Source organism: Phascolarctos cinereus, unplaced genomic scaffold (assembly GCF_003287225.1).
Source record: "Phascolarctos cinereus isolate Bilbo 61053 unplaced genomic scaffold, phaCin_HiC Scaffold_5;HRSCAF=322, whole genome shotgun sequence".
Lineage (NCBI taxonomy): Eukaryota > Metazoa > Chordata > Mammalia > Diprotodontia > Phascolarctidae > Phascolarctos > Phascolarctos cinereus.
The window spans coordinates 173,958,117-174,030,205 of NW_027555958.1; the positions used below are offsets into that span (position 1 = coordinate 173,958,117).

At 36.2% G+C, this 72,089-nt stretch overlaps 1 long non-coding RNA gene across 3 annotated transcripts; it reads left to right on the forward strand.

Moving 5' to 3' along the window:
* The first annotated feature begins 22,794 nt into the window (after positions 1 to 22,794).
* On the forward strand, positions 22,795 to 38,120 carry LOC110192045 (uncharacterized). Of its 3 annotated transcripts, none has more exons than XR_002320069.2 (3): positions 22,795 to 22,957; positions 27,876 to 28,031; positions 36,975 to 38,120. It is a non-coding gene; the product is annotated as an uncharacterized LOC110192045 (long non-coding RNA). The 3 variants fall into 3 exon arrangements; XR_002320068.2 differs by having other exon boundaries at positions 22,796 to 22,957; positions 27,898 to 28,031; XR_002320067.2 differs by having other exon boundaries at positions 22,797 to 22,953; positions 27,898 to 28,031.
* The last annotated feature ends 33,969 nt before the right edge of the window (positions 38,121 to 72,089 follow it).

Sequence of the window (72,089 nt, forward strand, 5' to 3'; positions counted from 1 at the left end):
TTGAAACCATTTGGTGGACACTTTCCATCTACATCCACCCACAATATTAGTCTGGATTTGCTAAGAAGAAAGCAATTTATTCTGTCACTTTCTGGGAACTTGGAGCTAATTGGCCTTTCATAGTTATGTGATTTTGTAAATGAGCAGAGAAGTGAAAGCTGACAAAATTTCAAACAGGAAATCTGAATCTGCCTGTTTTCATAAGTATCTCATAATGGTTTGTAGAAAGGAACGAGATTTTGATTAGTACAGCAAATTTCTTCATGCCAAGGGAAGTATTCCAAATTACTCCATCAATGCAACAAACAGAAAGAATGTGCCTCAAACAGGTTCCTGGATGACAAGAAAACATTCAGTTTTGAATTTTATTTATGTTTTTCCTCCCCGACAGCACCTATTAAAACCTTCAGTCTCTGTATACATGTCCCATTGTCATCAATGGGCATTCCACAGAACCCCTGACCTTTTGTAGCCTGCTGCCTCCCCTTTCTCTTCCCAATACAATCCACTCGAAATGACATGCATAATACATCACATCTTTCAGATCGCTAGATGAGACAGTCTACAAACACGGCAGCAATGGGAGAAAAGAAATATAAAGAAAAATAACTGAAACCTCCCCACAATCTTAATGGAAAAGAAGCCGTAAGAGATTAAGATACATACATACACACACACACACACACACACACACACATGTATGTCTTCAAAGACCACAAAGAATGTTAAGGTATTTTCACAGTGTCTAGCCCCAATGATAAAATGAGTAGAATGAAGGGAAACCAAAGGAAAACAAACCAGAGCAAACATGAAGCACCATTTTTCATGCACAAAATACATGACTTAAGATTGCTGAAACAAACAGACTGAGAGCATTAATTAATTTGATTCTATGCCAAACCAGAAATGAGTTACTCTTCAAATGGGTATATAGATGATATGTAGATATAAAAACAGATGATATAACATATAAATAATAAAGATGATATAGATGTGTATGGGTAGGTTAAGCCAATATAATAAGAATGACAATTCTACCAAATTAATTAATTTATTCTGTGTCATACCAATCAATCCACCAAAAAAAATTTTTATAGAGCTGGAAAAAGATAATAACAAAATTCATCTGGAAAAACAAAAGGTCAAGAATATCATGGGAATCAATGGAAAAAAATGTGAGGGAAGGTGGCCTAGCAGTACCAATTCTCAAACTGTATTACAAAGTGGTAATCATTAAAACAATCTTATACTAGCTATGAAATAGATTGGTGGATCAGTGGAACATATTAAGTACACAATACAAAGTAGTGATTGACCATAGTAATCTATGGTTTGATAAACCCCAAAATCCAAGCTTTTGGGACAAGAACTCACTTATTTCACAAACACTGCTGGGAAAACTCTAAAGCACTTTGGCAGAAACTAGGCATAGACCAACATCTAACACAGCATACCAAGATAAGTTAAAAATGGGTGTATGATTTAAATATGAAGGTTGATATCATAAGCAAATTAGGGGAGCATGTAAAATTACATTTGTCATTTATATATATATATATATACATAGGTAAGGGAAGAATTTATGAACAAAGGATAGAGAAGATCGTGGGGCAAAAAAAAAATGGACAATGTTGATTACATTACATTAAAAGAGTTTTGCACAAACAAAATCCATGGGACCAAAAATAGAAGGAAAGCAGGAAACTGTGAGGAATGGTTTTTTTCTTTGATAAAGGCCTTATTTCTCAAATATATGGAGAACTGAGTAAAATTTATAAGAATATGTCATTCCCCAATTGATAAGTGGTCAAAAAATATGAAAAGGCAGTTTTCAGATGAAGATTTTTTGAAGCTATCTATTGTCATTTGAAAATATGCTCTAAATCACTATTGATTAGACAAATGCAAATTAAAACAACTCTGAGGAACCACCTCATACCTATTAGATTGGCTAATATGACAGAAAAGGAAAATGAGAAATGTCGGAGGGGATATGTAAAAAATTGGGACACTAATGCATATGGAATTATGAACTGAGCCAAACATTTTGGAGAGCAATTGGGAACTATATCCAAAGGGCTATAAATATATACCCTGTGTCCAGCAATATCACTACTATGTCTATAACCCAAAAAGATTATAAAATGGGAAAAACCTATATGTACAAAAAATATTTATAGCAAGTCTTTTTGTGGTGTCAGAGAATTGAAAATTAAGAAAATGTCCATTGATTAAGGAATGACTGAACAAGTTGCAGTATATGATTGTGATGGAATAAGCAGAATGCTTTCAGATAAATCAGGACTTACATGAACTGATGCAAAATGAAGTGAGCAGCACCAGCAGAACACCGTATACAGTATCAGCAATATTGTATGATGATCAATTGTGAATGACTTAGCTATTCTCAGTAACACAGTGGTCCAAGACAGTTCAAAATGGCTTATGATGGAAGATGCTACCTCCACAGAAAGAATTGATAGAGTCTGAACGTAGATTGAAGCATATTTTTTTTTACTTTATTTTTCTTGGGAGGTTTGTTTTTATATATGCTTTCTTTTGCAACATGGCTAATATAGAAATATGTTTTTCATGACTGCACATGTATAATCTATGTCCAATTACTTGTCTCCTCAGAAAGGGGAGGGCAGGGACAGAGGAAGAGAGTTTAGAATTCAAAATTTTTAAAAACAAATGTTAATTTTTTTACATATAGTTGAGAAAAATATTAAATAAGAGACTAAAAGAAGATATAAATATGAGTTTATGTTAGATTCAGATGTAGATAGATATGGATATGTAAATATAAATATGGATTAGATATGTACATACATAGATAAATCTATGTGGACATTTCTATATATGTGCATATGTGTATATTTGAGTATATATGTACACGAATTAGTATGGATAGATAGATAATATGTAGATATAGATAATATAGATGATAGAAATATAGGTTAGCTATAGATATAGATATATAGTTGATATATATATTAGATATAGATAGATATGGACAGAGATATAAAGTATAGATTAGATATGGATATTTATATTAGATATAGATACTATAGGTTAGATAGAGATACATCTAGAGATAGATGATATATATTTGTGGTTATAGATATAGATATACATATGTACATATATAGATATATCTATATGGACATTTTTATATGTAAATATATATGAATATGTTTATATGTATATATGTTCATAAATGTGTGTGTGGATAGATAAACAGATGATAAATAGATCTATTTACCTCTCTTTTCTCTGTAGATACAGACAGATAGATAGATAGATAGATAGATAGATAGATAGATAGATAGATATTTTACCCCTTTTTTTGATTGCAGTTACCTGACTCCTCCCTCACTCCTTCTTCTGTTACTTATAGGAAAAGTAAACCTGAAAATTTTCATGTCTGGCCAGCAAAGGGAGAATAGAAGTAGGAGGGGGATTGCATCAAGAGATGGTGTATTCTCTATAACTTTGTAAAAACTGTATAAGAACTTTTTTTTAATATAAAAAGAGCTCTCCTGACTGCTAGCTCTTGTGCTGTATTAGGCTTTAAATCTCTTTTTTTTTCCCCGAGATTGAGCTTTCAAAGTGATTTTCCACTCTGATGATTACAGACAGCTCGACAGACAAAGAAAAAAAGGGATTTGAAATCGGCAGTCACTGCTAATATGTGCTTTGCTTTTTCTGACCAGTAAGGAGAATCTGGGTGTTACTTTGTCATTTCTTAATCATCAATGTCACAAAAGCACTTCTAGAAATTCTGACATCAGAATGGATTTATCATGGACTGAATCAGCTAAAAGAGATCTTCCCTGGAGAAGATCTTTCTTAGAAAAAGTTTCCGAGGTCTAGACAGGAAAACGTGTAGGAAAGAGTCTACACTACAAAACAGATACCCCTTCTAATCCAGAGAGGTGATCTTTAAAAATTTCCCATAACCATATTTATATACTAAGAAATGTACCCCCTATACATTACCTGGAGAGTCACTTTGCAAAAGTTTCACATTTGCAGGAAATAAGTTCCCCTTATGTGTTGCTTTTTGGCTGTGTTTTTGTTACTCACTGGGGTTCTGGGCCTTCTTTCCTAACCTTAGATCAGTCTCAAGATATCCAAAAATCCAAATACTTTACAAATGGATAAGAAACAGGGCCTCAGCAAATAAAGAAAATTCCAAATTTTCCTGGTCCAGAATACTGGCCTTTGGTAGACCCAGAGTGATTTTTAGTCCAGTCAGTTTTCAGGAAAATTATGAGTGCTAAGTTCCCTGTGGAATGTTAAGACTTTGTCACACTGTTAGCTATTTCCCATTCATATTTTGTGGTCTATTTTGAATAGCTTTAATATTTTATTCAGAAAAGGAGGACTTTTCTTTTTAACAGGATTTTAAAGACACATTACATCCTTAAGTGGAATTTTTATTGTATTTAAGCCAATGGTTTTTTTTCCCCTCAAATAAATCTGTCTCCAAATATATAACCAAAGTTAATGGGAATGAATAGACCAATATTTACAGAGACTTTTCTACCTACAGAATTTTCCAAATGACTTTTTAGAAGCTGATCTGTTCTACAAAATGAGGCAAATCTATAAATGCACTTTTTTTTAATAGAGAAAAAGCCACAAAGGATTTCTTGTAGGATGATGGATCTAGAGTTAAAAGAAACCTGAAATATCTTATTCCCTCATGTTACAAATGAGAAAACTGAGGCCTAGTGAGGTAAAATAATTTGTCCCAAGGCCACATAGATGGCACTCCATGAGTATCCTTATATACAAAACATATTATGCCAGGAAGCATTACTATCTGCCCACTCCAACATTTAAAATTTAAAATTCTTTAATTCATATATGTTATGCAACCAATCAACAAATGTTTATTTTTAAAATTTACAAGATATTCATCAAATGTGTACTGAAAGCAAGGTACTGTGAGAAATAAAAGGATGAAGAAAGGCAGATCCTAAGTATATGAAATAAGGCCACATGACTATTTGGCATGAGATACAATGTACTAAAGTCCATTTCTTGCACTATGCTAGAGGTTATGGGAGATGCAAAAAAAAAAATACAAAACATAATGCTTTCCCTCAATGAGCTTACATTCTAACATATAAGCACTGGATTTAGAATCAGTGGAACTGCCTTCAAATCCTTTTTCTACCACTTAGTACCTGAGTGACTGCCATGGACATAAGTTACATGATCTCTCTGTACTCATCTATAAAATGATAGGGTTAGACTAGGTGATTTCTAAGGTCCCTTCCATCACTAGATCTATTACTCTATGAATCCATAGATGGATAATAATTTGAAAAAATATCACAGACAAGAAAAATACCTCATTTACCTGGCATCATTAGGAAAATGTTTTCCACATAAGTGAATTTTCCAGATAAACAAAGTGTTGACTCCTGATAACTGTATAGGTCAAGTATAAATTTGGCAAACTTCAAAAATATTTTGCCATATTGCTTATTCTATGATATGACAAAAAAAATGCTAGACTTATAGAACTAATGAAAGAGAATATTAATTGATTTTCTGAAGTTTCAAAATTAAGGAGTTTTCAGTTGGGAATACATAATTTAGCATTCAAGTGCCAAACATTTTGTTGTTATCTTCACCTTTGTTTTTAAATCAAGGTCTGTTATATATTGGTCAAGGGAACTGCCAGTAAGGCAACACCCTCATCAATGAAGATTAGCAACTGTTCTACAGTTACTTAAAGTATAGTACAGTTGTCTGAGAGATTGTGAGGGTGAGTGACTTGCCCAGGATCACACAGTTTGTCAGAGGCAGGATTTGAACCCATGCCATCCTGACTATTATTGATTTTCTATCCATTATCCCCATACTGCCTCTCTTCTCTATTTGATGTATACATTTCTTTTTTTTTCTTTTTTGGTGAGGCAATTGGAGTTAAGTGACTTGCCCAGGGTCACACAGCTGGTAAATGGCAAGTGTCTGGTCTGAGATTGGATTTGAAATCAGGTCCTCCTGACTCCAGGGCCAGTGCTTTATCCACTGTGCCACCTAGCTGCATACTTCCCTGCCTTCTGCAAGAGAGCAAACTAAACAAGAATCTCACCTTCCTTGCTGACTCAGGGTCATCATTGTAAACAGCAATTATGCTGTGGAGCAATACAATGAGATCCTTAGAAGTTACCTGTATAAGGCTATCTGTCCTTGGTCACTGCCCTGAATGACCTCAGGCTTTTATTTTTTTTTCCCAATAGTTCTTCTGTCTCCCTCCCCATTCATCTCACTGTATTCTTCCTGATTCCTAATCTGTTGTTTTAGTTTCTATATAAATATCTTCTTAGGACCCTGAGAAGAATTCTCTGACTCTCTTACTAAGGAAAATTCACAAGTTTTCTGACTGCTAATTTCTTAAATGTCTTTTTCTCTTGTTTCCAGGTTCACAGCCTTATTCTAAATGGTTGAAGTTAATATAAATCTAACCTCTGGAGAAGCAGGGCATTATTGAATGCCATTAGGTACAAAATGTGGGGTACATATTACAAATACAGTAGGATTTCAGAGGAAGGATAAATCATCACATGCTAGAACTGATTTATCAGAATAGTTGAGACGGGCTAGAACTTGTAGTGTATATAAAATTGTTAAATTGATAATGGAAAGAGCATTGACCTTGGAGTCAAATGTCCTAAGTTCAAATTTAGCCTTAGTTACTTACTAGTTTTATGATATTGGGGAGAGTCATATAACCTCTCTGGGCTCCTGTTTCTTAATCTCCAAAACAAAGAAGATTGGAGTAGGAGGCCTCTAAGGTGCCTTCCCTCTCTAAATCTATGATCTCATTATGCTATAGCATTATTCTATAGCACTCTTCTGTTTACAATTAAAACCCTCTCATCTTTTCTTTATGTAGCAATGTGACTAAGGAACAGTAAAAAGCAAATGAGGGAAATTTGAGTTCTTTGAAACCTGAACTATATTCTTATTCTATTCATTTGGTCAGTCATCAAGAGTCTATTAAATTCTTGATACATGCCAAGGACTTTGCTAAACTCTAGGAACACATGGAAAGGGAAAAAACAATACACCACCAATGACTATACTCCCTAAGTCCCAAGACCTCACAGTCTAATGTGGGAGACAACATACAAAAATTAGGTGAAAACAAGATAGATACAGAATAAATTGGAGATAATTAAAAGAGAGAAGACATGATCTTTAAGAAGGATAAATGAAGGCTTCCTATAGCATAATTTGGACCAAGATATTCTATGCCAGCTACCTCTGCTCTTTCAAACAGCATTGGAATCCAATTCTTCAAAACAGGAAGCTAAAATACACACACAGAGGCACTTAAAGCACACATACACACAGAGAGAGAATAATAAAAAAAGGTTTATCAAAGAGAATAGTCAGGAGTCGAGTGTAAGAGGTTATAAATGGATTCCCATCTGTAAAAGCACAAACATAGAAACCATTTATATAAAAAATCAGCCAAAGGCGGGGGGGGGGCAGCTTGGAATTACACATTGCAATACTCGAAGCAATTTTCTTTCTATGTGCCAATGTGTCACACTCAATGAAACCACAAACCACACTTCTAAGTGATCCATTTCAGAAAGCCATGTTCTTTGGGATCTAAATACCTCCTTCTTTTAATCTTCCTTAGGAAATTATTTCCTCCAATGTGAAATTGCAGGAACAAGTCCAACCCTCTGTGTATTTGTCTCATTTCAGCAAAACATTGACATCCCTGTTACCCACTTGCAGTGGCTTTCATTTGGAATGTGCTGGTAAATGGCCCTCATTTTAAGCCTCTCACCTCCACATTCCTCTACCAACACTCCCTTTGCGTTGCTTTACTGAGGAAAAGACGCCCCGTGCCTGCTTGATCAAGACAGACAACATAATGGCTGAGCAAGCTTTAATTTCTCTGCTGCTGGCATTCAAACCTGGTTTGCATTGTCATGTGGAATTATTTGGTATTCTGTATAAAACACTATTTCTCCCTCCCTCTTCCCTTTTTCTAGACAACCAACCGCTGGGAAATTATTGTCAAAGTCTTAAAATGATTTCCCAATGATTGCTTGTTAGTACAATGAAATTTCTCTTTCAGCCTTGGTCTCTTTTCAAGTCTCTTCTGGGGCCCAACGAATCCCTGGGCTCCTGGAGCACACGCTGAGCATAATACAAGCATGGAGGGCACATTCCACATGTGTGCATCTCTCTACTTCTCTCTGGAGCTGCACTTAAGCACATATTAGTGAGCTAACAGGGGAGGGAGGGGAACAAGGGAAATGAGAGGAAAATAAGAAGGCTCTAGATTTTTAAAGATACGTTTCTCAGATTCAGAGGGTTTTGCTTGCCAGTATGGATTATATTAACAGAAAGAGGGAGGCGGAGAGGCCCCCAAGAAAGAAAGTGTAAAGATTTTGAGGTGAAAGGAGAAAAAGTGCTAAAAATGTTGGGAGGAGGACAAAACAGCAAGAAACAAGGCCAAAATTCATTGCCAGAAAATAAACCTGGGAAATACTTCTAACTCAGGAGGTTGGAAGTCTGAGAATTTTTTTTTAAGTGCCAAAGGCATAAACTAATCTATTTAATTAGAAAAATATGCTTGTGTTGCACTCTGAATAATTTCCCAGAGGAAAACACTGTTTCTTTTAAAGTTATGAGTTGTAGTTTTAACTAGCCCACACTGTTTCACCACTGAGCTTCAGTCTTTTCAGCAGGTACTCCCTCTCTGGGCTGGAGAAGAGAAGAATCTCTAGGCTATTTATTCTATAACTTCATTGCTAATAGTTCCTGTATAATTATTGTCAAATGGGATGTGAATGTGACCCTTTCAAGACTTAAAAATGCATTTTATGAATAGATAACAGTGTGTCCTCCCAGTTCATCAACTTCATTGACTCCCCGAATGCCCATCACCAATCTATTTCAACTATGTACAGGGGTGGTCACACTTTAGACCTCACCATCACTTAAAATTGTCCACCTCCAAGGTAAATGATTCTTGGATAACAATTTCCCACTGATTCATTCCTCCTAAACTTACACATAGGATCACAGGTTTGTAGATTTAGAGCTGGAAGGAAACTTAAGAGTCCAATTCTCCCATTTTATTGATAAATAAGCTAAGGCTAAAAAAGGTTAAATTAATTGCCTAGGATCAGACTGGTAGTAAATGTCTAAGAAAGGATGTGGTCTTGACTCTAATCCTGAACTCTTTTTACTATGCTATCTAGGTGTTCTTTATCTTTACTATATATACACATTCTTCTTCATTCCCTCGGTTTTCTATCCCCATAATATCCCTTTGTTCATAGCTCTGACCTTAGGTCAATTATTCTTTTAAAAAGGCCCTTTCCTCAATCTTTGTATCTTTTGCCCTACTTCCTCTTTATGTTGTTTTTTAATACTGACTCATCTCCACAATCTACCTTCTCTAGGAAAGGGAGGGAGGGAGGAAGGAAAGAGAGGAAAGAAAGGAGATATGAAGGAGAGAAAGGAAGGTAGCAATGGAAGGAAGAAAGGTAGAAAAGAGAGGAAGAAAGCAAAGAAGGAAAGAAGGAAGGAAAAGAAGGAAAAAGGAAGAAAAAGAGGGGGAAAAGGAAAGAAAGAAAAAGGAAAGAAAGAAACTTACATTGAGTCTACCATCTCTTTTCCTTAAGTCACTGCATCCACTTCTGAACACCATTCAGTCCCAAACTTTAGCAAGTCTGGCTTTGCACCTCAACCATCTACTGAAATCGCTTTCTTAAAGGTCATCAGTGACCTTTCCAGTCCCTCCTCTGAGCTTTTTCTCAGGTTTAACTTTCCATAATTTTCCTGGGACATTTCTCACTATTGACCACTCTCTCTTTGTGGACATTCTTTCCATCTTGGCTTTGCAACACTGCGCTATTGGTTTTCTACTTCTACTTTCTTGACTGCTTCTCAATCCCTTTCAGAATTTTCATTATTATGTGGCTATACCATAGATATAAATATCCCCCAAGGCTGTGCTCAGGGCTTTCTCTTTTCTCTTTATTCTTTCTCTCTTGGTGATGATGGATGCAATTAATACCTTCTCTATGCAGAGAAGCATAGTGGTGCATTAGATAGAGTGAAGGAGTTGGTGTCAGGAAGATCTGAGTTTAAATTTTAATTCTTACAAATGTAAACTGGATGACCTTGGGCAAATCACTTAAAGTCTCTAGGACACAGGTACCTCATCTGCAAAATAAAAGGGATGGACTCAATAACATCTGAAGTCCCTTCCACTTCTAATTCCATGATTTTATAATTCTATGAAATCCAAATCTATATATCCTGCCCCTATCTTTCCCCTATACTACAAAACTGCTGAAGGACAACTCTTATCTGCACGTCCCAGAGTTAATCCAATATGAGGCAGTAGTGTGTCCAGTCACAGGGGCCAGTCTGTGAGAACTAATTGAAATGAATATGTTCAATTAATGAATCAAAAAGAATTTACTGCTATGTCCCAGGCATTGTGAAAGGCAGGGAGAATATATACAAACAAAGAATGAAGAAATCTGTAAGAAACAAAGCTTATCATCCTCTCCTCTAGAACTCCCTGCTCCTGCCTACTTCTGCCCCCTCCTGATAACTTCATTATTTCTGTTCCCACTCTCTTAGACATTCAGGCTTCAAACAGGGAAGGGGGGAAAGGGAGAAGAGGAGGGAATGAGGATTTATATAGCAACTACTATATACAAGGTACTATGCTAAGAACTTTTTTGTATATGTTATCTCATGTGAACCTCATAACAACACTGTGAGGTAGATGCTCTTATTATCTTCATTCTACGTTTGAAGAAACTGAGGCAAATAGAGGTTAAGTGATTTGCCACATAGCTAGTAAGTATCTGAATATGAAATTGAACTCAGATCTTCCTGACTCCAGGCAGGGAGTTCTAACCACTGCCCCACCATTTGCCTCTGACTGGCACCTTTCACTATTCTTTCTCCCTCACCTTCCATATCCAAATAGCTGCCAAATGCTCTTCATTCTACATACTTTTTTTTTTCCTTATCTGTCACCTCCTCCCCTTGATATTGCCAAGATCTTAACCCTCTTTCCCAAACGATTATAATAGCCTTCTAACTGGTCTCATCACATCCAGTCTCCTCTTTGCACAGGTACCCATAGAGATAATCTAATGCACAAATCTGATACTATCACCTTGCTAAAAAGCCTTCATTGTTTCCCTGCTGTCTATATGATATAAGGCAAATTCCTTGGCCTCCCATTTAGGTCACGCAATAATTGAAAGACAACTAACTTTTCTAACATAATTTAGGCACTATGATATCCAGTCAAATTAGGTGACTTATTGATCTCCCAATTTAATCTTTCACTATCCCATATCCATTCATTCTTGTAGACTATACCTCAACCCTGTAAGACTCTATTGCTTTACGGGAAAACACCTGTTCAAATTATTTCCTTCTTTTGATGTTTGTTCCCAGCCACCTCCTCTACCAAACCTTCCTTGTTCCCTCTAGCATGAAAGTGATCAATCATTCCTCAAATATTCCTAAGTACCTTCTCTGGATATTGTCTTCCTTCCTAGAATCTATCTTGTATAATATTTTTGTGGATGTATCATATCTCATGTAATAAACTATAAATTACTTAAGGTTAAGGGCTGTGTCTGTTTTTCTTATATTTTTTCTCCTACCATGACAGTACCTGTATAGTTGACATTTAAAAATGCTAGGGCAGCTAGATGGCACAGTGGATAGAGTGCCAGGCCTGGAGTCAGGAAGACCTGAGTTCAAATCTGGCCTCAAACACTTACTAGGTGTGATGCTGGGCAAGTCACTTAACTCTATTTGCCTCAGTTCCTTATCTATAAAATGAGCTGGAGAAGGAAATGGCAAACCACTTCAGCATCTTTACCAAGAAAACCCCAAATGGGGTCATGAAGAGTCAGACATGATTGAAACGACTGAACACAACAAATACTCATTGCATTGAGTAGCATGTTACCTTTACTGTACACCAGAGATAGAACTAGGAATTATTCCAAATATGGCTAAAGCAACTTGTGGATGGGTAAAGGGCTGGTTCAGAGGGCAGTAGAATGAAGGAAAGGGGCCAGTAGTGGGGCTGCAGAGAATAGTCTGACCTTGGGATCAGTCAAAACCAGGGGAGATAGATTTCATCCACACAGGAATTGGGGGGGAAGGTTGATGGATGTAGGAAGGAAGCCCAGAAGTGAGCTTCCACATGATAGACCCTGGACACACAGTCCATGTTATGTACTTTGATGATGCAATCTATCTGACCATGAAGCAATGCATAAAGATAGCAGCCACCATACAGAAGAGACAGTGCCTTCTGGGAAAGAAGTATGCCCCACCAGACTCTGGCATTTTGTATCCCCTGTGCAAGTTATAGCTTTGATTTGTATGTACACAAAGTTTCAATGAGTAAACTGTGTAATTTCTGAATGGTTATAAAATATCCACCTATTCCCCACAGAATTTACCCTAAGACTATAGGAGAAAAGGATTCAATCACATAAGTATCTATACTTTAAGATGGAGAGAATGAGAGATGGCAAACAGAAATAGATAGAATAGATGAAGAGTAATAAAACAGTATCAGAATAATTAAATATTTTAAAGTAAGAAAACCTAGATTTATATAATGCTTCTGCCAATAATTTATGTGACATTGGGCAAGACATTTCACCTCTTCTTTCTTGGTCTCATGATACTTCTGTGAATTTGCGAGATCATGCAGTCTTTAATGTTCTATTATCCTGTGATTCTCTGTTTCTGTATTCCTTGTTTATGCAGAAATCTAAGATGTTACGTAGTCACAGGACCATTTTGACCATTGTGAAAGGATAAGACATCTCACTTTTCCTGTGCTTATATTAAAAAATAGAATAGATTCTAGTAGCCTCCAAATTGAAACAGTATAAATTCCTTCCATCTCACCATACCAAAGACCCTAAGCAGAAATTCAAATAACTCTTCTAAATGAGAAATCTCAATAGCAATAACTGAGCCAAGATACAAAGAGCCCTGTTTGAAAATAAGATTTTCCCCCACCTGACCCAATGTCTTCTAAAAGTTAATATAATTTCACTTTCAAAGAAAAGATTAAAGCATATGTTCATTGGCAATCTATTATCCCACAAAACTATATATACCTCAGTTTTCTATCAGATATATGGAATGTATAGAAGCATCTAAAATCAAATTAGCAATCACAAATGGGAAATAAAGAAATTGATATAAGAACCAACAATGTAAGGAATGAACCAAGGAAGAAAAAAAAATCCAAAACTGAACTGCTGAATACTGTATGATCTTCAAAGATGAGAAAATACTTTCTTAAAATGAGACTCCTCCATCTTCCCCCCAAAAATAGGTCAAGACACTAAGTGAAAAGGAAGAAAAAAAGAAGTGTCAAAACTAGCCTTAAGCACAGTTGGCAAACCTAAAATGGATCATAACAGGACGTGGAATGATGGGATGTTTTTCAGCACCGGCACTTCATTAACTGTGACAACACTGCCTACCCCATCAAGACAATAACATTATTAAATACTGTGACCAACAATTCATTTCAGTTAGGTTTCTTCACATTCTAGTTGACCTGGATTTGATCCAATGATTTGGTGGCTAAAGGCAATGGATCCTACGACAAATAAGGGACAGGGTTTAAATCTCTAGCAGAGCAGCGTCAATCTTGCCCTGAAGGCTAAATATATTTTTCAGTACCCTCTGATGAAACATATGACTTATAGTTTCCGGAACACATCTGTATCTAATTGTTCTGCTTTTTGGGCTATTTGAATGTACATATTGTGATTCTTTATGCATTTTGGATATGTGTGTATGAGTCTGAAAACCTCAGTGAACATATTTTTAAAGGATAACTCAGGTGTGATGAAAGCTTTAGCTTTCTTTGCTGGCATTGTTATTTACTGCTCCTCTCAGACCTGAAAACCATGCTTGCAACTAACAAGGAAGTCTGTTAAAATGATCTTAACAGAGGAATTCCACCAACAAACAGAGCTTGCATATTATTTTTATTCCACATCAGCTTAGGTTGAAACAGCTACCCCAATTACTAAAATGTGTGCTCCCACAAAAGACTATTATCCCCACAAACATGCTGCCATTTCCTTTTCTCCTGGAAACCCTGGGATAGGATCTGTCAGGTTTACTCACTGGGGTAACAAACATGTCACCCAGATTTGCATTGGGAATTAAAACATTCTGGAGGCTGACAAAAGGCAGAACATTCTTAGCAACCGTGACGAGAAAAAGGCATTGCAATACCTAGACATCATGAGTCAAAAGTCCTTCATCAGACGGCTTGGAAAAATTATATAATCCCAAGACAGAAACTCCCTGAAGAGTAAGTCATGCTTTAGGGACCCATGTTTATATTCTTCCCTACCACCTATAAGCAAAACCAAGTCAATACTGTCTTCTATACCTGGTGTTTCTTACTGTTGCTTTGAACATTACTTATACTATAAATATTAAAGCAGGAAAAGGTATAGAGAAATGGACTACTATTTATATAAATATAGATACAAAGATACAGCTATAACTAAATTGATTTTTCTTCTAACTTTACTTTAAAAACCAGGGAGAAAAGTCACTCAAATATAATAACATCATTTTTAGGGGTAGGAGTCAGATGCAGATTAGTAATTTAATAGACGTGGGAATCATGTCATTAATAAAATAACACTATAGATTCTATAGTGATAGAAGCATGGACATGCAGTCAGTAGAAATTGAGGTTCAAATCTCAGTTCTAACACCAGCTATGGGACCCTGGGCAAATCACTTAACTCCCCTGAAACATCTGTAATATTGGAGGGAAATAGCACCTATCTCAAAGGAAGGCACAAAATTTACTAAATCTATGATTTTATTAGCATAAGGAAATAACCGTAGGTGAATTCCTTTTACCAAATATAGGATAGTAAGTGCTCTGTACTTGCCTTGGAGTGTGGCCTGAGGCACTGAGAGGTGAATTTACTTGCCTAAGGTCATGCAGTCAATATATGTCAAGGGGTCAGTGTCCAAGCCTTCATTGATTTGAGACCAAGACTTCCTGATTCCATGACTGGCTCTCTGCCAAAAGAAGAAAAAGAAGAGGAGGGGGAAGAGGAAGAGAAGAAAGAGGAAGAAAAGATAGCCACAGATACATGGTAGAAGGGATAGAGTATTCTACCTGAAGTCAGGAAAACCTGAGTTCTGATTCAATATTAGACACTTATTAGTTGTATGATACTGGGTAGTCACTTAATTGTTGTCTACCTCAGTTTCCTCGTCCAAAAAAGAAGGATAATAATAACATCTATTTCCCATAGTTATTGTAAGGATAAAATTAAATAATCATAAAGCCCTTTGCAAGCCTTAAAGTGCTATATAAATGTGAGTTAGTAGTAGTAGTAGTAGTAATAAAAGTTGCATAAGTGATATTATATTAATTATAATAATAATTAGCATTTATATCACTGTAAACCATAACATTTTATTATTCATAGTAATAAGAGTAGTATTTTTATGTCTACTACTTTATTACAAACAGTCATACTAGCAGTCATGCTACTATTATACTAGATCTTTACCTTAGTGGCCAAGAAATAATTATTGATATATTACCACTGTTATTAAATCTCCCCCATACCTAGAGTTTGTTCACTTGTTTCAGTCATGTCCAAGTGTTTGTGATTCCATTTGGAGTTTTCTTTGGAAAGATACTGAAGGAGTTTGCTATTTCCTTCTCCAGTTCATTTTACAGATGAGGAACTGAGGCAAACAGGGTTAAATAACTTGTCCTAGATCACACAACTGGTAAGTATCTGAGGCTAAATTTGAACTCAGGTATTCTTAAAGCCACCTAGCTGCCCAAGGCCAGGCCAAAACTCTAACTCTGATGCTGGACTGGCCCAGTATCTAATACAGTGCTTTAAATATGTTAGATACTAAATCTTGCCCGTATTTCTTGAATTGAATTGAAAATGTAAATTAAGGTATACAATATCCCAAAATATGTACCAAATCCTGTACAATATCCTTTGAAAAATTCACTTGAAATTATTCCTTTCTTTTATTCAAAAAGCTGTCTAGCATTTATTTTCCATAATAATATTTACTGATATCAAAGGATTTGAGCATATCTTAGTCATATCTATTTTGTAAGTAGAAGGAAACATATAGTAAAAACAGAAGAAATACTGTAATTAATGTGTATTTGTTTCAAATGCTTTAGGGTGCTCTTGTTTTTCAGCCCATTAATGGAAAACAGCCACCACAGTGGAATCCACTTATTAGCAATTTCATAAAAGCAATCTTTAAGAAATTTCCCTATCGTTTAAATGTGCGTATGATTAACCAGTATCATTAACTCTGTAAATCTACCTGAGGCTTTTCTTTACCAAAGATATTTTACAAAATCAAATCATATGCTTACAATAGTTGGCTAAAATTTAAATTTTAGAATTCACTAATATATTGTCTAATAAAATGTTCCAATACATTTGTTTTAAAAGACCATATGTATTAAAATGATTTATTATAACAATTTCCTTTATTGTCTAAGCACAGCTGAAGTGCTAATTTTGACCCAAGGGTAAATTGTTAATATCTCCACCTCAGTTTGACTACACGAGTCACAAAGGACACTGATACATGCCCATCCCACAAGAGTAACAGTAATGGTACTCTTCAGAGATTATACATGACAAGTCATAATATAACCAAAATGTCCCCTAAGCTCTTGTTTTCTACATTAATTTTATGTTAGTTTTATTATACACTTTGTTCCATTATCATTATCATCTGTCTGAATATTGGTTTTCATGATAAGTGGAAACTAATCCTCCCTAGTCAGAAGTAGCTATATAAAGTGAAATTCTAGGTCAGCAAACAAAATGTGGCAAGAGAATTATGGAAGTCTATAGAAACTCTGTGGATAGCGGTTTGAGGGTGGGAGTAAGCAGCCTTCCTTATTATAGAATATGTCTGCTCTAGATGCCCCCTCTTCCCTTTTCCTACCCCTTTCCTTTTCTGGAAACTTCCATGCTAGAAACTTCCATACCCCATGCAGTTTTTTTGTTTTTTGTTTTTTGTTTTTAATTGACAGTTCCCTACCTGTGACATCAGAACAGGGAAATTAATCAGACAAGTCTTAGTGAAACCCCATCCCTCCCAATCAAAACCCTGGACCTTTTCCAAATTGCTAAGTAATCCTATGATGCAGGACAATCTAGGTGTTCATGAATTTAACTAGGAAACGTGTGCACATGGTGATATAACCTGAGTGCCAGATGTCATGTCTCACTTGTTAATCAATCCCTCTTTTTCCTCCTGCTGTGGCCTGAAGATCTCAATGGTGACCATAATCCTTTCTGCTGTGTGACCCATGGATAGGCCTTATCACCTCTGGATATCTGGTTATGTTCATGCCTCCCTGAGACTTTGATCCTTATGTGTACTTGACCCGTCTTTCTTTTTTCTATTCCTTTTTAATTATCCTAAATGCTTCATCATTTTAAGCCCTAAGCCTCTCTTTGTGTCAGGCTCAAAGTACTGAATAAAGTCCTATTGCTCTTAGTATGATTGAGCAATCCTGCCTCTTCTGTAGAGACTTCTAAGTCACAAAAAGCAGCTGAGATAGACTGAGAGACAAACACATTGCTCTGAAATCTTGGATTTTAAAGGTTAAGCAAGTAAGGGTTAGGTTTTAGCCATGGACCTCCAAATTCTGCAGGGACTACTAGGTAGCAGTTGTCCTCACAGAATATTGATTCCTTAACTTTTTTAAAATATATAGGTATTACATTTTTACAAGTTTGCCATCGGTCATTAATGTAAGTCAGTTGTAAGCCATGTTATAACTGGATCATGGGTTCCTTCAAGAAGGAATCTTAAGGGTATCTAATTCAGTCCATTCCCTTCTTCTCCCTCATCTTACAAATAAGGAAAATGAGGTCCAGAAAGGTTATGTGATTTATCCAAAGTCAGGTAGGAATGAGCACAGTCAGGATTTAAACTCAAATTCAACTTCAACACTCTCCCAATTTTATAAATATATCCTTTGTTTACAATACAATAGGTATAACTGAAGGAATTTATTTTTTTTTCATTTGATTCATCATTTGTTGGTAAATATTTAGGCACATTTTTGCAATAATGTCCTCACTTAGTCTTTCAGTGACTGCAGTGTATTTGGATGGAAACAGCCACCACAGGATAGGTCTTTGAATACATGAATAAATGATGGAAGAATTAGTGAAAAAAAGAACTTATTATATACTTACTGTGTGCCAGATACAGTACCAAGTGGTGGGAATATGAATACAAGGAACAAGACAATCCCTCCTCTCAAGCAACTTACTTTCTAAGGAGAAAGATAATACATAAAGGGGGACAAGAAAGGTTTGGGCTATAAACACTACAAGTTTAGAAGTGGATGGGAACTAACATGGAGTCATGTTTCTACAGGTTCTACAGGAACCAAACACTCTTGATCTCCAAGAGCTCACAGATCAAGATAACATTGTCACCATAAAAATACCAGAAACAAACAAATCTTGATCACTTCCTAAGACTGAAATTAGCTTCTTTCTCTTGTATTGTTGTGTTTTTATTTTCCATTTTCTTTCTGGTTTTGAATACTAAAAAATGGATATAATGAAAAGTCACAGACAGAAAGTTGGGCTGGGTTCAAGGAGAGGGTATGTGAATCATCAATCCATGGGGTCTGAGGATACTTCCTCCTCAAAAGTTTCTCTAGTGAGAAGATAAATTGCTTGAGAGATAGGACACTGGATATCACTAGAGTGGAGGGAATGAGTCAAAAGAAATCGAGAGCTGGTAAGCCTGAACTGGATTACTGATCATCCCTCAGCCACTCACTCCCCTTTGTCCACAAGGAAAAGCTCCAGGTGTCATATAGTGTTCTTGAGAATGAGTTAAAATGACACTATATAGTGATATGTCCACTTTCTTGCCTTCACATATGTGTTTATTGATTTGAATTGTCATTTTTTTCCTGCTCCAAAAGCAATGTTTACCATCTCAAAATATGTTTACAATATTAAGTAAAACAAATAGAGCATGATTTAAACAAGAATAACAACAATAAAAACCCATAAGCTCAATTAATTTAAATCTCCCAAAAATAATCAATCCCCTATGATTTCTTACCAAAATTTAATACATCTTGTATGTCCTATGGGAAATATGCGTATACAGAATTTCAAATCATTCATTTGGTAACAGTTTCTCCTCTCTTCTTCCTACCTATCACTGAGATCTGTATTCTCAGGGATGGAATTGTCTTTCCTTGACATCCATAGAATCATCAAAAGCTGCAACATAAAGCTCTCAGAGTTTATTAAATGACAGGAACAAAAGAAATCCAGAGGATTAGTGTCAGTATACATTCAGCACACCCACACTATGTCTGGTCTGCTGGATCTCAAACCCTGTTTGAGCAGCATCAAGGAATATAATGCTGAGCTAAAACCACATACAAACCTCTTCACAAAAACTATTCCCAAGAAAAATCTGACATGAAATTTAAACCACTAAGATTCTTACCCAAGGACATATTATTTAGGGTCTTCTCCTTTCCAAGCAAGAGGACAGTAAACAGCACCCATTATAAAGGAGAAATGGTAGGATTGGTAATTAATGTAGTGAAGGAAAGGGATGGGGGAAGAGAACAAGCATTTATTAAGAACCTACTAAGGACCAACCATTGTGCTAAGAGATTTACCTATTATCTCATTTGAGATAACTCATTTTGAGATAACTCACAACTTCTGTTAAGGAGTAAATATTAAGATGATCCCTGGTCAACAGTTGAGGAAACTGTGACAGACAGTGGTTAAGTGACTTGTCCAGGATTAAACAGCCAGTAAGTGTCAGAGGCTGGATTTCAATTCATATTTCCCTGTCTCCAGATTCAATATTCTATCCACTACACCACTTAATTGTGAAAGATAGTCAAGACTTAAAGGTAATTTATACAGTCATATATGACACTCCCTTTCATTTGTCCTGTTAAACATTTTTTTCTCTTTCTTCCAAACATTCTAAACACAAAAATAATCTGACCTATAAAACTGTACAAATGTATCCCTTATTAATAATACAATAGGCACAACCATTAAGAGATTTTTTTTTTCATTTCATTCATCATTTGTTGGTGCTCCAAAATGGAGTTGACATTCAGATGTGGCATTTTTCCGAGGTGCAACAAAACTTTATCATCACCATCATTATCATTGGTCATTATCATTGTCTATGTTTATATAATGCATAAAAGTTCATAAAGTCTTTGCATACATTCAAGCACACCAATCCTGTGAGGCAGGTACTATCCCCATTTTACAGACAAAGAAACTGAGGCTTAGAAAGGTTGAGGGATTTTCCCATGGTCAGAGGTAGCATTTGAATTTAGGTCTTTCTGACTCCAAGTCTAACACCCTTGAAAAGTAACCAGCAATGGGGTGAGAGCAGCCATTATAGATCTGTGATATCAGGGTTATAGTCAAACTCTAAGACTAAGGGCTTAAAGAGTAAACAGATGTTTTCCTTTTTTACCTTTCCTCCCTCAACATACACACACACACAGGCAGCAGCAACAACAAAATAAATTTTAAAAGTGCAAGCTCTCTAAAACAAACTCTTTTAACTCTTTTGGAAAATAAAATGAGGAGGAAAAAAATAATCTTTTAACACTCTAAGAGGGTGTGTTAAGACTGAACTTTAACATTGGTATGTATTGCTTTTTAAAATATAGGATTTGAGAATAAACTTAGATGTGCCTCAAATCACATAGTAGCTGTGGTACTGAAAGTTTGAATACCAACTTAACTTTGGAAATAAAATCTAATTTAAAATACACCAGGGTATTTGAAATTTAAGAAAGCCTGCAATGAGCCTTTTTGTAAAACAAAGGATATCACTTTGTATTAATAATAAACCCGTTATTACTCCTTGTCTAAGTTTTGATTATTTTATAATCCATTTTCTTCAAGCAGGAGTGATTTCTGACTTGGTCTTATTTACTTGTGAAATGTTTTCCACAAAAACTACCCTGAAGCATCTCTGACCAGCTCTTTCCAATACAGACTTCCAACTGCTTATGGAATTCTCTTTGAGAGTTTTAGGGAAGTCTACACCTCCTTGGGATTCCTTAATATAATTGCTGTTTCTTTAAAGAACAGGAGCTCAAGTTAGGTCACAGAGCCAAGAATAGCAGTTCATATTAGCTGTGAGAAGGGCTGAGCACCTTAGAGCAAGAGCCCCTTAATCAAAAAGCAATCTTTTGGGATGAGTTAGTAGTCCTTTGCCTCAGGGCACTAACCAGATCCCCTACTTTCATTGTATATTTTCACAGGAGTCTGATGATGAAATACATTAGATCTTTGCCCAGGTGAAGGAGAAGAGCTATAATAGAGCTACAGTTAAAGTACAGCTTTGCTAGCATCACGTGGTACTTGAAAAAGCAGGGGGATATCATACAGGAAAAAGACCAGCTGCAATAGGCAATATTCATATCAGGGAAGCACACTACAAGTGCAAACCACTACCACAAATGTGTGAAATTCCCAATTGTCACTCAGTCAGATTTTAGGAAGAAAAGCATATGTGTATGTGTGTGTGTGTACATATCTATGTATGTGTGTATATTTATATGTGCGTACATGCACATGTATGTACACAAATGTGTGCATGTACATATATATGCACGCATGTGTATATGCTTATATAAAATTATATATAAATGTGTGTGTAAACATAGGTACACGTATGTGTATAAAAGTATATGTGTGTATATACACGTATGTGTGTATACCTGTGTGCATATATATATCTATATATGTGTGTGTACATGCATATGCATTTTTACGTATTATGTGTGTATAGATGTGTGTGTGTGTGTGTGTGTGTGTGTGTGTGTGTGTGCATGCAAAAAGTGAATTTTTGGTGTGGAGGTATCCCTGACCCCCATCCCAAAAGAAGGTCCATAACTGAAAAGGGCAGAAACAAAGGCAGAATTCAATTAATGCAAAAGAATTGTGTTATAGTGTTGGTGTTAGGGAATAAGGATACCACCTGCATAACAGACTTTACAGTATTTAGGAGGAGAAAAAGACCAACTCCATAGCAGGTGCTATGAAAGCACCACCAATTTCCTGACTCTGAGTGTGCTGCCCCCTCTTTAGCAAATAGCCTGCTCATGTTCATAGACCTAGGGAATAAGTTCTATTTCTATAGCCCATTAAGGTTTACAGAACTCTGTTCTCACAGCAAACCTATATGATTGGTTGTCCAACATTGTGATCCACCTTTTTACACACAAGGAGATTGAGGTTCAGAGGTAAAAATGATCTGTTCAGGCAGCTAGTCAAGGTCAGTGACAGATTTGAAATCCAGGTGTCTTGACCTGGTAATCTTTCCATTACACTATATTCTATGTCACTACAAAACTATCACCATACTGTGCTATCAGAATAAAAACCCAGATTTCCTTTTCTTGGTGTTAGAATTAATCCAAGTACAAACAATAAGAGTTCAGGGAAGTCCCTTATTCAAGGGTTTGGTTCTAAAGTCAGGGTATAAGGCAAATTATCCATGAAAATCCCTTAAATAGAATATGGAGTACAGAAAAATATCGTGAAACAGTTAAAGCTGGAAACAGGCTAAGGTCTGTGTCAGAATGGATGGAGCTAAGAACAGTTACTATAGAAACAATGGAGTGTAAGGGATTGTTGCTGCTGTTGTGGTGGTTGTTTACTGATTCTTCCTGATGCACTGAGACACAACATAAAGAAAGCAAAGGGATCACAGGAAGGGTGGTCTACAACAGGAATGCTTAAAGAAAAATTGAAGCTGTTCTCATTAAATCTACTAGCCTAAGAAGAATGAGAAATGGTCTGTGAGTATGAAAGGAGATTCTAAAACTACACTCAATGCAATGAAAGAGTCACAGTGTGAGAGGCACAGAAGATTCAGGTCTTCGATTTCATGCTCTCTCTGTAACACTTAGTAGAACGGCAAGTTGAATTGATGGGGTGATGGGATCTGGACCCCTAAAACGAAAAGATGATGTCTTTGAAAGCAACCCAGTCCCTGAATTTTCCCACACATTTCTGCTCCCCAAATCACTGGCATCTCAATGGAGGCATCTGCCCATCTCAGCCCACCTACATACTTGACAGTCCTTTCACAGTGGCTCTTGACCAACCCCAGACCACTTAACTCTTTTTACAGTTGCACCTGGCCCACCCCAGGCTATTTGCCACTCCTTAAACCCATCCAGATCTTTTCACTGTTCCTTTTTTGTATATAAGTCTGGTCCCCATTAAGTTGTAAATTCACTAAGAATCTTGAAGGCACTATTGGCCTACAATAAACCTTGTTTCTTTGACTGAAAGAAGGTTTGAGTGAATGAATTCATTCCATGTGGACACTGCCCTTTACTCTGACATTTCAGGGTTCCTAGCAACCCCACACCACATTAGAATCATTCACAGAATTTAAAATGTTCTATCTCTCTCATTCTCTCTTTCCCTGTCGCTGTGTCTCCTTCTGTCTCTGTCTCTCAATCTCTGTCTTTTTCTGTCTCTTTCTCTGCCTCTTTCCTCTGTCTTTCTCCCTCCTCCTTATCTCTCCTGAATATATTGTTGAATTTGTGTAATTAAATGTGGCCTTATAAGGGTAATTCATTCCTGAAGAATGAATTGTACACTCAGTATGCTCATCTCTCAAACAGCAGGCTTGGGCTAGAGATTCTTTCACGTTCTTTCCTAGCTTTAAATTCTGTGATTCTATATATCCTAAAGAAGGGCTACCAGAGGACTACCTCTGTTTTCAATTCCTTTCCATCTGAGAAAATTTCTGGGAATACAGGCTTCTTCATTTCAGCAAGTCACTTGATTAGAATAAAGTTGTACAAAAGTGTTCTGTAACAGCTACAATTACTCAAGTCACTAAATCTAATTGAGTAAACACTATACTTAAATATGTTTATTTAGAAAAATAATAATTCAGTGCTTGATAATTTTAACTCTTATGTAAATGCAAACTGGTTAATGCCAGAGGTTTTGCTAATTTTTATGAGAAACCCAATGCACAAACCTAAAGCAAGGGAAAGTAGAGTAAGAAAATCACATCACAATTGATTTTTCTTTATGCCCTAGGCTTTCCCCTCCCAACCCCTTTTTAATTGAGACAACCATCAAAAGGTCACAAACAGAAAAGCAGATTTATGTCAAAGCTAAAAATGTTAGCCTAAATCTAATTAAAACAAAAAAAAACCTAGTCTTGTCTAATAGCTACAATAATGGAAGTGCAGAGGATAGTTAACAACATCAAAAACAACAATTTTTAAAAATCACTTGGTTTGATTTTTAAAATGGGCTTTTTTGTCCTTCTAGCTAAAATGGATACACGTATACATAGTTTATAAGCTTGCAAAATTTCAAAATCATTTATGGTTCTGATGCGGTTTAGGAGTTCAGGGGTCCTGGGACCCCAAAATCACAACACACGCATCCTGTCTGAAAGAATTTGACCCAAGCCTTCTTTCAGCCAAAGACAAGGTTTATTAGAACATCCACCTTATTGGATAGATCATAAGAATCTAAGCAGTGGCTAGATTATAAGAATCTAAGCATCTTAATGGAGACAAGGTGGACCTTATATACAGAAACACTGTGAGAGGGACCTAGGAGTGGCCAGTAAGCTGGGGTGAACAGAAGTTCTGGAACCTGGACCTCCTGCCAAGGGAGAATGGAGCTTAGCTAGGATTAAGGGTGGGAAATGGTGGGGGAGGGGGCATACATAGGGAGGTAAGACAATGGAGGGGAGATTGGGTGTAGCCACAGTGAAAGTCCAGTTGATGGGATTATAGCCTGAGGAGAACCCCAGAGATTTGGCCATCTGGGAAAGACCAGGGCTTTTCCTTTCTGGGTCCCAGATCCCAATCCCATCAATACTACTCTGTAAAGGCCTGTTTATGAAAACTGAGAAACTTATTTCATTTCAGTGTTCTACTAATGATTAAGAATTCAAAGGAGAAAGAAGAAAAGGGTTATGAAATATAAGACCCAAATCTGATGGATCTGTGTAAGTGAAAAGAAAGGAGGAAGGGAGCAAGCAAGCAAAGAAAAAGGGAAGGAAGGAAGAATAGGAAGAAGAGGATCATGGTTCTTTCAATCTTCCAGAGTCACTGGAAATTGTATTGGTAATCAATCGACTAATTAATCAGTCAATAAACATCATTAAGTGCCTACTACATGCCAGGCACTGTGATAAGTACTAGGGATAAAAAGAAAAGGCAAAAGACAGTCCCTGCCCTCAAGGAGTTTACAATCTAGTGGGGGAGACAAGCAAAGAAATACAAATAATCTACATGCAAAATATATAGGAAATACCAGAGGAAAGGCATTAGAATTAAGAGGGGTTGTGCCAGGCTTCCATTAAAAAATGGAAAATATCTGTCAAGACCTCTATAAAAGATTCTTTTCAACATCAATGATAGTAAAGCTACTGCATTAGGGCTCAGACATCGTGGTCCCTGACACCCGGCATGAAGAATTGGAAACAGTAATGCAGAATCTAGTTTAGCTACTTTTCTTTAATTTTTTTCCTCTTTCTTGAAGTAAGCACGTATCTTTGTACCCTCACTCTCTCCCTCTTTTTTCTCTACAAATCATATACTGAAATGAAGATGTTGTCCACCTGTTAAAATCAGTCTAATGTAAATGACCCACAGACAATCCTTAAATTGATGCCCTTCTCCAGTTTGTATTTTATGAGAGGATATTTAAATTTGGCCATTAAAGTATTATCTCAACCTAGCAGATACCCAGAGAGCTATTATATAGACCCTGTTTTCCTATTTGTTAATATATGAGTGACTTTGATTTATTAAGAAGGTATAAACAATTTCATTAAGAATTCAGTTTTACCCAGTAGGGCAACTACTGAATAACAACTCCAATCAAAACTAAAATAAAAAAAATATAAATAAGAAGAAGAGCTAGATTTTACTAAATTTGAAAAGAGATAGCCTTTGCAAGAGGTAATACAGTTTTGAAGGTACTAAAGGGCAGATTCCCAGCATACCTGAAAGATGGTAGGGTGCTATATTCTTAGGGGGAAAAAATTATAGACTTTATTTTTACCCCAAAAATAGTGACAAAAAATATCAACAAATAATGGTCCATATCCTTATTTTCTCATCTACACAAAATATTTATGAGAATGATCTATAAATTAAGGGCATTTTTGATGAATGTGTGATAAAAGAACAAGCAGCCTTTAACAAATTATATGCTGCAGGAAGTAACATTTTTATACTCAACTAGTCATCTAAAGGTAAAGATTATGGCCCAAAAAATGTCATTTGGACTTTGTGTGGAAGAAAAGTATGAATTATAAGAAGACATGAAGGGATTCTGATTATGATTATTAGAGAGGATACAAATTTTAGTGAGAAAACTGATTCACTGAAGTATCCAGAGGACAGTGACATGATCCTTCATTCCTCAAGTTCTATTCAAACAACTCACTGGCAAAAAAAAAAAAAGATATTTTGATTATAAAATTATAAAATTTTTCTTCCACATTTATATTCCAAAAGCATCAAAATAATTTACTGCAGTGAAAACTCATATGCCAATTTGGGAAATCTCTATTGGAAAGCTGACCAGAAAGTACATTGGCTTTTCCAAGAGAGGCTATTTACATGTAACATCAATATGTTCAAATGAAGGGGTGAAAAATTAACTCAATTATCTTTATGCTTTATCCCTCATTCTAGCCTTACAGCATAAAAATCTCAAAATGTGCCAATATCTAGAAATTCTAGTAAATTTTATGATTACTTATAATTATGTTATATTATAGTGTTTTATAATTACATTATAATTCCTTATTACATTATTATTGTTGTTATATGTTACATAATTATGCATTATAATTACTTACTATAATAAGAATAATTTTAGTTAGAATTTGACCACCTCACATCTTCACGTATAGTAACTGACAAAGTGGCTTGCAGGCTGGCAGATAAAAGGATGTAGTTCATATGTGAACCACATCCAATGGTGCCATATCCACTATGATTCTCAACATACTAACATTATCAGAGAAGCAATGAAATTTGAGAATGAGAGTAGAAATAAATTGAAGGCAGATAGATGACTTTATGAAATTATGTGTATGTATTAAAGAAAATCCAATGATGGGGAGCTCTTGATTGCAAACAAAAACATTGCTTACCTATAGGATTCTGTTTTATTTATTGTATTGTGTCCCTAGCACCCACCATAGTGCCTGGCTTATCATAAACTGATTGATTGATTGATTGATTAGACCGACTTATTTGTTATACAAAATGCTCTAAGACACAGGCACACCAATTCATTCCAAATTTTCAATTCAATCTAAGACATTTTTGAGGGCTTTCCTGTGCACTCTTGTGCTTTCCTTTCTCTACTACAAAACAAGGTGCTATTTACAACAGAGGGTATTAATCCTGAATTATCTTAATATTAAAGGCCATCCAGCAATTCTTTATTGCATTAACAGAACAACTTCAGATGATCTAAAAGTGTTTCATTTAGAAAGATGAAACATATAAGAACCAAAAAAGATGGGGAAGGATTTTTGCTTTTGTATATGTTTTCATCCTAAGCTACTTTTTAGGGTCAAATAAATGATTCTTATTTATTTTTCTGAGAGTACCTGTGGGTATTAGGACACTAGGACACTAGGACAACTAGGATTCTTTTTTAGTTGAAGAAAACTTATAAGTTCATACAGGCAGTACTAATTAAAAGTAGGTCTCATATCTTTGTCTTTCAGGCTTTAAGGTTGGCACTCTATTGCCAGAAGACTGAATTATAATAGCAATAAGAAAATTATCAGAATTTTGGTAACTTGCACAGATGGGAGAAGGCAAGGGAGAATGGATAAACTATATGCACAATCTCTGAAAGGTATTCCTCAAGGCAAAGCATAATGATCAATTTCTGAAAACATCAACACTGCTCCCATAACACTATCATTTCAAAGGAAAGAAACTCATTGCACTTTGTGCCATTAACTATTGCTTCATAGAGTCAAGGATAAGGAAGCAGAAACGAGAGAAAAATGACCTTCTTTGCATTTTCCCTGGACCCTGTTTCTTTTTTTTTTCTTTTTTTTTTCCAGTAAAAATGTCATTATGTTTGTATAAGATGCAGAAGTGAGGGAAAAGGGAGACTGGGGAGGATTTTGTAAGAGATTCACCAATGTTCTCAGAAGCATGAGTGCTGATCACCTGGGGCTCTCTGACAGCCCACACATGGCTGAGGCTTGACATATTTATCTGGCTTAGGAGGAACAACAGTTGCTTAAATGACTTTGAGAATTTTCACTAGTAAATATTGATTCTAGATTCTAAAAGCAATTATGCATTTCCCCATACTTATGAGCATTTATTCTTTTTCTTAATTTTATTAAATTACTTCACCATAAAAGAATCATGCATGCTTGGGGCATCTGCCTGACATGACTATGAACAGTCTGAATTTGGTTTCTCTTACTGGAATGTAGCCAGACATAATGCCCATGACCATCTTTAGTACATCATGTTAAAGTACTTGTCAACTATGTATATTAAAATAAATCCACTATTGTTCTGTTTAACTGGGCATCATGCTGATAGCATTTCATTCTGAAACCATAAATTTTCCCAGTTAATAAAATGGCTGTGGCTCATAGGCACCATGTAGATATTTGCCCTTTTTAGGCATTTTGATAATTGGAGATATCAAAGAATAACATATGATGATAGGAGGCTAAGAAACTATAGCTGCCACCAGGTAATCCTGGCAAATGGTTTTGCTATTGTGCAAAGATCTCATACTGGTGATAAAGTGGAAAGAGGGATCAGCAAACAAAAGGCACAGACAAGGTTAACTAATCCCTCAAAACAAGTTCTGCTTTAGCATCAACACATTAGTCTTCTCAGTCACCTTCGTACATGCACACATTTGTTGGTTCCTACATTTCAAATAAGAAGAACAATAGTATCATAAGTATTTTTCATTGGGAAGACAAAGTCACTGGATGTTTGCCTGAAATTTTCACTGTTCAGCTGTTTTGGCACAAAGTGGACAAAAGCATTACATGTCTTTTTTTCCTTCCTCCATATTAATTCTTATAGCAATATCAGAATTTTTGTAACTATAACAAGTCAAATGAATTCTTGACTCTTATGATTTCATTGAGAAAATTAAATCATAAGTGTAAATTTATCCAAGAACCATGAATACCATTTTTGCTAGAAATTATCAGTTGCAAGATCCAAGTCAATTGAGTTCAGTTCAGCTCAATCATGTATATTCAGCCCAGGAATCAATGAGAGAATAAGATAAAAAAAAAAGCTACTTAAATTTTCAATTAATTGCCTCTATATGTAAATGAAAAGATATATGCATTGAAATTTTTTTTTAATTCTGAAAGTAATTTGGTATGAACCTCAACTTACATATTCTCATTCATATAAGACAAAGCTACCCTTCATGCTTGAAGATTATATTGCAAATATCTCTATGTTTATGGCTACAGAAAGTGATATGGATATTTTAAAAGTTAACTTTGATGAATACTTTTTGGGCTTTAGAAGCGGGTATTAGTGGAAAAAAGTATTGGCTCTGGAGTCAGAGGAACTGGGTTCAAAGCACAGCAGGCCTGGGCCACAGTTTCGTCATCTATACAATGGAAGAGTTGTACTAGAAGACCTCTGAGGTACCTTCTAGACTGAATCTAAGATTTTAATGGATAGAAGCTACTAAAGTGTTTGGGGAACTACCTCTTCTTACACAGAGACATACTTATCAATATATCATGGCAAATCAATATGTCACAGTTATTTGTGAGTTGTTATTTTCCAGAATATATATATACATATATTCCTGTTGTTTGATATCATGCTTTCATGGATACCTAGTATCCTTCCTTTATCCACACTAATTCTCAGTCTTTTGCTTCAATTGCCATACAGAATCTTCTCTGATATCCTACAGACAAGATGTGAGATACTCAACTAAGATCTTTCATCTATTTCATTTTTGTTTTCGCATCCCCAGCACACAGTAGGCATTTAATAAATGCTTAATTGATTGATCTTTATAGTACAACAGTACAACTGTAGTTGTATTTCAATAAGTAAGATTTCACTGCAATGTGCTATTTTAACTCATTGGTGAGTCTCAAACTAAATTTTTTCAAGTCCCCCTTCACTTCATCATCTTATAGAAATACAGGGAATATTAACAGAAAATTAAAAACAAAAAGGATTGAGGGAAAAACCAAAGCAGTTATTGGTAATACTGCCTCATTGTTGATCTTGCTTTACTTTCTGCTAATGTTAATTCTTATGGACTGATGATATACATTTGAATTTGAAAGACATGAGACAGAGCATTTTCTATGTAGATCAATCTTCAGAATTACTTTTTTTCACTAATCTGATAATCCTTCACTTGCTTTTATCTAAACCATGGAAACTTCCATAGAGGACATAACTGGGAAGATTTCTAGCTGTCAAGTTACTTTAGAGCATGACTATAATTTTTTACCATGACCAAGTCACTCCACATCTCTTAGCCTCAGGTGATTCTCTTAGAAGAATTTATTAAGTTTTAAATTTTTTTTTGCTTTCATGGAGGGAATTCTCATCACAGATCCTTGATGTATGGCCATATGGCAGATATGTTTGGTCTATTTCCTATCTTGCTTTGTGTTGGCTTTGGTGTCCAGATAATATAAAGGATTTTTTTTATAAGGCAATAACATTTATTGAGTTTTTTAGGACGAGCAAATTTATTTTTTAAATAAACATTTAGATAGGTGGTAGTTGAAAAAATACACAAAACCTCTACCCAACATTTGTGCATATACTGTGTAATATTTTTATCCAGCCAAATGACTCACCAAGACTATAATTCTTGCCCAGACATTTTCAGCGCAAGCCGGTGAGAATCTTCATTACACTCTATTATGACAAAGCTTATTGTAGGCCCCAACCAGGCCACTTTATTGAACAAAAATAAGAAATCTGTGGGGTCAAAAGATTATCATAATATCAAGCCTTTAAACTCATAGACGAGATTACAGATCAGACCATTTACTCACCACCCAATCGATAACATACCAGTTCTCATTTTCCAACAGCAGGATTGGTTTTCTGTGTCTGCCTCGAGACAAAAACATTCTGCTTGGCAGGATGTCCAAGACAGACCCCCACCGGCAGGCCCCAAACTCTAAGCATCGCAAGTTTTCATAAACTCATTTTGTTTTCTAAACAAACAGCCTATTATAGTTAATGAAAAGAAGACCTGAAACCAGCAGAATGAAACCAATTTGAGGTGTTGCTTGAGTCCCGGTTGTTTTTGCTATTGCTGCTAGCTTCCCTACTTCCCCACAGTGCTAGATGAAGCTCTGTCTTTTACAGTTGGCAAGACAAAGAAAAGCCGTGGTAATACACAAGTGGTCAACAAGACAGCCTTTAAGGAAAAACACTGCTGATAAGATAAACAGCTTGTGATGTCCTTAATTATAATATTTCATACTCATTTAGCCATCTCCACATCACAGTGCTAACAAAGTGGATTTCAAAAAGGAAATAAGACTCCTTCCCACAGCCCAGAAGGCTAATTATAAAATAGCAACCTACTTTTTTTTTTTTGGTAGAGTGGAGGGCTTTTTTTTTCCCCCTCCAACAGAATTTATTGAACTCATTACCAGGCTGCATATGAAGTGATTTGAAATGAGGCAACATTAAAGCCTTCCACAAATCCACAGCACTTATTCATCCTGACACTCTATTTGAACTCGAAGCATTAATAGGAAATAACTGAAACAGCCCCACACTCCTGATGCTGTTGTTTGACAGGATGTTGAAAATCCCAAAAGATGATATATAAACAAATTTCCCTGATGAGCACAGGAATTTGTAGGAGAGGCTCAAGGACAATTCAGGTGATGCCAGAGGGTCACAGATGTCAGCAACAAGGTCAGCCCTATGTCTGTCAGTATGGTGACACGGTGACATTAGCCAGTCTGCAAAGCTACCAAAGTGATTTTCCTAAAGTGCAAGTCTGATAGGACTCAATCAGTACCGGTGACTCCCTATTACTTCTGGGATATAAGGTCCTCTATTGTCATCTAAACTTCTTTAAACCTGGCCCTTTGTATCTTTTTATGAATTATTTGCTTGCTTATGCTTTGCGATGGCCCAACCATACTGGACAACTTGTGGCTCTTCACACACAACACTCCAACTTTATTCTCCATGTGTTTGCACCCATTCCCCTGTTGCCTGAAAGGTCCTTCATCTTCAGCTCCTCTTCTTGGAACACCAACTTCTTTATAAGCTCAGCTCAAATTCCATTTTTTTTCCTAATCTTTCCTTAACCTCCCAGTTGCTAGCACCCTCCCCACTAACCTTACAATCCATCTACTCTCTAGCTATTTTATATAGACCTAAGAATATACATGCTATCTGTTACCTTATAAGTTCCTCGAAGGAAGGGACTGTTTGCTTTTCTATAAACAGGCATTAGCACATTGTTTGACATATAATTGGGGCAGCTAGGCGGCACAGTGGATAGAGTGCCAAGCCTGGAGTCAGGAAGACTCACTTTCCTGAGTTCAAATATGGCCTCAGACATTTACTAACTGTGTAACCTGGGCAAGTCACTTAACCCTGTTTTTCTCAGTTTCCTCATTTGTAAAATGACCTGGAAAAGAAAATGGCAAACCACTCCAGTATCTCTGCCAAGAAAACCCCAAATAGGGTCACAAAAAGTCAAATACAATTGAAATGACTAAAAAACCAAATGACATATAACATACACTTCATAAATGCCTTCTGATTCATGACTTGAAAAAGTACTAAAGGTAAAAATTATGGGCAAATACTTGTGTACAGACAGAATATTTATGAAAGCAACCTTCTCTATCATGTTGCCTTGTCTGCAATGTTTTTGTTCTCTTTGGATCATAGATCTAGGATTGGAAGGAATTTGAGAATTCATCTACTGTCCAATCCCTTCATTTTACAAATGATGAAAGGAAGTAGCAACAAGTGATTTGTCCATGGTTACACATGTAGTTAGCATCAGAGGGGAGATCTGAACCAAGGCCATCAGACTCCCATCATTACTCTTTCCACTGTCAACTTTGGGCCAATGTACCAATAGAGCCAAAAAAAAAGTGAGGCAGGGAATGGGAAAGTCTGAACTTCAGCCTAGGTCTTCTAACTACAAATCCAGGACTATTGCCTATTTACCACAAAACCTCCCATGTTGTCACAGAGTCAATATGGTGTGTTGCTATTTCAGTCATTTTTCACTCATTTGCCTTTTTTTCTCCAAAACAATTTGTAAGCTCCCTGGGGTAAGGGGCTTGTTCTGTTTTTGTCTCTGTGTTTTAAGTACCTAGCATGGTGCCTTGAATATTTTTCTATTGTTCAGTCATTTTCATTGTGTCTGACTCCTCATGACCCCTCTTGGGGTTCTCTTAGCAAAGATGCTGGCGTGGTTTCATAGTCCCTTCTCCAGGCCATTTTGCAGATGAGGAAACTGAGAAAAACAGGATTAAGTGACTTGCCCAAGTCACACAGCTAGTAAGTGTCTGAGGCCAGATTTGAACTCAGGAAGATGAGTCTTCCAGACTCTAGGCCTGGCGCTCTATCCATTGTGCCACCTAGCTACCCCTAATATGGTGTGAGGAGTACACTATTGTGTTTGCAGTGAAGAAGTCACAAATCCCTTCCCCCAAAGCTTAATATTTTTATGACTTTGGGCAAATTACTTTTCTTCTCTAGACCTCAATCAACCACCTAATACTTATCTACAAAGTCTTTTTTTAAGTTGAAAACTGCATAATCAGAGCTCCCACACCAGGAGATTCTGATAATGGCAGGATCATATTCTTCATATATTCACATAAGCTATCCTGTTGGCTGTTTTAAATTGCCTCTTTACCACCACCACGCACCCCCCCCCACACACACACACACAGTATGGACCTCTTGGTCATTACTGATACCAAAAACAGGCTACTGAAAGCTGAACCTATGAAGTGTTCTGAGTGAAAATAAAATTCTATAAGGAAAGGCAAGTAAAGTCCATGCAGACTGACCACTTGTTATGCCAAAATGTGATGTATTTTCCCTTTTCTCTTATCTTTCCCTATAGCCATGAATCAGAACCTGTGAAAATATATCTGTATTTAAAAAAAAGACAATTATCACACTTTATCCTAGATAAACTTCAAAATGGCATTTCATAGAACCCTAATCATTTTTTGAAAATATACTTAAAATTCAAAAAAGATCTGAAAGAATTTTTCAACAAAAATAAAGAACTAAAGAGATTGATATGCTATAAAAGGGGATAAAATTGATAAGTGATTAACACAATAGACATACATACACATATATGTGTGCGTGTATATAAATGTATGTGTGTATACAGAGGGAGAGAGACAGACAGAGACAGAGCCATTTGAGTGCATTGCCCTTCCTTATAGAATTTTACGTGCAAAATCCAAACTAAAGGGATATATACAGCTAGGCATAGGCATAGGCATAAATATAGAGATAAAGATAAACACCGACAATAAATGTAAGGAGAGAGAGAGAGAGAAAGAGAGAGAGAGAGAGAGAGAGAGAGAGAGAGAGAGAGAGAGAGAGAGAGAGAGAGAGATGATCATGGTATTATAGCTTTAATGTTAAGAGGTACTTTATAGATCTTCTAATCTAAATCCCTCATTTTAAAGATTAGGAAACTGAGGCCCATTGAGGTTGTGACTCTCCCCAAGGACACAAGATAGGGTAGGGATGGAAGGCAGCAGAGTGTATTTTTTAACCTACATTTAAAAATAAAGAATATATATATATAATATATATATATATAATATATATATATATATATATATATATATATATGTGTGTGTGTGTGTATGTATGTATGTATATGTATATATTGAGATGTAATAGAAATATCCAAATTAGATTTATAGGTTAAAAATTTGAATTAAGATGATCAGAATAAAAGAATACAGAATATTAAAAAGCTTCCATGTCCACATCTTACGTGGGTTTTGATGTTTTATTTACTTCAGAATGGACACCACTGTTGTTGTTATTGTTGTTGTTTTAAGAAATAAAAAAAGTAATCATAAGTGTGTGAGGAGGATATCAACTTTCCAAAAAGCAAATGTAGAAAATAATTCTATTCCTACTGCTATTTTAAACCTGTAGAGAGGAATATGACTTTCAGGCTTCATTTATTCACACCCTCTATGGCATGATAAAGGGATAGGGAACCAGCCTCCTACCTAGGAAAACCCACCGAAAGCAGGTTCAAGCCCTACTTCTGACACAAACTGGCTATTTGACGGTGAGCAAGTTATGTAACCTTTATAGGAATATGTTTCAGAAAAGATGTGATTTTTTTTCCCTAATATGACATTTAATTCTCAGGTTTAGTACCTATCTTTATTTAAAAACAAATAAATTATGTAATGTTGATAATTTTAGCCGTATTCTTTGTCAAGTTTTTTTTTGTTTAATGAGGAAAGTTAGTATTATTCTAGGGTGCTAAAAATGTATTGGACAACAGGGATGGTCCAGTTTAGGATTAAGCATATGCAGCAAATGAATAAACAAAAGCTTTGCTCTATGATCCATCATCTATTCAGGAGATTTGTAATTAGCGGCTTTTTCCTGAGACTCACTATGTCCCAACATGACTTACAAACACTCCTGGGACAAGGAGTTGACTATTTTCTGCTTTAAGATGAGCTAATTATATATTTCCTTAGCAGTAGAAGGTCTAGTTTGTTATTCCACAACTAGCATGGCCAGAGCCTGCTGATGTACTTTGTACTCTGAAGATATCCTTGGCACATCAGCATCAGGCAATCTCTCTCTCTCTCTCTCTCTCTCTCTCTCTCTCTCTCTCTCTTTCCTTCTCCCTCTCACTCTCTCTCCCTTTCCTTCTCCCTCTCCCTTTTCCTCTCCCTCTCCCTCTCCCTCTCTCTCTCTCTTCCTCTCTCCCTCTCTCCCTCTCTCCCTCTCTTCCTCTCTTCCTCTCTTCCTCTCTCCCTCTGTCCCTCTCTCCTTCTCCCTGCTCTATCCACTGAGCAACCTAGCTGCCCCTATGCTGATTCTTGATATAAAAAAGCAAGATATTTTAACCTCAATATTTTTCCAATGATGCTGTATATATATGAATTATGAAACAACATATTTTTCAAAGAATCAAAATTTCAGGGGAACCAAAGAGTAATGGAGAAATACGTGGTAGATGTAATTAGGGGTTGATATTTTGTTAATGATGACTTACACACAAGAAGTCAGCAAAAAAAGATATCATCCAGGCCATCTTTGATGAGAAAGGAACATATGCTATGCATGTAGCTAGAGCTTGATAAAAGCCTGAATGCTGCGCTAATTGTGGAACATTAAGATATCTAGAGGAAAGCCTTCAGTACATTGTGGGTAAATTATCCACAAAGGCATTATGGGAAAACATGGACAAGAATCATACGGGATAAGGAGGCATGTATGGGTTCTGATATAAACCTTAGGAGGTGATCATACAGATAAGACAATGAATCCATTTAAACACTGAAATATAAATAAGGAATCATAATCCTTGTAACAGAACAGTACCCCAGAGATGCTATTGAGAATAGAATGATGCTTCTAAAACATTTTAAGCTTCCCATTATAAGCAATGGATATAAATACTAACAAATTTACATTTACCATACATAGATAGTTACTTTTATATGTGATGATATCTAGGCACTTTTGCTATCATTAAATATTCTCATTTTTTTGTTTTGGTTTTTTTTTTTCTGTTGTGTTTTCCCCCTAGACAGCACACCACTGATGCAGAGGTTAAGTATCATCCTCAATGCCACAGACAACATAAGAAGAGCAGAAAAAACAAAACCTATATCTTATACTTCCTGTTCTAACTTTATAATTTTAAAGCTGCCTCCCTTTCAAAATCTCATAAAAAGGCTAAAGATACACAATTTCAGCTAACAGTTCACATGCCTTAAGAAAACACCAGTGATAAATTCCAAAGTTCAGAACACAAATATAAACTTTCTAAAAGCATTAAAAAAAAAAAGATGACAATTGAAATTGTAACAAAGCTGTCTTTGCACATTTACTGGGCACTCAATACTTTATCCCTTCCAATCCACCATCTTCTTTTTTGGGAAAAAAAAAGTAATGCAAAAGTGAGTGATGAACAAAAACAACAGCCATCTCCATGGTAACACACAATGTATTGACATCAACTGCCCACCTCTGGAATTGGGGTGCTTCTCATCGTTGGAGTCAATAGAGCTGAGAAAAGGAATTTGGAAGGAGCTTTGCAAGATGCTACCACCTACTCTGTTTAAAATCAACTAAGCTTGTTCTAGTTAGACATTCTATAAAACCTTTCTCAACTCAAAGAAGGGACTCAGAAAAAGAACTCCCCAGCTGGTTTCTGCTGATAACTAGAAGCACCAGGAGAAAAACTATAGCTGCGTCCTCAAGGAATTCCTGACTACTAGCCAAAGCAACACCTTCTAGGGAGATTAGCACTTTTTAAGAAATCATACCATTTATTCATGCAAAAGGACATACACTTTAGATATGCACTGCTATTGTGTCTTCCTGTTTGGAAGAACTGTCTGTCTCATGACAACAATGAGAACAAATGTAAAATGAATTCAAGACACATTTCATCTAAATTTTTGAAGACCTTATAAAAGAGCCTAAGCAAATGATATCTGGCTTATAGATTCAGTTGACTTATGAGACTGCATTTTATACATACAGATGATTCATTAAAGACACCCACTTTCAGCCAGCAGAAAATCAGAATACACCCATAATCACATTAAGCTCCAACACTTATACGAACCTTTGATGATTCTCTGTATAAATCTTTCACACAGTGCTTTGCTTTGCCTGTTTCAAAATCAAAACCTTCAGTCTGCAGCAGTTAGTCTATGGCATCAATTTTTATTCCTTACACAAAAACTTTAAACTCTTCCATTTTTAATCATCATAACTAGGAAAGTTGCCTTTGTAGGTCATGAAATGTCTACTTAAACTGAAAGGAAGGGGCAATTGATTTTACTTTATTGTCTTTCCTCATGTGAATTACCACTCACCTATTAGGCTTCCCTACTATATAGCTGAGCTGTATATGAGGCAAAGGCTTCTCACAGTAGGTAAAATGTCAGCTTGGTATAATTGTTTAAGCAAAACTGTGAGAAAATGGGGAGGGGGGTTAAAAATATACTCAGACCTTGTTACAACTAGCAGAGCTAGAATTTTTAACCCGGAGATTGTGAAATAGGTTTTAAAAATATTTTTGACAACTATATTTCCTAGAAAATCAGTTTCTGTGTAGTTTATTTTTGCACTTAAAAACATTATTTTGAGAGATTCGTAGGCTATAACCATCTGCCAAATGGTCTATGACCTATATTAAAGTTAAGAACCCCTATGCTAGAGGTTAGAGAAGGATAAATCTCATTTTTAAATGAATGCCCTAATGCTGCCTTTATTTTCTTTTAAAGACTGATTTTGCCCTACTAGGTAAACCTGTTAGAACATTTTGGATATAATTTTTATTACAAAAATCCAGAGGTTTCTTAATCACAACTGTTTTGACTATGAACACTCTTCCTAATATATATTAATCGATTCAACTTTTACATATTTTCATTTTTGAGATTCTCCCTTTTTACACATGAGAGACAAAAGTTCAGTCATTTTGATACCTTTTTTCAGTATTACTGCACTTAATACAGGTTTTTTTGGCTCTCATAGATATGTTATTGATTTAAGTTTTTTTCTGTGTGTATTATCTTTTCAATTTGTCCTACTTTGGGGGAGTTCAGAGTTACTGATTTTATATATGGCTTATGAGAGATGGGTTCTTCATATGCCTTAAATTTGGAGTTGTTATATCATCTCACATGAACAATGCCTCCTAAAAGTATAGGTAAACTGGTTGAATGACATATAGTGTCCTGTAAAATGATTATTTCAGGTGCTTAATCTGAGCTCATCATGAGTGGAAAAGGCTACTTTGTATAACAATCAATACATTTTACAATTATTTAATTTATGGTATTCTTAGTTTTGGGCATCAAAGTGGTGCAGTAGATAGAGTGTTGGGCCTGGAATCAGGAACACTCATCTTCCTGAATTCAAATCTGGTCTCAGACACTTACTGTGTGACCAGTGACAAGTCACTTAATGCTGTTTGCCTCAGTTTCCTCATTTGTAACAATGAGATGTAGAAGGAAATTGCAAACCATTCCAGTATCTTTGCCAAGAAAACCCCAAATGGGGTCACAAAGAGTCAGAAATGATTGAAACAACTGAATAACAACAAGAAAATTCTTAGTTTGTGTCAGCACATATGTTTAATTTTGTTTGATTTAATGCACTAAAGAATTGGTTGAACAGTACTTCAGCTAAAGAATATAGAACATGTTGCTTAACCATCAAGAAATATGGAATGAAGTGATGGTCATGCACGAAGCCAGTAGGTAGTTTAAAAAAATCAATGGATTGAAAATCTCGAGGTAGACAGGCCATCAATTGGATTAATGCTGTGGAATGTCCTACTGGCAGTGAATCAGGCAGAGGATGAGCAATATGGACCCTTGGGTAACTTAATGTCATCTAAAAGATGCTGAGATCCGCAGATGTGTCTGGCATTAGGGGATTGTATATTTTTCTATTCCAGCTGTCGTGTATGTTTTCAGCTTATAGGGGTTAGAAGGCAGGAAAACACTTTCATAGTATAGGAGCTTTTAGAAAGCACTAGTAGGGGTTTAGGGGTAAGGTTGGGAAGGAAGAAAGAAGACAGACAGACATAAAGACTCTGACAACCTAAGTGTATATAAGAAGGTATAATGATGGATGGATGGTAGCTGGAAAGGTTTTTTTTTTCTTTTCCTTTCCTTTCTTTTCTTCTCTCATTTTCTTTTTCTTTTCTTTTTTTTCTCATCTGACAGAAAAATTGTACATTTGGTAGGGTTCAGTGATAATTTTTAGTCTAGGAGCTCTTCAGTGACTGAACTGTATATCTACTCACTGTCTACCCAAAGAAATGAAGATAGTCCTCTTTTGGCCCTTCCCCCAAGCTATCAGCCCCTGAAGGTTATGAGCTACAATCCATTTTCAATTATATTAGGATTTCATCCAGTAATTGGTTCAGAATACATGGACAATATGATCTCCATGTGGTTAATAGACAGTGAGTTTTAACTACATTTCTTCAAATGAGAGGAACCTGGTGGAGAACGCATCCACTGCCTAACTGAAGCACTTGTCTTCACTAGATGTTGTTCAGAAAAAGCACAGCTAGTCACTGAATTGGCATCCATGTATTCTTTTTCTTTTTTCAGGAGGGGGGGCTGGTGTCATGTTGATGAGAACAGGGATTTCATCAATGAATTTTTTGTGATTTTATCAGTGCAGTGAACTAATGCTTTAATCGAACCTATTTAAAATATCTCGGGCAATAAGGTTTCTACTCCTTTGGGCACAGTATTTTACATTTTAATAAGTATCCATTCAATATATTAGTTGGTTGGCACAATAATTAGTCAAAACCATTATTCCAAGAAGAAGGGAAAAAAACAACACATAATTACATAAGAAGAGTAGTGAGAATCAGGCTAAGTCAAGGTGGGAGGGACTCTTCATGAGGCATTGGTGGCATGGTGGAAATACTAAAAGAAGTTAAAGTTTTAGTAGGTACATCTTATTTACATACAGATAAATAAAGTTAAAATGGTAAGGCAGGGATTTCCATAAAGACAAATGATTCTAGACATGTGATTTATCCAGACTTTGTGGTTTCATAACTAGAAGAGTCACTGACCACTAAGAAATCATTTTCAAATGTTCTACTATAGTGGTATACATATAGTGTTTATCTGGGAAGCCAAACTTTGTGCACCCATTTGAAAATGGTCTTGTGATGATAGAGCAGAATCAAAATTTGAGAGTTTGAAGGGGCCTCTGTGGCCATCCCAGTTACCACAGCAACCCCCTAGAACCACTTAACTTAGAGTCTCTTCTTGGAAGGCAAACCCCACCTCCAAGGGAAGCTCTACTTGTTAGAAAGTTTTGTTTGTTTTCCATAATATCAAGCCAAAATTGGCCTGTTTGCAATTTCCACTCACTGTGCTTGGTTTTGCCCATTGTAACCAAAGAAAGCAAACCTTACAATTTCTCTACATGACAGCCCTTCAAATACTTAAAGATAACAATCATGTTCCCTGTAAGTCTTCTTTTCTCCAGACAAAACATGTTCAGTTCTTTCAACTGATCTTCATGTCATGAACCCAAAGCTCTTACCATCCTGGTTACCCTCCTCTGAGCACTCTCCAACTTATCAATGTCTTTCTTAAATCACTTTGCCCAGTACTGAAAATAATACTCCAAATGAGTTCTGATAAGGGTAGAATATAGTAGGATTATATGGCCCCTACGCTTGAAAGTTATGCCATTACTAATGTAGCTCAAGAATGCATTAGCTTTTTTTTGCCAATACATCTCGTCTCTGGTTCATTATGAGCTTGGAGTCCACTAAAATCCTCCGATCCTTTTAAGAACCCTTGTTATTCATATCTTCACCATCTTATATTTAAGAAGTGGATTCATGTACCCAATTGTAAGTTTCTTCTTAATGTATCTAGCCCAATGATCTACACCAATTTTTCGGTCATTTACTCTTTTATATATTTAAAAATCATTGAAGACTCCAAAGAGCTTTTGTTTATGAGTTCTAAATATACATATTGTTATTAGAAATTAAAATGTCAGTATTATTATGACAACTGTTTTGAACTCACAAACTCCTGAAAGGGTCTCAGGAGTTGCCAGGGGTCTCCAGACCACACTTTAAGAACCATTACTCTAGTCTACTAAGATCCTTTTGGCCCTCAACTCTGCTACCCAGTTTGAGTGTATAGAAATTTTAAAAACTGGTATGTGCTTCATGGCCACATGGTCATGAAGCCACACTTGTTTTAATCACCGATGTTGTACACATCATTTGATACAAATAGGCGTTCTGCCTCCACCAGAAAGCATAACACATACTGTCAAAGTCAGGGAAACACCATGTGGAAATAAACTATTTATCACTAACCTTAGCCTTTTTGAGAAATTCAATGATATTGCAATGTGTCCATAGAGAGATTAAACTATCAAGAGAAGCAATCATAGTTGTCAGGTTAATAACAAATTAACAAAGTTTATTATGCAAACCTTGGAGACAAGATATAGATCTGTAGGCTATATTATAGTAAAGATGGAGATGTTCCAAACTGGTTGAATAGTCAGATCCAAAAAGTAGTAATTTTTTTAGTTTAATTTTTTTAATATTTCTCCAATTACACATAAAAACAAGTCTTAACATTCAATTTTAAAAAAAAAATTTTGAGTTCCAAATTCAAAAAGTAGTGATTAATGGTTCCATGTCAACCTAAATGGAGGTATCCAGTGAAGTGTCCCAAGGATCTGTATTTGACTTCATGCTTCTTAACCTTTCTATCAGTATATCAACAAAAGTTTAATATGCATATATGGGTAAATAACACATTGAAATGAAGATTTAAAAAAAAACATTGCAACAGCTAGAATTTTGGTCAGAATCTATTAATATGAATTATTAAGGATAAATATAAAGACATAGTTGGATTAAAACATTGGTGGTTAGGTAGTTCATTTAAAGATTTCTGGACATTTTGATGAATTTCAAAGATCAATATGAGTCAACTGTGTCATCAGAAGCCAGAAAAACTAATGTGAATTAAGGCTATATACAGAGTCCTTGACTAGGTAGCAAATAAACCTACGTTCCTCTTCTCTGGCCAGACCACATCAGAAATACTGTGTTCAATTCAGGGTGCCCAACTTTAAGAAAGGTGTTGATAAACTGGAGGGCATCCTGAAGAATATGGAAGAATTGAAAACAGAATGATGTAGAATCTTGATACCATGCTTTGTAAATATTTGGAAGAACAGGGAATGTTTAGTCTTTAGGAGAGAAAGTTTATAGAGTACATGACTGCTGTTTTTGTGTGTTTCAAGGGCTCTTACCTGAAAAAGGGATTAGACTTGCTTTGTTTTAAATAGGCTTGATGTGTTTAAGCCTCAGAGAAGCAGATTGATACTTGACATAGGAGAAAACTTTCTAATTATTTGGAAAAAAAAAAGAAGAAGAAGGTTTCCTCTTCACTTGAGGCCTTCAAGAAAAATCTGGAGGACTTACATGGAAATGTTGTTGATTATGGTTCGGGTAGAGGTTGAAGTGGATGGCTTCTGAGGTTTTTCTATCAAATTAAATAATTCTTTGAAATGATACACTCCTAAAGTAGTTTGTAAACTCAATGACAGCTCTAAAGAAATGATTATAACTCAAGTTTATGTAACAAACCAAGACTCACAAAGCATTTTCCTCATAAGAACTCAATACAGTAAGTAGTATAAATATGATAATAATTCTAATTTAATAAATTAAAAACTGAGGTTTAGAAAGATTAAATGACTTGTCCACTTTTATGAGACTAGCAAAAAGAATTATAATCTGAATCCAGTTCTCTCCTAACTGCAAGCCCAGTGTTTAAATCTCATCTCAGAAATTTACTGTGTGATTTCTTTTTAAAAATAAATATTTGTAAACAAAACTTAAAGAACTACAAGGTTAAAAGCTTTCCTTGCAACAACACAAATGTCCTTGGTGTGTCAAATCCAAAATGATGCCTCCACATTGATGAAACAGTATAGTGTGCCTCTTGCTTATTTGCACTGGACCAGACTCTCACCTTGGCAGCCAATGGAGCAGCCACTCATGTTGTCTACCTCTAGGTTGCTCTGCTCAGACAGCTTTCAGTCTGTCTTGGCAATCAGGTCCTCAATGTAGATGCCCAGCTCATCATCCATGTTGATCCGCCCAGACTTGTGGAGCAGGACCACAACATGAAAGTCATTTAACCTTTCTGGTCCTCAGACCCATCCATTATCAGTAAAATGAGGGAGTTGGACTCAGTGACCTCTAAGGTTTCTTCCAGATATAAAACTATAATCTTACAGTTTCTATAACCTTATGCTTTTTCTAAAACATACTTTCTCTTAAAAATAGAAAATAAAAATAAAATGTAAGGGTTATTCTCCAAATTGGGATGCCAGAATATATGCAACTAAATCTAAAGATTATGGCCAAAAAGTAAGTAAAATACTTAATAAATTTGGCAAGATGATTGAATTAGGTTAGGAAAAGGCAGAGAAATATAGAGGATTAAGAACTAGCCTTTAGAGAAAGAAAATTTAGGTTCAAATCTTGACTCTACTAATTACTGCCTTTTAATTTATCCCATTTCTTTTGGGGCAAGTTCTTTAGCTTTTCTGGACCTTTTTTTGCTCATTTGTAAAATGGGTTATGGGGGGAAGACGGAGGAAATGAAAGACTGTGTGATCTCTAAGGTCATTTCCAATCCCATGGCCTTTGGATTATAAAAAGTAGTAGCTAGAAATCCTTCCATATAATGTTTATTTCCATAATCTGTAAAACCTGTATCCCTATAATCTATAAAATACACTATAAACATTTTATTCTATTTAAATTATAATACATTATAATATATTTAATTTAATTTAAGTATATTATTCTATTTAAATTCCTACATAACAAGGCTTGAAACTACCTGTCCAGGCTTATTTCATAGTACTGTCTTTCGTGTATGCCCCATGCTGGTCATCCTAAACTATTAGTCATTCTCCTGACTTGTCTTACATTGTAGTGAGGTGGTATAGTAGTGGATGGAGTATTTAGCCTGGAGTCAGGAGAGACCTGAGTTCAAATCTAGCCTCAGGCACTTACTACTTATGTGAACCTAGACAAGTCATTTAATCTATTTTTGTCTCAGTTATCTCATCTGCAAAATGGGGATAATGACAGCACCTACTTCTCCAGTTGTGAGGATCAAATGAGACAGTAATTGTAAAGAGCCTAGCATAGTGTATGGCACACAGTAAGCACTATATAAATGCTGGCTATTATCATTGCTGTTGTTAATCATTATCTTGTCTGGCAACAGGGCATAGTAGATAGAGTGCTGGATATGTAGTCAGGAAGATGCAAATTTAAATCTCATTACAGACATGTATTAGCTGTGTGACTCTTCTTAAGTCATTTAACCTTTGTGGGCCTTAGTTTCTCATCTATAGAATGAGAGACTTGGCCTCTAACTTCCCTTGCTGCTCCAAATATAATCATATGATGCTATTCATATGTTCAATATAATCATATGATGCCTTTATGCATTTGTGCAGTTCATCTCCCATGTCTTGCTTGAAATTTGTTGAAATCTTTCTTTCCAATGTTACTTCTTCCTTGAAGCCTTCCTAGATGACCTCAGTCTATGTAGATATCTCTAGGCTGAGATTTTCCCAGACTCTGAGAAGTCTCTTAGAGTACTTTGTTCAGGTGCCTTCTTTATCTTTATCACATGTTTATCTTACCTTACAATATATCTAATTTTGTGTATGTTGTACATGCCTCCTACATTAGATCAGGGGGATATATTTATTTTAAGTGATCAACAAGTATTTGCTTGGGTTTTTTTCTTTGGGGGGGGATGGGCTAGGCAATGGGGTTAAGTGACTTGCCTAGCTAGAAAGTGTTATGTGTCTGAGGCTGGATTTGAACTCAGGTCCTCCTGAATCCAGGGCCGGTGCTCTATCCACTGCGCCACCTAGCTGCCCCTCCAACAAGTATTTACTAAACACCTGCTGGACATTGTATTGGGAAATAGGTATACAAAGAAAAAAGTAAAAGCTTCTGCATTCTAGGAACTTACTTTCTATAAGGGAGACAATATAAACGTGTATATAGAAAGTACCTCTGCTCTATCCCACTATCCCAGAGCCAGGCTGGCTATATTTGCCCTTCAGCATTCTAGGAATACTCTAAGAAATTCGGGGTATCTATCACTAATGATAACAGATTGAGCTTCCACTGTTTGTATTCCTTCCATTGTTAGGGACTACCAAATGACTAGTATGCCAGTTCTATTTAATCATTTATCATCAACTTTTACAAAGGGATATTTACTTGAAAGATATAATAACAGCAAATATCAAAAACAAATCTCACCATAAAACATCAGGGGTAGACTCTCCCTGATCTCACCCCAGTTTCTGGGGAAATTGGGCTTAAACAATACATAGCATTATTCCCATAAAGTTCACATCCAAATACAGTATGACTACTGGATGAGTCCTTGTTTCCGCTACCACTGAGCATGGTCCTGAAAGTCTCTACTTATTGCTCAAGGCACACATGATGAACCAATAGCAAAAACCTAGATTCTAAGATGCTGCAACATTGCAACATTGGAGATTTGATCTCCTAACTTTTAAAAACTCAGAAGAGTGGAGTTTTAAATCCCTTCACCTAGAATGAAAAAGAATAAACTCAGATGTCAAAATCAGAGGCCCAATTCACAATGGCATTGTTCAGCTTCATTGGGGATGGCCCAAGGTCTCTCCTCTTACATCACTGTCTCTCACCAGACATCATCAGAAGAGTCTAAGTTGTCCATTGAATGTGGCTAAGATAAAATGGCTGAAGTGATCTCTAACAGTTTCAAAATTCCAAAGGGCAGTGACTATATTATTTTTTAATCTTTGTATTCACAATATTTATTATAATTTTATCATCATAGGATTTAGGGTAGGAAGAGCCCTTTGAGATCATCTAGTTCAACAGCCCTCATCTTTCAATAGATTAATTTTACAGATAAGTCAAGTAAAATCTAAAGACGATAAGTGTTTTTTAGTCACAAAACGAGGAGTGGCATAGCCAGGATTTAAACCCAGATCCTTTTATTAGAAAGGCAGTGATCTTTAATGGCTTGACATTTATAAGCATCCCATAAATTTTTACTGAAATAAATTGAATTTGACCCAGGCTGGGTCATAAAGTGAAGGAAACATTTATTTAAATTCTAAAAGAGTAAGTGGGAGTTACCATCACAGGGAAGTGGACCAAGCATCAAGACAAACAAAGTTAGCCAGGGTGAACAAGAAGGCAGCTCAGAAAGACAAGAAATCTAAGTGAAAAACCAAGGAGAAACTAGTAAAAACAGGTGAGTGTAGGGGTAATATTAGCTAAGACAAACCAGCTGTGTATTCTAGTTTCTCTTACATATACAGGACACTGTGTCAGCTATGCTCCACTCTAAGAGCAAAAACCCTAATTGGCCTGAGGACTAGCACCAAACATGATAAAAATGTAATTTTCAATGGCTTTAGATGCCTTATTCATCTACCATGTTTTGGAACAATTAAGAAGAAACATTCTAAAAAAAAAGTTTTGTAAATTAATTTACTCTTTCTCTCATTGGTCTCTACAAAGATCCTATGAGCTAAATACTATTGTTAACCCCATTATACAAATGAGAAACTAAGAGTGAAAGACATTATGTAACTCAGAATCATGAAATTAGTTAATGAGAGTCTGAAGGAGGATTTGAATTATGGGAATATGGCACCATAAATCCTCTGTGATCAAGGTCTGTGCCTCCAAAAACCAAGAATACTGCATAAATAGTACATTGGAATTTTAGCAAGACATTTCACAAAATCTCTCCTCATCACTTTTTGTAAGAGGCCTTCAATGGGATAACTCAACTGGACAGTAGCTCACAACCAAGCCAGTAAGGCTGTGGATTTAGACAAATGAGAGTATAATTATGTGGATTTGGCAATGAATAGATGAGCTAGCCTGAAGAATAGCGACTATTCAAAATGAGCATGGAGAAAGTTCTCTAGTGGAGAATACCTGTGATTCGCATCAATTTCCTTGGCCTTCCCTAGATTTTTTATTAATGATTTTAAATAAGCACTTAGGGGCATGCTTATCAAGTTTGTAGATACCTAACAATTGAGAAAAATAATGATAGATGGCAGAATCAAAATTCCAAAAAATCTTAATAGCTTAGAATAATGGCTAAAAAGATAAAGTAATTTAATAAAGATATGCATGAAGTCTTATACTTGAGTTAAGGAAAATCACATGTGTAAGTAAGTACAAGATGGGGGGAGAAGGCATTACTGACAATGATTCATGTCTGGGGATTTTAGTGGCTTGTAAGGCTAATAGGAGTTAGTCATGTAACAGAGTAGCCAAAAAAAGCTAATGAGATCTTATTTTGCAGTAATGGAATCATGGTGTCCAGAGCAAGAGAGATTTGATAGTCCCAATGTTCTCTGCCCTATTCTGATCATATCTCAAGTATTATATTCACTACAGCGTACCATAATTGAGGCTAAGTTTTGAAAAACTACAGGATATGCAGAGGAAAGTGACCAGGATTTTCAGGTTACCCAGATTCAGGCCATATGAGGATCTTTTGAGGAATGAAGTATGTTCATCTCATAGAAAAGAAAATCTAATGAAATATGATACTACCCTTCAAGAATTGGATAGTTTGCTTATGAAGTAGACAGCCTATGATTTTTCTGTTTGTCCTTAGAGAGAGGAATTAGAAATAATGGAAGTTGCAGAGAAACAATGGAAGTTGGATTTAGGCATTTCAGAAAATGACTACGATGCACAAAATAATTAAATAACAACAACCCTGAAACAGTTCTCTGAAGGTCCATTTCTCCAATTAGGAAGTTCCTCCTGGAGCTTCCATTTTGGGGAAGGACCCATTTGTGTAGGGGTTGCCGTAAGGATTAAATGTATTATAATAATTATAAAGCTGTTAGCACGGTGCCTTGCACATAGTAAGTGCTATATAAACATTAGCTATTATAACTATTACAGTTACAATAGATAAATAGATATTCCACACATGCTTAATATTTGTATATTGTCTCCCCTAATTGAATGTAAGTTCCCTGAGAATAAGGAATATTTCATTTTTTATCATTGTATCCCCAGTACCTAGCACTATGCTTGGCATATATTAAGCATTCAATAAATGCTTTGGGATTTATTGATTGAAGGGTTCAACCAACTGTGAGCCTTTAATCAATCAATCAACAAACATTTATTAATAGCCTACTATGTGTCAGACACTGGGGATACAAGTACAAAGATTGAAATAATCTCTTGAAGTTAATATGCTAATGGGGCAGCAATTCCAAATAAAATATGTAAAGCATAAAAATACAGTTATTAAATAAAAGTTGTAGTTAAGTAGTTAAATACAAAGTTATAGTTGTAGTTAAGTAGCTAAGTTGTAGTTAAGCAGTTAAATACAAAGGCACTTTGAAGGATGCCCAAGCAGTAGGAGGGATCAAGAAAGGCATCTTGCAGAAGATGATGTCTGATCTGCATCTTCAAGGAAGAGAGAAACTCTAAAAGGATGGAGGTAATTCATTCCAGGAATAGGAGAACAGCTAAGCCAAAAGCACAGGTATGGGAGACAGAGTATTAGGAGTGTGGAAGAAAGAAAAGACCAATTTTATTTTGCTTTGTTTTATTGTTTTGTTTTTGAGACTGAGTTTTCTTATCTCAACTAGGCTAGAAGTGCTCTGATTGGCATGAAAAAAATCTGATTTACTCAATCTCTAGGTGGCACAGTGGATAGAGTGCCAGGCCTGGAGTCAGGAAGACTCCTCTCACTGAGTTCAAATATGGCCTCAGACACTTACTAGATATATGATCCTGGGCAAGTCACTTAACCCTGTTTGCCTCAGTTTCACATCTATAAAATGAGCTAGAGAAGGAAATGGCAAACCACTTCAGTATCCTTGCCAAAGAAACATCAAATGGGTTCAAAAAAATTGGACATGACCGAAAAAAAGTCTGAACATCTCTGACCTTGACTTGTTTACTTATCCTCAAGCAACCTGATTCCCCTTTCCTCCCAACTGACACTGAGGCCTCACCATATTGGTGCCAGACTTAACACAAATATTTAATCAGCTTAGACCCTACAGCTCAAAACTTCCAAGCTTGAACAATTAGTTCACCAGCCTTGACTTCCCCAGTTGCAAGGATTAAGGTATGTGTCACCATGGGAGAAGACCAGGTTGGCTAAATATTAGAATGCAAATTGCAGATTAATGCTCAATGAGGCTGGAAAGATAGTTTAGGGCCAGGTTATAGATTAATTTAATCATAACCATACAATCAATCATAACATATTACTATATTATTAAAAGTATGAATATACTGCAGAGAAGCATGTATAGATTATCATAAACTGATACAGAGTAATGTAAGTAGAAGTAGTGAAAAGATTGTAATAATATGCTGTGCAATTTAATGACCACGCTAAGCCCAAGAGATGAAAAAATGTACCTTTCTCCCTATTTTTGAACAACTGAGGGGCTATGCATGTGAAAATTTTTATATGTTGCCTAGCTTTGTTGAACTGCCTTATTTCTCCTTTTTAATTAAAATTCTTTGTTAAGAAGAGATCACTATATGGGTAGGAAAAGGAAGGGATATAGATAGATAGATAGATAGATAGATAGATAGATAGATAGATAGATAGATAGATAGATAGATGGATAAAATAGATAGATAGATAGATAGATATGTTATCTATATCAATATCATGAATTCCATGAAGCCATTGTTGTATCAGGAAGAAGCTTTATTAACAACCTGGGAAGGCTGGGTGTCCCACATGTATAAGAACACGCATGTGGGAGCACGTGTATCAACAAATGCACATCTTTTTATTCCCTATTCCACATTCGAATTTCCTTCACTTGTTTCCCCATTCGTTGGGTGCTATAGAGGTTACAGCCTCTCCTAAGCACCTAATTTCCCAACATGAGTCTCTGCCCCTAATTACATCTTCCACTCCCCACAATTCTGTGACCCAGACCCTTACCTGGGAACATCCCTTTTTATGTTAACCTCAGAACTGGTTTTCCACCCAGTTAGTTCACCACTTAGAGTGTTTTCTTATTCTAATATAACTCCCTTTTGTTCAACTTCCACCTAGCTCTCTTAAGGTTTCCACTTGGCTTTTTGTGGAAACAATAATAATAATAATGATAACAAAAAACTATTTCTCTGACTCCAACCTCTGATTGAGTGATATGCAGAAACAACATCCATACATCCCACAGATAGATAGAAAGATAGAAACATACATCTAATATACACACATATACATACACATGGTGATACAAAAATAAATGAAGCTATGAATACATTGTTATCAATAAGTTGGTATCAACTAATTTTGAATTGTTAATTATGATTGCATTTTTTTGAGCTCTAAATTCTCTTCAAATTGTCTTTAAGTTTCTTTGGGGTTTTGTTTGTTTTTAAATACTTTTTAAATACTGAGGATTCTTGTTAACATTCCATTTTATCTTTTGGTTTTCTAATTAGAGTTATTGCAGAATTACTTTTTTTTTCTAAAAATTTCACCTCAGTCTTTGACCACCTGAGTATTTCTTCATTGTTTTAGGAACTACGCTTTTTTCTTACTCATTTCCTCAATCTCTCTGCTGATTTTCCTATGGGGTTTTCCCTGTGAGGATTTCTTTCATTACTACTCTTGTTGTTGTTAAATTACCTTATCTGACTTTTTTTTTTGCTGTTTTGAGGTGATAAAGGAGGTCTTTGGTTTCCTAGTGTCATAGATATAGACCTACAAGGAGCCTCAAAGGTCATTTAGTCCAAGCCCTTCATTTTACACATTTAAGAAATTTAAGTAAAAGGAGCAAATGACTTCCCTAGGGTCACACAAGAATTAAGCATCAGAGGTGGAATTTAAACCTAGGTACTTGGACCTGTAAACTACATCAGGATTTAGAAACCACCTCTCACCCATTCATCCAGATGGAAGCCCCAGGCATTGTTATTTTATTTCAAGGAAATTCTAATCTAATCTGAATGCCCCAGAGTGGGGGAAGGAACAAGCATTTGTAAAGCTCCTATTATGTTCAGTCACTCTGCTAGGCTCTTTACAAAAATCAGCTTATTGTAAAAATTAGCTTATTTGATTCTGACAACAATCCTGCAAAGTAGGTGCTGTTGTTATCCCCATTTTACAGTTGAGGCAACTGAGGAAAACAGAAATTAAAGGACTTACTCAGGGTCATGCAGCTAATAAGTGTCTGAGGCTGGATTTGAATTTGTCTTCTTGACTCCAGGCTCAGACCTCTATACACTGCCATCTAGAGGCCTCTATGACTTTGCCTAGAAATCATGCTGCCTTGTTTAAAAAAAATAAAATCCTTCGCCATAATCACAAGACTTGTCTCTTTCTGAATTTAGAAAAACAGAAAGTCAAGAACAAGAATTCCAGTTCCTGGGCCAAAGTCACAAAGGAATACAAAAGAACTCATGAAAAGTGGGAAAAGAAATTAACCACAAATTTCTGAGGTGAGAGTACTAACTTATCCCAGACTTTTTAGTTCTTATTCCTCAACTTACCCCATCTTCTCCAATTCCCAGGTTTTGCACTGAACCCTTACTACTAAGTCTGTCTATAGAAAATTAATAATATGTTTCACCATAGCTCCTTATAGCTTACGGAGACCCATGAAAATAATTCACTGTGAAGGCAAGTGCTTTAGGCTTTTCTATTCCAAATTAGTCCATCCCCCAAGGTACATTGGCCCTGTGAGCCTTTTCCAAGCAAGGTATCTACAGCCAAAAAGAATTATACACTCTGGGAAAAAGCAGCTGGTGGTAAAGGTAGCATTGAAAGCTTGGCCCTATCACTTGGAGGGAACCCAGTGCCTCAGTCAGGCTATCAAACCTGGAGTACCTCCAGAAAACCAAACCAGCAACAGGTACAGCAGGTGCTTTTCAGATTTTCTTTTTGGTCACTTAGCCTTATCCACAGAGAATGTGCCTGTCTGCTGCAAACAGCAAGCAGGACTTTAGTTACTGCAGCAAGTCAGAATACGGTTCTACCTGCTCCCAAGTCACCCCTGCAAGCTACATGGAAGCCTACTAAATTTATAGCTTCTCTATCTACCACATCTATTTTTCCTTTAGTTAGTATAAATAGCAATATTGGATTCACACACAAAGGACCGGTTGTTTGTTCACGATCCAAGCAGGAGAAACTCCTCCTTCCTTGGCCGTAATACTAAATAGATAGATAGATGGATGACAAGTGTGTGTGTGTGTGTGTGTGTGTGTGTGTGTGTGTGTGTGTGTGTGTGTGTAGTGCTTTAAGGTTGGCAAAGCACTTTAAATATATTATTTCATTTGATCATCACAACAACCCTGTGAGGTAGATGCTATTATTATCCCCATTTTTCAGATGACTAAATTGAAGCATAAAGAGGTCAAATGATTTTCCCACATTCACACATCTAGTAAGTATCTGAAGGATGATTCAAACTAAGGTATCCTAACTCTAGGGTGAGCATATCCATTGTACCACCTACCTGCCTCTTAGCAAGTGGAGAAAATATCATTCTAAACAGCCTCTGCCATCTGAAATCAAGAGCATATGGCTTTACCAATGAGGCTTCATGGGAAGTACTGATGAGGTTTGAGAAGTTGGGACCCCCAAAAAAACCAAAGTACAAAATGGGTCATCTGGAATGAATTCACAAACTCAAGCAATCTTAAGCCAAGTTGCAAAAAGTTTATTGTTATGCTTTCCAGCGGGCAAGAATTCTTAAGGAAACTGCAATCTTAAAACAGTATAGCTAAAGTTTATATAGTATAAAATATGAGAAGACATGTGTCAAATATGCTACCTAGGTGATTCAGGGCAGGCTTACGGAGTGGTTAAGGAGTGGTCAGTTCTTAAAGAAACATGCACTTGTCCTATCTACTGCGCAAGCGTTTTACCCAGAGTTCACTGGGAAAAGCCCACAAGGGGGGCCACGTGGAGGTGTGGTTTTAGGCCTGCTAAGCCACTAAGTCAACTACAGTTCAGGGGTAACTGACAGTTGGCGAGTCTGCCACCAATCAATGTCTTGTTTGACAAGATAGATGTAGGGAGTATACATATGTCTTAAGTCTAGAAAACAGTTAATGAGGAGCCCAGAATATAGATAATGAGGTAGGGTGGTAGGAGATAGTCCAGTGGGTAAAAATGTTTTTATGACTCAGTGCAAAGCCAGTTCAAACTAATAAATCCTTCAGGTGCTGTTTGGAATTGTACCAGGGAGAGAGATAAGGGGCTTGCTAGGGCCCACTCATGAGTAATTGCTAGGCACAGGGTCCTTGGGCTGGGGAGAAACTGTCAGAGATAGTGCTTCTAAGGCTAGAGAGAAATTGGGGTCCAAGTACAAGCACCCAAACATAAGCACCCAAGCACCCCAATAGTACTATGGTCATTATGGTAGGATGTGTGAATTCTCTCGACTGAAGAATGCACTGCTTCCTCATTTCCATTAAAAAAATCCTATCTTCCTTCAGTGCTCAAATTACCTGGCATTTCCAGAAAGCCTCTCCTGATTGCTCTATTTTTTAGAGTTCTTCTGTTTCTCAAAATAATAATGTAAGTACTCATCTATTTACATGTTATACTCCATCCCAAGTAGAATATAATGATGTTTTTAAGAGTAGAGGCTTCCTTCCTTCCTTCCTTTCTTCTCCTCCTCCTTTTCTTCCTTCCTCTTCTCCTTTTCTTCCTCTTCCTCCTGCTTCCCTCTCCCTCTTTGTCTTCGTCCTCCTCCCCCTCTTCTTCCTCCTCCTTCTCCTCCTTGTCCTCCTCCACTAATATGTTGTTTTGCACATATTAGGTATTTAATAAATGCTTGGTGGATTTGGGTTATATCTGCTTCTACATTTGATAGTACTGCATCCTCAGGATTCAATCCCTAAATCCATATCCTTGACCACTAAGTGCTGCTTGCTCTTGCTATGATTTTGCCTGACCATCTGCGTCTATCCAGGGCTACCCTTACTGAAATTTTTTCTCCACTTTGCAAGTGAGGAAAGCTTTTGTTAGCAGTAGGGAGCTCATACAACTATAGTGCCTACTGGGACTAGGTAGTGATAATACAGATTACTCAGACTTATTAAAATCCAACTTGAACTCTCATTTCTTAAAGCTTGAATGGTATTACTTTAGGTAGGGTAAAGAGGAAAATGTCCAAATAAAGCTAAAATTAGACACTTTGGAAGAAGCCACCAGCTATGACCATAGGAAAGAATAATATGGAGGAGGTATTAGATGATCAGAAACAAAATACGTAGCCTCATGTGTTCACTCACTAATAAATGGATTATTCACAAAAATAAAATGGGCTCAAAATGATAAAATGGCAAAGTAAATAAGATTAAGATTCGATTTGTATCAGTAAAACTTGAAGAAATAGGATGCATCACTAGAATATGGCAATGGGAAAGTATGCCATATTTAAATGAAACAGGCTGAGAAAGTAACCTTGTTGCAGGCAAATACTCCCTTTTATCCTGGTTACCAGGATAAGGGGTCATATAAAACATTCATTTGCTACTCAAAGTACTACTTTGAATCTACATAGCTTTAGCTAAAAGCTATTGGGAATGAGTTTACTACACATCCATAACCCAAAACCACATTTGAATTTGGATACAAAACTTCATAGTCAAAAATCCATACCCTACTCTCAATACATCCCCAAGAAAACTATTTGTCACTGTATCTCTTCCCTTAGCCTTCACCAAATGTCACTCAAACATTAGTCCAAGCAACCATGTTACTGTTTACTCACGTTGAGTTATCATTGGCACATATTGGCATGGTCATATACATTCTTAGCACATACACTAGCTGTGAGGATACAAGTTAGTAACAGTATTGCTGAGTTTGTGAATCCAGGACTGGTTTCATGATTATCACAATAATCATAATCTGATCATTTCTGTGACCTTCCTATAGCTTTTTTCTTTCTCTTAGTGTTTTATGAATCCCTTATGTTAGACCCAAGGACTCAGGGCCTCCATGCCTTCCTTCCAACCTCTCTTCTACTGAATCTGAGACAAAATGTTTGCAATGGTACATTCTTAAAGAAAATCTAAAAAGATTTTTGCAGATATCACTGAGTGATCTTCTATTTCATGTCCTTGGACTGGAGACAGATTCTAAATACCATTGGCTTAATCCATCCCTTAGTTAATTTAATACATTGCCTACTATGATTACTATGTGTAGTATTGTACATCAAGAAACTTTATACCTCCATGAAGAACAATGAACAAGAGGGCTAACACATGGACAAAAGTATTTTGTTAAAGATAAAAGGAGAAGAAGAAGTCATATTCCTGTAAGGGTATTCTATAGACTGATTAAGCAGATGTAGGCTAGGGATATCTTTTCTAATAAAAATAGAAAACTGAATCAAATGCATGACTTTTTGTAATTGTGATAAAGAACTACAAATATACAAACATCTGGAAATCTCATTGTTCTAAAAGCAGAGCAGTCCATATGATTCACTCAGTCTTGCTCTTCTATTCTCAATTCTTTCAGGATTTCTTTCCCTTCCTAGGAAAAGACCAGAGCGTAGTCCAGGAGAGCAGTGACGATGCCTCTCCTTAAAGCATACCACCTTGGAAGCACCAAAAACCTACAAACCTAGAGCTAGCACTGAAAACAGCAACTAGAAAGGCTTGGGACAGCCCCTCCTCCATCCGGGGAGCAAAGCTCAACTTTAATATAAAGTTAAAAGTCAAGAAATAGGCTAGAAAATGAACAAAGAACAGAAACAAACAAACAAAAAAGGAGCCTGACCATAGAAAGTTACTATTGTGACAGGAAAGATCAAGACACAAACTCAGAAGCCAATAAGGTAAAAACAGCTATATGCAAAGCTTCAAAGAAAAATGTGAATTGGTCACAATCCAAAAGAGATTTTAAAAATCAAATAAGAGAGGTTCAGGAAAAATTTGGAAGAGAAATGAGTGATGCAAGAAAATTATGAAAAGAGAGTCAACAGATTGGTAAAAGAGGCACAAAAATTACTGAAGAAAATAACACCTTAAAAAACACACACACAGACTTGACTAAAGGACAAAAAAAAAAGGAACAAAAATCTAGTGAATGGAAGAATGCCTTAAAAATAAGAATTGGCTAAATGAAAAAAGAGGTACAAAAGCTCATTGAAGAAAATAATTTTTAAAAATTAGAATCTGGCAAGTAGAAGCTAATAACTCCATGAGTTACCAAGAAATAATAATAATTCAAAAGAATGGAAAAAAATGGAAGAAAATGTGAAATCTTTCATTGGAAAAACAATAACAACAACAACAGACCTAGAAATTGGATTGAGGAGATATAATTTAAGAATTATCAGACTGCTTGAAAGCCATGATAAAAATAAAAAAGACATCACATTTCAAGAAATTACTAAGGAAAACTGTGCTCATAACCTAGAACCACAGGGTAAAATAGAAATTGAAAGAATCCATTGGTCACCTTCTAAAAAAGGTACCAAAATGAAAATTCCCGGGAATATTATAGCCAAATTCCAGAGCTCTCTGGTCAAAGAGAAAATATAGAAAACAGCCAGAAAGAAACAATTTAATTACTGTGGAGTCAAAGTCAGGACCACACAAGACTTATCAGGTTCTACACTAAAGGATCAGAGGCCTTAGAATACGACATTTAGGAAGGCAAAAAAGCTAGGATTAAAATGAAAAGTAATATATCCAGCAAAACTGAGTATAATCCTTCAGGAAGAAAATGGATATTTAATGAAATAGAGGGCTTTCAAGCATTCCTGATAAAAAGACCAGAGCTGAATAGAAAATTTAACTTTCAAATACAAGACTCAAGAGAAATATAAAAAGGTAAACGAGAAGAAGAAATCGTAAGAGAATCAATAAGGTTAAAATGTTTATATCCCTATATAGGATGATAACTGTAACTCTTAAGAACTTTATTATTATTAGGGTAGTTGGAAGGAATATACGTAGACAGAGAACAGAGTGTGAGTGTGATAATTATGATGGGATGTTTTCAAAGAAAAAAATTAAGGGGTGAGAAAGAAGGATGCACTGGAAGAAGGGCAAAGTGAGAGAAAGAAGGGAAATTTATCTCACATAAAAGAGGTACAAAAGGAAGAGCTTTGACAGTGGAGAGGAAGATGAGGTAGTGGGCAATGCTTGAACCTTACTCTCATCAGAATTGCTTAAAGGAAGAATAATATGCATAGAAATCTATCTTACCCATACAGAGAAGTATGAGGGAAAAGAGATAAAAGAAGGGGAGAGGATTGATAGAAGGGAGGGTCAGTCACAGGAGGTAGTGGTCAGAAGCAAAATAGACTTTTGAGAAGGGACAGGGTTTAAAAAAAGGACAGAAGGATAAAAGGGGGAAATAGGATGGAGGGATAATCATACATAATCATAACCCTGAATATGAATGAGATGAACTAACCCATGAAATGGAAGCATGTAGCAGAATAGAGCAAAAACCACAATCCAACAATATGTTGTTTATAAGAAACATACTTGAGATATACACACAGAGAGTAAAGGCAACAGGGCTAGAATAGAATCTATTATGTTTCAATTGAAGTACAAAAAAAAAAGTAGGGGTAGAAATTATGATATCAGACAAAGCAAAAGTAAAACTAGATCTAATTAAGAGATAAGCAGAGAAACTACACTTACTAAAAAGGTACCATAGACAATGGAACAATAACAATAGTAAACATATATACACCAAATGACATGGAATCCAAATTCTTAAGGAGGAAATAGAAAGTAAAACTATGCCAATAGGGGACCTCAACTGTCCCCTCAGAACTAGATAAATCTAAACACAAAATAAATAATAAATAAGTTAAGGAGATGAATAGAATTTTAGGAAAAGTTAGATATGACAGAAAATTAGATGGGGATAGAAAAGAATATAACTTTTTCTCAGTAGTACATGGCACCTACACAAAAATTGAGCATATATTAGGGCATTAAATACCTCACAACCATATGCAAAAAAGCAGAAACATTAAATGCATTCTTTTTAGACCATAATGAAATAATAATTACATTCCATAAAGGGCCATAAACATATAGATTAAAAATTAATTGTAAAATAAATAATCTAATAAGTGATTAAAAGAACAAATCATAGAAACAATTAATTATTTCATTAAAGAGAATGATGACAATGAGATAACATACCAAAATTTATGGGATATAGACAAAGTAGTAGTTAAGGCAAGATTTACATTCTAAATACTTGCATCAATAAAATAGAGAAAGAGATTAATGAAATGGGCATGTAACTTTAAAAAAAAGGAACAAATTAAAATCCCCATACCAAGTTGGAAATCTTGAAAATCAAAGGAGAAATTATGACATTGAAAGTAAGAAAATCACTGAGCTAACAGATAAAATTAGGAGCTGTTTTTATGCAGAAGGGGGGGAAACAATAAAATAAATAAACCAGTTTCTTTAGGCTTTGCAGTCTCTTCAAGCACTTCTGGCTTCCAGCTTCAAGAGAGAAGAAAGAAGATGCTAATCTCTCAGGTGGCTGAAGAGAAAATAAGACTTTGGAAAGAAGTTGACATGGGAGTGGCTGGCAGTCTCCATCATGTCCCTGTCCTCAGCTCGCTATACTAAAAGCTTCAAAGATTTTTCCTTTGGTTGAGATATGGGAGTCTCCCTCTTCCCCTCCTGACAAGAATTAGAGTCTTTCTTGGGGACAGGTAGGGGGGAAGAGGCTAGAGATATCTCTCCCTAGAGATTCTGCCTCCCTTCAAACCATGCAATTGCACTCCCATGCTACATGTGGGGGATGCTCTCTACAAATGATTTTAGCAAGGCATTTGGTTGATGAATTCTCTTAACTACATTTCTGTGGACAAAATAGAGCTATATGGATTAGATGTGAGTACAATTGGGTAAATTCTTAGCTAGTTGCACTATCACAATGACAGAGTATCACAATGCTTAATGGATTAATGTTAGTCTGGAGGGAAGTTTTGAGTCGAAAATCACAAGGCTCTGTACTTAATCCAATTCTGTTCACCATTTCCTCCCAGTGATTTGATGAAGGCATAGAAGTAAAGTTTACCAGATTTTCAGGCTATATAAAGCTGGGAGGGATAACTGTTATATCAAATGACAGAATTAGGATCCAAGAAAACTTCAACAGGCCAAAATCACGGCCTGAATTTAATAAGATGAAATTGAACATCAATAAAGAATTCTAAGGAGTTAACAGGCCCCTAATTAGTTCACTTCTGATTTTATGGAGATATCCCCCAAAGCTGGCCTTATCCCCTGGGAATCACTTAGTAGAAGTAGGTCTCCCCCTGTTTAAATCTCCTTTTGAGAGATAACATGCCAGCTATTTAGTCAGAGAGTGACAGAGCCTTCTTTTCTTTAATAGTCCTCATACTTTAGGGAAAGGGACAATTTGAGTCAGTTGTTAAGCATTTACCAGAACATCCCTGGACAAGAAGATCTTGAATGAAGTGGGTGATGGTGGTTAAGGTTGGACTAGGGAAAGGAAAGGGACTTTGGAACAGTCTCTGAAAACAAATATTAGGGAAATATGGGTTGAAAGTATAGGTATCAGTTATCTGAAGTTAAGCCTGCTGAAAATGAAAGAGGAAAGGAAAATCTAGAGGTACTGGTCACAAAACTGCTTCATAGCAAGATTTCTGCCCTCAGAGATGACTGCAGCGTCTGACTAGAAGATGGTGCAGATTCTCATTTTGGCTGCATTCTTCATCAAAACAGTAAAGCTTCAATTGCCACTGAAGAGAGAGAAGAGATATATCTCCTCTGCTTTGCCCTATGAGGAACTCATGTAGGGACTGTACAGCAATGTGGAAAGGAAAGCAAATGTTGGAATTTGAGTCAAGAAAGCTGTATTCAAATCCTGACTCTGACAGCACCTGTGTGATCATGAGCAAGTCATTCAATTTCTCTGAGCCTCAGTTTCCACATATGGAACCAGGTTTTCCATGTACCTTCTTGCTATAACATCAACGAATGAACAGATAATCTAATATAACAAGAACTCTTCAATGCTTGGAATCGTTCATTTAGTCAAGTGTTATTGAATTTTGCTGTTGCTGTTGTTCAGTTGTTTTGGTAGTGTCCAACTCTTCATCACCCCATTTGGGGTTTTCTCGGCAAAGATGAGTGGTTTTGCTATTTCCTTCTCTAGCTCATTTTACAGATGAGGAACTGACACAAGTAGAGTCAAATGACTTACCCAGGTTACACAGCTAGTAAGTGTTTGAGGCCACATTTGAACTCAGGAAGATGAGTCTGCCTGACTTCACCCCTGGCCCTCTATCCACTGCACCATCTAGCTGCCCTATTTTTGAATGTTTATTACATATGTAAAACTCTGGGCTAAGTCCTAAAGGAAAAACAAACATGAATAAAATACGATCCCTCCCACAAGGTATTTGTATTTCTTTCAGGGGGAGGAGGTGAAATTACATACACCAAAGTGAGTATAAAATAAAATAGACTGTGGTAGATGCATAAGTTAAATATCAAAAGGCTCCTCATCAGAGATATTGTAGATTTGGGGTAATCCATTTTTTAGGCTGTTCAACTAATCCCAGTATTCAAGACCCTTCACCAACCAACACCCTTTGACCAGCTCAACATACCTCTCACTTTTTTTTCTTAGTTAAATTAATCTGCTTGTCATCCCCTGACTGTAATTTTGCATTCTCATCTCTAGGACTTCACTCAATCAACTGCCCTCCCCAGTTTCTTTGGCTAAGGTATGTCCCTCACTCAAATGAATTCTGGCTAAAATCTAACCTCATCCAGAAAGGTTCCCTTAGTTACCAGTATCTCTACCATATTTCACACTTCTACCTGACACCTACCCCATTATCACTTAAAATATATAATACAAATCAGTCCTTGATAATTAGCAGATTCTTTAGCTTACAGGAGAAAATCAGCATGGTATAGCTAGAAGGTACAGTGAAGAGGACTAGTCCAACTCCCTATTTTTATAGATTAGGAAAAAAACAACAGAGATATTTGTCCAAGTGACTTGCCCAAGGTCACAAAGCTCATTAATGGTACATCTAGGACTTGACTCCAGGTCTCTTGACTCCTATTATAATGTCCTTTCCTCTGTTCCATGACTATGTAGTTTTCAGCTGGGGATAGAAGAATATTATAATTGGTAATGACCTTAGAAAACATTTAGTCCAGCCCCTAATTTTAGAGGTGAGGAAGTAGAGGACCAGATACAACTAATTAAGGGCAGAGCTGAGGACAGAAGCCAGATCTCCTACTTCCTAGACCAACACTCCTTTCTGGTATGCCAATGTGTCTCATTTGTTGCTTATGTTGCAAAAACTGTGTCTTCCAAATTAGACTGTCTGCTCTTTTAGGGCAAAAATCATCTAATCTTTTTTTTTAACTCTGTTTTGCCCTACTGGTAGTGCTTCAGAATCAGTACTAGGTGTTGTCAACCAAAGAATGCTTCTGCTTGAATTGGATGCTTCTGAGCTCCATATTATTACCCCAATCACACCTTGCCAGATTTTTATCCCCCATCCCCAACTCATGTTTTTGACTGCTTGTTTGGGTTTTTTGCCTCTCTTCTGCACAGTACCTAATACATTGTTGTGAATATAAAATCAGCCTAATAGATGCTTTTAAGCAGTCCACTTCAGGATTTTCTATTTAAGAAAGCCTTTCTGCTGGCATGAGCTGTTTTGTCTCATCATCTATCATGTTTGATAGTAGCCATTGCCTTTGCCTGAATGATTTGCTCAGAAGCCTTGTTTGATGGTCTCACTCTGTTAAAGAGATCCAAGGTCTGGAAACATATAGGCTTCATCGATATTGGTGATTGCAGTCATTCAGATGGGCTCTCTTACAAACGCCCTGGGCTTTGTTTGCTGCCTGTGTCAGATTATCCATATTAGTGGTGATCCGCAACCGAAATGGGCACCAGTTTCTCAAAATATCTCTTAGCTATTACCTGTGAATGCTTGAAAGAATTCACAAATGCAGATGCCTTGTTATGCATGCTGCCTCCAGAAGCAGTTTCAGAGACGCCAGATGGCACAGCGAGAGCTGTACAAGTGACAGATGATAAACTGTACCAAGCTACATAAATTAACCTCATCATGGCCACAGCATCAAATGCCATGGGGAAAGGCAGAGGTACTGCACAGTGACAGTGCTATGTCGCCCACAGGGATGGGTTCGGAATCCATCTGGGGCCCTTCACAGGACAATAGAGGAGCCCCAGATGGACTGTGAATTGTGAGCATTTGTGTATGCAAGGATAGTCGAATCTTGCTCGAAATCAACTGAAGCCTTGGTCAGGAAGGATGCCAGAGCCAGCTCCATGGTGGATATCTTGTGAATGCCATTACAGGAAATCTCCCACAGTCTCACTGCTCAAGTGTAGCATGACTTCTAGGTCAGAACCCCAATGTACAGCTTTCCTAGGTTTTAATTCAAAATGAACAGAGCAGAAGTCCAGTGCATACTCCATGGGATTTATTAAACTTGATAGAAGGCAATAAGCAAAATCACAAAGGAAGCAAGAGATACAGGTCCTGCCCACAAGAACAAATTTAGTATGAGGCACAAGAAAACGAATACACTGGATAATAACAAAAATTCACATTCTTAAAGTTTGAGATTATGCCTTTCTCTCAATAACCCTGTAAGGTAGGTTTTGTAAGTGTACTTATCCCCATTTTACAGATGAGGAAAATAAGATTCAAGAAGGTTAATGACCCACCTAAAGCCTTAATAGCCCAAAAGTGCTGAAGGCGGATTTGAAAACCAGACCTAATGAGGATCTACTGCTTTTTTTTCAATTTATACTGTACACCAATAAAAGTGACAGAACCGTGTGAACACAGACAACCAACTGCAGTCTATACAGACATAAATCGTATACTTGTTAACTAGCCAGATACTTAATAAAAAATAAGTATAATATATAGAGCACCAGGATCAGAATGACGAGGACTCAAGATCTGTCTTTATTTAACACATAATGACATCAACTTTAAGAAGGCACATTCTCTCAATGCCCACAAATACCTAAGACTCTAAGTTACAAAGGACTTGTCTATCTGCATTGGTGGAAAGGATTTCCCCAGTGGGGAGTTCCTTCCCCATCAGTGAGGTCACAGGCCCAGACCTAACTAAAGTAGTAACAGTAACCAATGCTTATATAGCACTTGAAGGTTTGTATAGTATTTGATTATAAACCAGTATGATTGTAAACCATATGTTAAAAACCTCTTGAGTCTCACAATATTATCGCTATTTATACAAGTAAGGTTCAGAAAGGTAAAAGAATTACAAATAGGATAAAGTTTTCTTCTGTCAGTAGTACCTCAGGAGGAAGTATCTTTTTTTGGCGGGGCGGGAAGTAAGAAGCAGTGAAAACTAGAGTCCCCACAAAAACATGGACAAGATGGATACCTACTCATATCTGTTGACAATGATAAAAATAGTGATAAAATCTGTTGATAGTGACTGACCTATAATTATAGGAATAATAGAAGTATGGAGGAATTATGAAGGGGAAGCTGGAATATTGTTAGACTGAAATGAGGGAAGGGAAATAAAGCCCTTGGAAAACCATAAAGCTATACATAAATGCCAATTATTACTGTTATTAATACTATTATTAATAGCCTATAGTCATTAGGTGATCAGTCTGGTGATAACTTCACTTCCTGAGCCTTCTTTTGTACTCATGCTGGGCCCAAGAAATATTTATATAGTTGTTGTTGTTCATTCTTTGTTTTCAAAGAGGACCAATGACATTATGGGGTTTTGTCTTGACTTGTACATGAATTGGACTTAAGTGAGGCAGAGTTGCACAAAGTTGTCAGCCTCACTCACTCTTCCAGAGTCATTGAAGCCCAGAGGCAAGACAAAAGTAAAAAAATAAAATGGCTATGGTCTAGTATACAGAGGAGTCTTCAATGTCTGACCAAGTTCTAAGTGCTCTACAGCATCTGCTTAAGCTACCTTCGTGGCCATTGAAATAAATTGTTTTCATCCACGCACTCCACCAGGGGAAGTCTTCAGATGCTTGGAGTATATTATATTGTATTATATTGCAAATGTGTGTGTATATATATATGTGTGTGTGTGCCTGTGTGTGTGTGTATGTGTGTGTATGTATAATAATGTTATATTGGATACATATATATATACATATACATATATATACATAGAGATATATATATACATATGTATGTATATATATATACATATACATATATATACATAGAGATATATATATACATATGTATGTATATATATATATATATGTATGTCTACATAGTAGTACAAGGGTGTACTGATAAATGTTCAATAACTGGGCTCTCCAGAAGGAAAAAAAAATGCATGTACATAAACTTTAAGTTTAATACACATTATTAAAACTTTCTAAAGTCTAAAAACAAATCAACAAAACAACAAATAAAGCTCTGATTTTTAGCAACTGCCCATTTCTGGGCTTTGAATGCTCACCATGAAAATTTAACAATTAATTCTACAAGCTGGTTAGAGCTAGTTCCAAGACACCCCAGGGGAGAAGTTAGCAAAGGTAGATGTGGGGTGGTATTCAACAATATGAAAGCATTGCCAGATTTTAGAACAGAATAAGGGACGAGGCCATGCGAGAGACTGTTATTTCTACAAGAGACCTTTGCATCCAAAACCAAACAAACAAAAAAATGGGTTTTTTTGTTTTTGTTTTTTTAACATATGAGGAAGCCGAAGCCTGGAAGGATGATTAAGTTACTTGCCCAACATAATACAACTCCTAAAGTAAGAGATGGTATCTAAATCCAGGTTTTTAAACCCCAAATCCAGTACTCTTAGCATTATACTATACTACTATCTCTTAGCAAAATACTATACTATTCTCTCCTTAGTCCTATTTCCCATGCCCTCTGCTTAGCCACTTAGTATCACCTTTTGAAAGGAATATCAGGCTCAATGTCAGGAACAGAATTAAAGAATTAAGTTAAGAGGTGGAAGGGATTTTAGAGATTATCTAGTATTAGGATATATAATCTCACTCCTCTCATTTTATAGGTAATAAAAATGATGTTCAGAGAGTCTATCATGTCAAAGAATGTAACCATTGAAAGAGATCTCAGAGACCATCTAACCTGATCCATGCCTGACCGTGAAGCATTTTATCAGCATTCTCAACACATGATTTCCAGTCTCTACTAGGTATCTTCCAAATACGGGAGGGTCAGGGCACCTAGGTGATGCAATGGATAGCATGCCAGCCCTGAAATCAGGAAGACTCATCTTCATGAGTTCAAATCTGGCCTCAGACATCTGCTAGTTGTTTGACCCTGGGCAAGTCACTTAACCCTGATTGCCATAGTTCTTCATCTGTAAAATGAACTGGAAAAGGAAATGGAAAACTATTCTAGTATCTTTGCCAAGAAAACCTCAAATGAGGTCATGAAAAGTCAGACAAGGCTAAAAAGACAGAACAACAATTATCAATAAATGATTTATTAAGATCTGGTTGTTAGCCTGGGTGCTGGGGATAAAAACACATAAGTGAGATGATCTCTATTTTCCAGAAATTTATATTCTCCCTCTGAATATATCCCATTCTACTTAGAAATAGCTCAAATTGTTAGGGAGTCCTTCCTTACTACCATATGTCACCACACAATCATCGTAGATTTTTTGCCATTTTTTTTTACAAAAAGTGGGATGTGACCATTATGTGAAGCTTTTTTACAAAAAAGTTGTGCCAGTATTATTTGTCTTTTAGTATCCACCAATCTCATGCCAACTTTTCACTCAGTGAAAATTGTCTTTCTGCAGCTCTGTTTCCATGCTGTTCAGTGAACACAATCACTTTCAGTTTGAAGCCGGCAGAATAGTTTTTATACTTACCCATAATCAGAAAGAAATGCTTTGCACATTAATGTATTGCTGACAGATGAGCTGTACATTTTAGCTAGAGTAGGAAGGAAAATTCAAGTCTTAATATATCACGTGACACTCATGGCAGCTTTGCCTGCCCACCTGCTCCCCTTGCACTATGGCTCTTCATTGGGTTGACTGACAATACTGTAAGTATCACAGTGCTCTAAACAACCACACAAGTTGGCTTTCAGAAATACACTGACAATGCACATGGAATGAGAATTCTAGGCTTGCAGCTCTCAATGCGTGAGAGATAAAATGTGGATCCATATGTCAATGGTGACTACTTTGCTTCTATATTTACCTTTTAAGGGGTGTAAGGAACAGAATTATACCATGTGACAATAAGGTAATGAAAGGTTATAAACCAATTTTTGGACTGAAAAAACTAGGGTGTGACAATTATGCTGTGAAATACAGTATCAAGCCTAATTGTTCCTCTATGCCAGTGGAATCAAACTCACATAGAAATTCAATCATTTTCAGTCCTGTACAACTCTTCATGACCTCATTTGAGGTTTTCTTAGCAGAGATACTAGAGTGCTTTGCCATTTTCTTCTCTTCCTCATTTTACAGGTGAGGAAACACATTTCCTCAAACATGCAAATAAGGTTTAAGTGACATGCCCAAGGTCACAAAGCTAGTTAACTACCTGAAGCTAGATTTGAACTACCAGCCAGGTACTCTATCCACTAATCCACTAGCTGCCTCTAGAACAGAAATGGGGGCCACTAAACCATATATAAGGATCCCTGTGGACCACTTGTTGACTTACAATACTTCAAATTAATATAACCTATGTTTATTGTATTTTTATTTATTTTGTTAATTATTTACCAATTATAATTTAATTTGAGCCACACTCAAAAGTATTGTGGGCAAGATATGACCTGTGAGCTGCATTTTGATACCTGTGCTATACTCACCTTCCACTCACTGCTCATACTTCTGTCTTCTGCAGCCAATAGGATAAGTCAGATTCTAAATACTGATCTTTCAAATACTAAAATGTCTTAGTCATATCCTCATTAAGTCTTTTCTTCTCAAGACTAAGCATGGTCATTCTCCCCTGATCTTCATATGGTCTCTTGTCCAATTGTCTCACTACTCTGATCATCCTATTTTGGTTTCTCCAGTTTACCAACATCTTTCCTAAAATCCAGTGTTTAATATTAATGCTCTAGACACAATTAAGAAGGACAAAGTATATGTAATGAGCTCCCCTTTTTCTTCTAATCGCTATCTCTCTCTTAATGCAGTAGCTTCTTTGTCTGCTATGTGCTGTGTTCAGTTAGTAGTAAAGACAGACTAGAGATAGGGTTCTTCTATACTGGAGAAGAAAGCAGGTTCTGCTTCCAGTTCTATCACTGATTACCTACATAAGCAAGTCATTTCACCTTCATCCCCATTTCTTTATTTCTTACTTGTCAAATGGGTATAGTGATAGCTTTCCTAACTACTGTGCAAAGTTATTGTAATGTCCAAATGTTATTATAGATGTGAAAGCTCTCCCAAAAAAAAAATCTATAAAGCCTAGACAAAATAGCAAAGCATGTGACATTTGCTTTTATTTTTTTATTTTCCTTTTTGGAGTTCCTCTCCCATCTTTAGCCCAACCACTTTGCCCTCTAACTACCTAAGTCTCCACCCCCTTCATCTAAGCTGACCATTTGCAAAACTACACCAATCTCCAAAGTCTCACATTTTCCTCTCTCTATCTATTTGAAAATTCTAATCCCTTAGTTATATAGTGTTATCAGCTAAATGGTAGGAGAAAACTCAAAAAGCTAATTGTATTACCCAATTATTCAGTCATTTAGATTTAAGTGCTTACTATGTGCCAAGCACAATTATAAGCTGGGGAACACAAATACAAAGACTGAAACAATCTCTCCCAAAGGGTTTACATTTGAATATAGGAGAAAATAACATGTATAAGTATAAACAGAAATAAAAATTAAAAATATATAATATAAAAATATAAATCATATATGATATACATCATGTATATATTATATACAATATATAAAATTTTTAAAACCACAAATAAAAACAAATACAAAATTATTAGCTAAAAGGTAGTTTGGGAGGTAAGATCCTAGTAGTTGGGAGGATCATGCAGACATTGGAGCTTGAGTTGAATATCTAGGGAAAAGAGAAGCTGTGAAACAAAGGTAAGAGTACATTCCAGGTAGGAGAGAAAGTCAGAGTAAAGGCACAGAAATGAGAGATAATGTATGACTAACAGGGAGAATGACAATTTGGCTGGATAACAGAGGGTGGGAAGGTGAATACCACCCACTGAGGCTGGAAAGATTGGACAAGGCCAGGTTATAAAGGACTTTAAAACTGAAATAGAGCTTATATTTTATCCAAAATGCAATAGGAGCCACTGAAGTTTATTCAGTAAGGAGTAATATGATGAGACCTACATTTAAGGAAAATTACTTTGGCGGCAATGTGAAGGATGAACTAGAGTTTTTGAGAAACCTGAAGCAAACAAATTTGGTCATTGAAATAATCAGGGCAAGAGCTGATGAGGGTCTGAGCTAGAGTAAGGAAGGGACAGAAGACACATTGTGGAAGCCAAAACGGAAAGATTTGACAACTGATTGGATATGTTATTTGAGAAGCAGCATGGAGTTATTAATATGATAATTCTCAAAGTGTGGTCTAGGAACCCTCAGTATACTGGAGACCCTTTTGGGGGGTCCTTAAGGTCAAATCTATCTTCATAATAATACTAGAACTTTTAAAATTTATAATATAAAAAATAATGATAGCCATAACCCACATAAACAAAAGTACTTTGAGGGATGCTTCATAAGTTTTAGCAGTGTAAAGAGGTCCAGAGATCAGAAAGTTTGTAAACCAGATAAATAGAACATTGGCCTTGGAGTCAGAAAGACTTGAATTCAAATCCAACATTGGAAGCTTGCTAGCTGTTTTACCTGGACAACTCCCTTAACTTCTCTTGCCCTCAGTTTCCTTAACTATAAAACAAAGAAGCTAAACTTCATTGCCTTTGAGGTACCTTGAAGATCTAAATCTATGATTTTATGAAACTTTTTTCATTTTGGAATTATCACCTCTGTATGTGAACAAGATATTGCCATAGGATGTAATTCTTTTTTTTTTCTTTTTGGTGAGGCGATTGGGTTAAGTGACTTGCCCCAGGGTCACACAGCTAGTAAGTGTTAAGTGTCTGAATCTGGATTTGAACTCAGGTCCTCCTGACTCCAAGGCCAGACCTCTATTCATTGTGCCATCTAGTCGCCCCTTATAGGATGTAATTCTTTATTTTGATTTAAAAAATAGAGTTCAACAGTCTACATGGAGGCAGCATGGCATAGCAGAAAAAGCATTGGCTCTGAATTTAAAGAACCTGAGTTCAAATCCTACTTCTGTTGTGTGACCTTAGCCAAGTCTTTCTGAATTTCATTTTGCTCATCTGTAACTATATGGCTTCTGAAGTACCTCCTACATCTACTGTTCTTTAAAACACACACACAAACACACATACACCACACATGCACACATATGCACATACACATGCACTGCTCCATCCTTAATACCATGAAAGAATAGTGTATAATATATATACATATATACACATATATACTATATATAAATAAATAGTTTACATACAAACTATAAACTATAAATGCATATATAGTATATAGTTTATAAAGGGAAAAAGACTGGACCTGTGATTACACTGGTAAAGGCTATGTCCTGGATGAGAAAACTCCTTCTACCAGATATAGGTCTGTAGTTCTCTTCAACTTACAGTCTTTAAAAGTTGCCTAAGGCATGAGAGGTTAAGTCACTTGGCCAGAATTACATAAATAGGCCATGTCAGAGGCAGGACTTGAACTGAAGTCTTCCTGGTTAGCTCTCTAAACACTATGCCACGCTGCTTCTCTTAATATATAAAATAGCTATAAAAAATGAGATCTCATTTCCCCCACACCCCACTTCTGCCCTGGCCCATTCTGACAACAGCATCATGCTTTTAGTAAGTTCTATCCCAAAACTCTATGAACCCACAGAATTAAAATTTGGGTTAACTTTGTAACTTTGTGCTAGCATTAGTGCTATAAGAATTAGTGAATTGTAGCCTTTATTTTGATTGTCAAACCTTTCTTGAGGAACTACTAAGCCTGCTGCCTTCACTCAGCTGGACATTTTATCCAGAGCCAAGATTATGTCAGGTGAGTTATGTAAATTCCTGAGTTTTCATCTCAGATTTTATGCCCTAAGCCATGTTTTTGGCTGGCGGATACAGCTCTGCGTCTTGATGCTCATAGAGAAAACTCTGAAAATCTGTTCTCACAGACATACAAAGAGAAAATGATTTTCATTTCCTTCAGAACAGAGAAGGAATGTTCTATCTTTTTTTAAGCTCTTCCCTCCTCCTCACTTCAGATGCAACAAATTTATCTTATTGTACTGCTCTTTACTTCCTTCAGTGTGCCTGTTTCAAATATCACAGTTATAAGGAAATGCAAGCCCTGGGGAAGTGAAATTCGTTTGTTTGATACTGAGCTATAATCTCAAAGACCAGCAAGAAAATCATGCCTGGAATTTTCTCCCTCTTCATCTCCACCTTCTAAATCCCCTGATTCTCTTCAAGTCCGACTAAAATTTTACTTATGTAAGAAGCCTTTCCTCAATCCCCCTTAATGCTAGTGCCTTCCCTCTGTCGATTATCTCCAATTTCTTGTCTATAGGTCGTATTTGCACATAGGTGTTCATGTCTTATCTTCCCCAATAAACTGTGAGCTCTTTGATAGCTGAGAATGATTTTTACCTTTTTTGTAACCCCAGGGCTTAACACAGTGCACATAGTAGCCTGGATACATAATAGATGCTGAATAATAATATTAATTTGACAAAAATATTATTTATGCCCTTCCAGATTATTCAAATAACCTCTTATTTAAAAACAATTAAATGGAAGCTCATCATGACAAGTTGACCACACATTTATCCCACATCGCATTTCTACTTCAAGTGAATATATATGCGTGTGCATTTGTATATGGGTATATGCTGTAAAGTAATGTATATATGATGAATATAGAATGAATGTAAAATGAATCTAGAAAATAAGCCCTC